At 50.4% G+C, this 71559-nt stretch overlaps 2 protein-coding genes across 2 annotated transcripts; one reads left to right on the top strand and one right to left on the bottom strand.

Moving 5' to 3' along the window:
* The first annotated feature begins 39724 nt into the window (after window positions 1-39724).
* LOC119456510 (uncharacterized) lies at window positions 39725-43530 on the top strand. The gene is made up of 2 exons (XM_037718371.1): window positions 39725-40073; window positions 43469-43530. Exons 1-2 carry the CDS (start codon window positions 39725-39727, stop codon window positions 43528-43530), a joined length of 411 nt encoding a protein of 136 aa, XP_037574299.1.
* Window positions 43531-44104: 574 nt separating this feature from the next.
* Window positions 44105-63896, bottom strand: LOC119456439 (uncharacterized). Its single transcript, XM_037718258.1, has 3 exons — window positions 63672-63896; window positions 48694-48933; window positions 44105-44365 (listed from the first exon to the last, which is right to left on the bottom strand). The coding sequence occupies exons 1-3, from the start codon at window positions 63894-63896 to the stop codon at window positions 44105-44107; spliced, it is 726 nt and encodes a 241-aa protein (XP_037574186.1).
* Between the last annotated feature and the right edge of the window lie 7663 nt (window positions 63897-71559).

The raw sequence follows: 71559 nt of genomic DNA, 5'->3' as shown, positions 1-71559 counted from the left end.
GTGTCGGAAATGACGCCCGAAACTCGCTAAGCCGGTGATTATTTCTTTTCGTTTTTTTTCCCTAGTCACCTGCCCGCAAAGTCGCTCGGCTGCCGTATGCGCGAGTGAAAGTGGCGAAGTGCACGCCGATATCTAGTCACGTCTGGTCGCATCGGAATCAAAACCGCTAGGACAACCCACAACACCGCTCACGAATGTTCTTACTCGGGCATCACAGAATGGGCGTTTCCGAAGGCGCGCACAATGTGCACGAAATGTGAACGCATCCAGCGAGCGCGTACTAAACTTGCTGCGGCTCAAGTTACCGTACAGCATAACCAAGAAGGAGGCGTCTGTCCGTCGCGGAAGCTCATCTTAGGTTTTAGAATACAATGGCCGACATTTTGACGCAACTACATGTGTCAGTAAGCTTGCTGTAAAAAATCTGCTGAAATACTGCGCAAACATCCCCTGTTTGCATAAAATATCGCCCTAATGCAAAAATTTATCCGTTTCTCCGCACGCGGACCTTGTGACTTGACCAGTGAAATTTCACGATGACGTGGCCCACTGAACTTACGGGCTGCCTGGTCTCTCGACTACCGCGTGCTGTCAATGACAGAATGCCGCTTGAAATTAGAATTAGAGTCGTTCTTAATATGATCTGACCGACTAAATTTATCCCAACGTTGATGACTCGGCCCCAATAGCTACCTCACTTGCAGGGCCTAGCACCCAACCGCATCACAGAAACTTCTCAAATGCTTTAGGGCGTAGGCTGAAAAAAAAAAAAAAAAAGAAAACACCGGCTAGTAATTTCTTGCATGGCGCATGTGTCGATGCAAGCACCAAGTGTCGATATAAGAAAAAAAAAACGCACACACATCACTGCCGCACGAATCTCCCTCTAGTTTTGCGGTTTCATACTCAAAACAGACTGAATTTTAACTTGTGTTTCCAAAACACTGCTAGGATTTTATGGTCAATGTAACGACACAAGAATGGCGGCGCTTATTTGGTTGAGTTACCACTTTCCAGTTCAGTCACCTGGCCCAAGAATTTTCTCTCAGCTGCCTGGCTCGCTTTTTATAGTGTAAAAATTGTGTCGCTGATGATGATCGTACGCCTAGTATGTGTGTAATGCCTTGATGATTGCTTTGTTTTACCTTGTGTCGTTGATGTGTTGTCCTGCTCGGGAGCCGCCTTCGGCAGTGTTTTTCCCGATGTGACCCTTGTAGCGAAAAAAAAAAAAAAAAGTGCACGGAGAACAGCCTTCGGAGTGCTCTCGTGGTGTATTTGCCCAAGTACCTCACGGCGAACTGGAAGAGCGTTCTCCGAGTCCGTGAATCACAGTGCCACATTTTCGAGTCTCTGAGTGCCACGCTCCGTGGCCTCTGTAGGACGCACCTGTACATTTCGTTCTGTCTCCCTCGCGCCGTCTACCTCGAGCCTATCTCTTGGTGCTGTACTAATGTGTCGTCTGCTGAAACGTCTGCATTTCTATGTTTCTCCTCCTTGCTTCCTTTTCTTTTTGTTTTCTTCACCAGTTGATCTGTAATTCTGCGCATTCATTCACTTGTTTGACTGACATCATCCACGTGTAAACTTTCCACATACACGATATAAACAAAGAAGTCTGTGCGACATCGAGTCACCTGTCCCCGCCAGGCGTCTCTCCTGTGACGCCGGCCATGCGCTATGAGTGTATGTAAAATACAGCATACGTAAAAATCACCATTGTCGCGGTGGCGCCAAAAGCTTCAGAGACGGTATCTGACGTTGTGTTGAAGCCGTGTACATGTGACAACTCTAATTTAAATGAATAAACGCTTCTATTGTGCCCTGGCCCATGCGTGACTTCTGAGTTGCTTGTTTTCTCGGCCTGCTTCGGCCGAGAACGATGCATGTTGTATCGGCCTGGCCCTCTTTGGTTGAGGCTGGGGTGACAGACGCCGCCTCTTATCCGTCAGATGACCGCCATTGGATGGCTTCATTTCGGTTTCTTTTGCCTCGCCGGTTATATTGAAACAGCGAGAATAAGAGTCGTTAAGAAATGGAAACTCAACACCGAACTGTAATTACGAGGAACCATTTATGTGCTGTCCTCTTATGTAGCTAATGCCCCTCATTTGGCATTTAAGGGTTAAATAAATGATGATGATAATGAATTCTTCAGCTGCTCAGGATACGTTGCAACCGTACCCGACTGTGAGACGTTGGATTACACGCACGGAGCCGTAAAAAGTGCTTCCGATATACTTCGAAAATTTTGCGAAGTTGTTAAACAACTTCGTGGTTTTAAGGATGCATATATGCTTCCCTGGATGAATATGAAGAACCGAGGTGGTATGAAATTTTCGTCTTTGTTGGCAATTTCTTTTTCGTTTTTCTTTCCCCCTATTTCTTTTTCATTTCGTTCTTTAGCACCGTGCATACAAACAAAAAATTGTGAGCCCCTGACTCGTTTCATTTCAAGAAAAATAGAGGGAACGAGAAGGCGGCCCAGCTTTAGCGCATATTTTCCCGACTTCCCGGCTGAGAGACCTGCAGCAGTGGTTCAACAGCTGAAAGGCATTCTGCTGCTGAGGACGAGGTTCACGTTCGATACCAGGTTGGTGCGACCTCCATTTCTCCTGAGGGACACGAAAACCTGCGCTAGCTTCTGCTTCAGCAGTGTGCAAGATAAAGTCAGTGCGACAGTTTTTCAGCATGTTGTCCTCTCTGCCTCTCTATTGGCACGTCAGAATAATTATTTATTTATCTGTTTATCAATTTATTTATTTATTTATTTATTTATTTATTTATTTATTTATTTATTTATTTATTTATTTATTTCGATTGCAGTTCCAGCTCTGTTTTCTGCGTTTGCCCATAACTTCGATTCTACGTCTGTCGAGTCCATCTCCGACTTCGCTTTTGGAGACCCCTGTACAAGAGGGGATTGCGAATTAGAGATTCAGCCGCGTCGCTGTCCCATCAGTCAAGTGCGCGCTCGCCCTCTTTCCAAGCACGAAACAGCCCAACTACAATTGCACCATCATCATTGCAGAGACAGTCCCGTTTGTTCTGACGGGACGGTGTCTCATCAAATTACACTGAATCGAGTCAAAACGTTCTGCCTAACCATTTCAATCGACGTCGGCGCGCAGCAATGAATCACTGGCTACTGCGATCGAAACTTCCGATAACTTGGACAACTGAGGTCACCAAGATAACGTCTAGTAAGGCGGACGATTTCTTATTGCGTGTTCAAACATGGCGGGCGAGTTACATAAAAGCTGACGCTTCTCCGCCCACTGCTTAGACGCGCGGCAATTAGAAAAACTGCACGAGTATCTTTCTCTCTCCCCCCCCCCCCCCCCGCCGTTCTGCATACGTAAAAAGCACGTGCACGGAAGAGTACGTGCTTCAAGTACATCCGTGCCTGGGCGTCCCTACATCGTCACTTCTGCATAATAAGGCTCTCATTCCCACACCCGCTCTGGCACGTAATTTGGAAGCGTATAGAAACACAAACGAACGGCCGACATTTTTTTTTTTTTTTTTTTTTTTGCTTCGGTACACCGTGTCGTCCAAGCTGACCACGTCAGTTGCTGCGCATATATAGTATTCAAGAAGGGGAAAAACCGTAAGCACGTTTCGTAAGAACGCCTGATTTCCCATAGGAACATAATTGGGCTTCGCTTCCTCGGTTTGCTTTTCTGTTTGAATACCCGTGCCGAATCCTCTCTCAAAAAAAAAAAAAAAAAGAAAGAAAAATAAAGAAAAAGAACACGGCGACCGGCCGAACTCGATCCCTATCACGTGGACACAGCGGCAATGAATTGCGGAGGTGCGCCTGCAGTTGACGCAGTGTCAGGCCATTTTTTTCTTTCTTGCATAAGCTTGCACACTGCCGGAATACCCAGCAGCCTGGTCGTCCTCCGCCAGGGCGGTGCACGACAGCTGCCGCGGAGTCGCTCCCCCTTCTCCTCTTTGCGCGGCGTGTGAACCTTTCTGGGGGCTGGCCAACAAGCCGCGCTGCTGTGTTTCCCGGTTGGCCAAGAACCTGTTAATCCACAAACTCGGGTGAGATAATAATCATAAAAAAAAATTATGGCGGTTACAGCGGCGAATGTCTTCTTTCAGCATCGGGCGCCTCTAAACGATTCTTGATGCTTGAACGTTAGATGCAAAAGAGAACGTTTAATTTTTAGCCTTTCGATCGAATCTGTGTATACGTGAAATGCTTTCTTCGCGGAGTGCACCTCGTTGTTTTCGGGTCGTCGGTTCGATTTCTGGTGCAGACGTACATCCACGTCCACGCTTCTCCGAGGCGCTTTTACTTCACGTTCGTTCGTCGAATTAGGCTTGCAACGCGTGGAGATAGCGTCTTTCCTGCGAAAACATGTCGTGCATTCCGTCATAGGCGCTGGGCCAGCGCCGCTCGGAACGATGACAGATGCCGCGGCGCAAGGGTGGCTGCTGCCGCCGGTCGCTGACCGCCGCAAATTGTGTACGAGCCGCTGTCAAAAAGTAACCGTGCCTTAAAGGCTACACTTGTATTTAACAAATCTAAATGCCACAGTATATAGCTGACACGTTCCGAATATTTTTCGACCGTTCACTATACAGATCTTTCCACATTGACCGAACGTCCTCATGAGAAATGTGGCATGATCGCAGCACACACCCTCGAATGTGTGTACCCCTTCGCGGTGAAAGCAGCATGGAGGCGCCTGCGTGGCAGTTTAACAGGTGTATAAATGGTAAAACAAAATATAAATCGGAAAGTCGAGCTCCTCTGATGCACCCCGCTTCGGCTATGGCTGACCTTTCGACGACGCCGAACTCCATATCATAGTTTATCAATCCGGCGTTGTTGAATTGGTTGTGTAATGGAATGTTACACATAGCTTAATACAACAGAGACTCCAAAATTCTCTGCATTACAGTAAGGTCTTAATCGTGTCGTTATACCGAAACGACTTATAGTAGCGAGCAGATGTCTGCAGGTAGCTGTTGAATGGGTATGCATATAGAACGCTGAGGGAGGTGATTTATTCCATTCTAATGAATTGCCATTGGATGAGAGGGCTGCAGCCACTATATCTAGCGGGGAATATTACCGCCAGCCTGAGTGAAGACGGGCGGGCAAGTGAGGAGAGGTGGTGGTAGAAAAATGTATTCATTTGACTGGCACGCGCAGATATGACCACCCATCCCGACTGTTGTCGTCCGGAATGGAATGGGTAAAAAGAGGTGAAACTACACAGCCAGGCCCTTTTCTGGAAGAACCTTGAGGAACAAGTCCAGCACGTGACGAGTGGTTCCACACTACGGCGCAAAGACGAAATAAGTTCCGACCACTATAGCGACACCGGAATAGAATGTGCTCACAGCGTTTTAGGATCATGAAAATGAAACAGTCGGACACAACGGGCTTAGAGAGCTGAATGTCAAACGCATTTCGCATGTTCACCTCCTCGAGGACAATGTGAAGCCCGCGATAAGGTTATATATATATATATATATATATATATGCCCCCATTCTTTTTGCAGTGACATGAGCATGGTGCGGCGGCACACGGCGGCAGCAAAAATATCACAAGTCTGCTTGCTGAGTGCATTCCTCAAGTGATACATTCACTGGACCTGGCCCTTGATGATTCCCATTTGTTCAAACCGCTTGAAGTGCCTTTTGGCGGAATTAAGTTCATAATCGGAATTGGAGGCAGTTTATTGTTATACCAGATGTGTTGTATTCAGAGAATTGTTTGTCTTCCGGGTCGTAACGTAATTGTCTAAGCCCAGCCCATGGTAATCAAGCAAGAATACAGACAGCATGCAGGCAGCTAATAAAATGTTATACACGAATAAACAGGGGGCCGAATTTACAAAGCCTTTCTTCGTAATTGCTCGTTGCCGTTGCTCGGCCGTCTTCACTAATATGCCGCGCATGAGGATTGGCTGGAATTTGGACTTACGTGAATACGGCCCAGAACATTACAACGTACTAAAAAGTTTATGTATAAGTAACAAAGAATTTGAACATAATAGCAGGTACAGGAATTGAAACGCACAAAATACATTGTGTGTAGAAGATGCACTGATACGAGTACACTTCAGCACTAATGATGGGCTGAAGGCTGCTGGCATTCCCGGCTTCGGAATCACCCACAGGATTTTGGCGGTCGTGAAATCTGCGCGTTGCAGAAGCATTCGCGCATTTCAAATTATATATCCGCCGGGGTGGCTCAGTGAGCTAAGGCGTTGCGCTGCTGAGCACGAGGTTAGCGGGATCGAATCCCGGCCGCGGCAGCTGCATTTCGATGGAGGCGAAATGCAAAAACGCCCGTGTGCTTGCGTTGTAGTGCACGTTAAAGAACCCCAGGTGGTCAAAATTAATCCGGAGCCCCCCACTACGGCGTGCCTAATAATCAGACCTGGTTTTGGCACGTAAAAACCCCAGAAAAAAAAATAGCCAACTCAGCCTAATTGGCAACAGCCACGCGCTCACGGCGCCCTCTCGATTCCACAAGACGCCTCAGGCAAACGTTCAGCAGCGCTGCGCAATTCCTGCGTTTCGACATTGTCGCTAGGAATGTCGTTATGTGCTGAACGCATGATGGGTGGAGTTGAAAAATGAGATATTGCTTGTCACTTGTTTTTTATTATTATTGCGCTGTCAGGCAAAACTAATTACCAAGGCTTTCTGACTGGGACTGATATCTTGAAGAAAACAAGGCACGTACCATATCGTAACACATTTCTGAAGCTATATTTTCGCAAATAGTTATCGTTCAAAGGTGTCGCTTGATAGACTGCGGTGCACCTCTCATTGAACCGGTATAGGTACAGCCGAACCAATTAAGCGCGGTGTGAGAAGTTAGGCCTGTATTCACAAAGCAGTTTGCACTCCAGAGAGGTTCGTATCGTAAATGTGGTCCCTTACCTTTATCTCTACGCTCCGGAGAATGCCGAGATAGAATGCATCATTAGAAGGACGTATAAGCAAGCCTTGGGACTTCCAGCGAATACGTCAAACGAGAGGTTCCTGGCGCTTGTCGTGCACAACACACTAGACGAACTTATTGAGGCCCCCAGAGTGGCGCAGTATGAAAGACTATAAGGCAGAGTTTGACGGGCAGACACATCTCAGAGGGCATCGGAATAACCCAAGAAGCACAGCACGGACTGCGGAGAGACATCCCAAGGAAAATAAGGGAACATCTCTCAATACCCCCAATCCACAGAAACATGCACCCGGAGTTTCACGAAGAAAGAAGAATCGCAAGAGCGAGAGCTCTCCACAAAAGATTCAGTAGTGCCAGGGACGTGTTCTATGTGGACGCGGCGGAGCACCCAAATAGACAGAGTATGTCGATAGTTGCTACGAGTTAGTGGCACTGTAAAAACAGGAAAGGCGGAGGTGCCGGAGGGGGCTGCCATAGCACTGGCAATAGCCTCCACGGAGGCCAACATCATAGTCAGCGACTCCAAGACCGCCGTCAAGAACTATGCCAAAGGAAGAATCTCGCCGGAAGCGCTAAGAATTTTAGCCAACTTTCGTGAAGATCGAGATGTTTACATTATATGGGCACCCGCACACTCCTCCTGTCCCGGGAACGAAATAGCGCACAACCTGGCTCGAGAACTGACGGACCGAGCAGGTGACACGCAAATACTGGGAACGTCGCGTCGCGCAAACGCCTTGGCAGAAGATCAGGCCCGCGATGCGGAGCGCAAGCGGCAATGTTGGGCCGATCCTGTGGCTCGTGTGGCCAAGCTAGACAAAGACGTAACCAATAATTGAGGAAGACTTTAATGAATGGTCGGGATTAACCCAGTGCTAAACACCGGGGCCGCACATTTCAGCTTCTGCTGGTTTACCATCTGTACGGGGTGCATGGCGGTGTAATTTTTATATTTAATAGAGGTGGCCGAATATCAGATTTTTTTCAATATGGATTGAATACGAATAGTAAGTATCGAATATCGAATCAAATAGCCAACCGCAGGGGCCCTATATATTTACAGCTGAAATATTTACTTCGGCAAAACTAGGTATCACACTTGTACTGACTACCAAGAAAGGCAGCTAACTACAGGTACAATTATGATCAGCTTTAAGCACAAGATCACTATTTGCCGTTTAAAAACTGCTCGAATAGGCTCTCAACTTAGAACCTGGTTGCAAACAAGTCTTCCAAGAATGAATGGCTGTTGTATGAGTATCTTTCCAAAAACGATAAATAAATAGTTCCCGAAAACGAATCAGAAGTTGTGTAAAAAGAAAACTAAAAGCTACCGAAGGAGTTGTGTACAGATGTAGAAGGGCCCGTTGCAAGGAATAACTCAAATGGTTGTAAATCTGCTACACGACTGGACTGCCAAAAACATTTAACGACAGACTGCAAGCAAAAAATCACTGGGTGTCGTGTAGGCTTCCGCCGCGAATCCGAAAACGTACCTCGCATTACCCATTTTGTACGAAACGTTTTGTCCTTGTTTCACTTCTGATAGTTTGCGATACTTTATTTAACTGATTGAGAACAGTAACAATATTTTAACACTAGGCTGTTGCAAAATAGTTGGCTAGTTTTAAGTATCAGCAAATAACGATTAGTTAGCGCGTAATATTCGATTCGTATTCGAAACTTCAAATATTCGCCCATCCCTATTATTTAACAAACAAACGAAATGAGTAAGAAGCTGCCAGATGATGGTGCCGCATGGTGTCGGAGAACACGGCACCGATTCTGTGGCCTTCGAGATCGGAACACGTGGAACACGTTGAAGGCTCATTTCGGTGCCATGCCGATAGTATAAAGCTCAGTGCAGGGCCACATTGCGATTATTGGAGGGAGCGCGCATCGCAGTAGGCTCGGTGCGATGATTAAGGGGGTATAAAAAAAGTGGTCGCAGTTTCACCTGAAAGGCGAAGCATCAATTGCGATAGCAAATTTGTAGAGAGCTATACGGAGTAATGATAGTAGCTTTATCAGCTGTATAAACTTGGACATGCAGCAGCACCGGCCGCACGCAGAACTTGTCGACGCCGTCGGCGTTTTGCCCGCGTTCACACAAAGTGCGTGCGGCGTTGGTGACTGCCGAAGCCTCTGATATAAATAGGCACTTGGTGCCGCAGCTAAACGTCGCCTCCCTTCCCCCCCCCCCACCCCTCCCCCCTTAAGAAGGCGCGTTCCCTCTACATATATGGTTATTGTACAGGAGGAAAGAGACGCCTACTTATGCAGCCCTTAAGGGAGCACGGCGCAGAACGCGCGTTTGTTCTCCGCCGTGGGTTCACTCTCCGTGAAAGCGCGCGTCCCTCGCGCCCTTTCACTCGCACATACAGCGTTCGGCGACGCTCGGCGACGATTTCATCTCCATTGACGTCATACGGAACCTCGCGGCGACGGCGACGACGACGGCGACGCCGGCGGCAGAAATATGCTTTGTAGTGTCCATATAATTGCTATCGCAATAAAATGTCACAGTTTCGCCCTAAGGGCGAAGCAATTAATGCGATAGCAACGCAGCAATGTCATACGAAGTAAGGTGAGCGGCTTTGGTAGCAATATGAATTGTAGTAAACATGAGCTGATTAAGTAAGCAGGTGTGCTGCGGCGTAAGTAGGCCGATATGAAGAGAGACTCGATGACCACGAGAAGGCGCGTGTGAAACGGTGGTGTTGATGAGAGGCGCTTCCCGTGGGCAGCGCGTGCGAAGGGACACACCTGTAGCGCTGCACTGCCGATCCGGGCAGCATTGCATGTGTAGCGTGCGTTGGAAAATGTGGCCCAGACTATTACTAACTGAATGAACAAGCGTGGTGTGAGCGCGCACAAACAAACATGAATAGATCACACTGAATGACTGCAGACAACGACTGTCAAAACGCTGGCAGCAAGCGCATACGCCGCAGCGGCGAATGTACGTGCGGTCTATCGCTTCAACGGAAACTGAGCGGCGAATGCACGGCGCATAAAGGTCAGAGCCGTGTGGAGATAAGAGACGGTGCGGTCGAGCGACGAGCGCGGTTCCCCCCCCGCTCCCTCAGGCGCTGGCGTCTCGCTTCCTTGCTTGCGCGTGGGAGATTGAGTGCGTTCGCTCTCCGTGATAGCGCGCGTCCCCGCACGCTTCCGCTCGGGCATACGGCGTGCGGCGAAGATTTTATCTATAGGGAACCTCACGGCGACGGCGACGCCGACGGAAGAAATCCGGTTGAAGTGTCCATATAATTGCTATCGCAATAAATCTCCCCAATAGTATAGACCGCTGGCGCGTAGCGATGTTATTGATACGGTCGAGAATGTTCTATTAAAGCATGATTGTCGTATTTTTTTTCTTTTAACGTGAACAACTCGTACTGGCCGTCCAATTGTTTAGCCCTTTTGCAAATAAAGAAGCTCTAAATAGTATGGCCAGAAGCTTATCAAAACATGGAGGACGCTTAACCTTCGCCTTTAAGAGTGGAACGCGATAGCATTCAAAGATACCTGAATGCTTGTCGGGCTTCCCGGTAACTGCAGTTTTCTTTTTTCTCCACCTTCGCCTCTGCGCGCCGCTGCCGTCTTACGCTGCCGAGGAGGTGAGCCCCATCTGAATGGTGTTTTTGCAAGTAACCTACCCGGCGCGCCACTGTTATTATGGTGGAAAAGGGGTTTGTGTTTGAGTTTCCTCTTAAGAACTATGTTTTCTCGTACATTCAAATTACAATCGGATGATATCACCGTCTTTAGTTGTGGTTAAGTCGTACTTTACGATTTTGCTGACGGATCTTGCTTTGAGAAATTCAATTTTTGTTCAGTAACGCTTTGCGCCACGTGGAAGGCTTGCGCGGTCGGGGTGGTTCGGGATGAGCCACCGACGCCGGCGAGCCCACGTCGACACCGACAACGACGCCGGATTTCTTGCGACACGGGGCCCTTAACGCTATTGGTTGGTAGGTAACAACTTTATTGATAGTCCTGCAGAGCTTTGTCCGACCGGGCCTTAGGTTTCCCACGTGTGGACGTCGAGGTGTTGCCTCGCCGCCGCCCCGCGGGCCTGATGGACGGCACAGAGTTGATCGCCGAGGCTGGGGCTGAGCGGCCCACCACGGAGGAAGGGTTCCGGAGTTAGCACCGTGCGAGTTTTCGTTACAGTCCCAGAGCATGTGAGTTAAAGTGGCTATCTCAGTGTGGCAGACCTTGCATATATTTGTAGGGTATGTACCGGGGTAGAGTCTGTGGTATTGTGCCGGGTTAGGTTACGTTAGCGTCTGCAGTTGTATGAAGGCCACCGCCTGCGCCCTGTCCAGCTTGTCGCTGGGCGGAGGCAAGGTTCGGCGGGCCAGGCAGAGGGCCTTGGTAATTTCGTTGTAGCTCGCCAAGCAGTCTTTAGTGCTGTCCCATGGACGACGGTCGCCGGCACGGTTCGCGAGCTCGCGCGCCTTGGCGTGTGTCGTCTCGTTTCGGTTGCGATGCGTGTCCGATACTTCTCCCATGTGCGCTGGGAACCATTGGATTCTGGTTTGAAATTCTACCTCCCGCTGGACGTGGCGATTGCTCAGTACTCGGGGCGCTCTCCGTGAGATCCATCCTTTGGCGAAGTTTCTGACCGATTGTCGTGAGTCGCAGAGAACCGTCGTGCACGTCGGATCCGTGAGGGCGAGTGCAACCGCCGCTTCCTCCGGTTCTTCTGCGCGCGCGCACGCGTGCCTTCGAATCAACCACCGCATCCGCGAATCGCGAGCGTTCTGCGTATTCCGCGGCGTCAACGAATCGTGTCCCCGGTTCGTCTCCGTGGGTGTGGAGCAGAGCTCTGGCCCTGGCCACCCTTCTGCCCGGTTGTGTTCCGGGTGGACGTTCCGTGGAATCGGGTCGACTCTTAGCGTTTGTCTTATCGCGTCCGGAACGGCGACTTTCTGTCCCTGTTGTGTGTGGTGACGGATGCCGAGACTTTCCATGATCTGGCGTCCCGCTCTCGTGCCCGCTAACTTTTCTTGTTGTGAAGTGCGCTGCGCCTCGGCGATTTCGCTCAGCGTGTTGTGAAGCCCGAGCTGGAGCAAGCGGTGCGTGCTGGTGGACTGGGGTAGACCCAGTGCTATCTTGTACACCCTGCGGTTGAGGACGTTGATCTTGGCTTCTTCTCCCTTGTACCAGTTGTGGAATGCCGCGACGAACGCAATATGGCACATGGGGAAAGAGTGTATGAGTCGTGTGAGACTCGCCTCACTCATTCCGTTTTTTCTGCTAGTGACCCTCTTGAGGAGTCTCATGGCACTGGCTGTCTTGTGCTTGAGTTTAGTAATCGTTGCGCCGTTGACGCCGTTGGCCTATATTATCACGCCCAGGACCCTTATTTTCTGCACTGTTGGGATGATTGCTCCGTTGCTCGTGCGTAGTCTGATCTCTTCGTATTCTCACCTGGTCGTCGCCGCATTCCCACCACCTCCGGGTGATTTGCCCCTTTGCGTGGGCCGGTAGTGTAGGAGTTACGACTTTGTCGGCGAACATCGTAACCCCGTACCCATGAGGTGTTCCTCTATTGTGTCAATTGCTAGTTGCAGCGCCGTTTCGATGTCGCTGTGTTCGTGCACCCAGATGGTGATGTTATCGGCGTATAGGGTGTGCCGGATGAATTCGAGTTCCTGCAGTTTTTCGGCTAGCCCAATCATGACCAGGTTGAATAGCGTGGGCGAAATGACCGAGCCCTGCGGGGTGCCGGTGCTTCCCAGCGTTTGCTCTTCTAGGTGGAGGCCGCCGGCCACTAAAACAGCTCATCTGTCCGTCAAGAAATCTTTCACGTAGTTGTACGTGCGTAAGCCGAGGTTGCGGCGCGATATCTGGCATAAGATCGCCGAGTGCGCGATTCTGTGGAACGCGCTCTCTAGGTCGAGGCCTAGAATTGCTCTGGTGCCTCTCGTCTTGCCGTCGAGCACCTGGTGTTTCAGTTGTATTATTGCGTCTTGCGTGGACAGGTGTGGGCGGAATCCTTTGATGGATGGTGGGTATGCCCTTTTCTGCTCTAAGTGGGCTTGCCAGTGGTTAAGTAGTTAAGGTTGTCGAGGCGTTAATAATTTCGTCATAGTGCCTAAGAAACACGTTCTGGAGATTATCTAGCCAAGAAACGGCGCTTTTAAATTTATAAAGATAGACCCAACACCACGGTAAGAGATAAAGATCGCCTGCCGCATTTAACTTCGACAATGTAGTGAAACAGCCCCCTGAACTTGCACGAGGGAATGTATATATATATATATATATATATATATAATCATATCACAAGAAGTCAACAAAAATTGACACCAAGAACAACATAGGGGAAATTACTTGCACACTCTAATTGAATTTAATAAATGATAAATTAATTGAAATGAAAACGGATGAAAAAACAACTGTCCGCAGGTGGGGAACGAACCCACGTCTTCCAAATTGGAACGCAGCTCTATATGTGTTTTCATTTCGCCTGTCAATATTTTATATTTTGAATATAGATGTACATGGTTTATATTAGGAAGAGAACCCTGTGAGTAGCGTAGCTGGCACGGACAATCTGTCTAGGGCGGCACATTGTAAATGGAGCGAACTGTGGCGCGACTGCCTCGCTAATCGGGAGATCGCGAGAGGCTGCGCGTGGGTGACGCGTGGGCGCGATTCACAGCAGCCGCCGCAGGCAGGCCCCCGCTCATGCAGCGCTTTGTTTCCATTAGAGATGGGTCGCTCAGGAGCGAGCCGGATCTTGTGAGCGGCTCTTTTTAAAGAGCGAGTGAGCGGTCGTTCAGTGAAAATGAGCGGCGGTTCTTTTGGAGAAAGGGAGCCGGTTCTCTCGCGTTCAGAGAGCCGTGCCGATGCGTTCAGTCAGAGACGGGTCTCCTGCTGGGTGCGACTTCCGCGCCATCTATTAGGAGTACGAGAAAGCAATTGCCCTCCCGCCCTTCCTCGCAAGAGTCGCCTTCACCCCCTCGCCTTCGGCTGACTAACGAAAGAACCGCCGCTCACTTACTAATGGCGAATTCCATTGGGAGAACAGGAGCACTCAAAAGCACGCTGAAAGTGCTCGTTCCAGAGGCGACGTGTTTCAGTGGTCGAACAGGAGTGGGAGCGCCGTCATCCAGTGGTAGAACAAGAGCAGTTTCGCGGCGCCGAGAGCAGCTGGGAGCAGTCCGGACTGCTCTCGCTTGAAAAGCGGAGTACGGAGGAAATCACGTGGCTTAAGCCGTCATATCCTCCTCATTTCTTTTTATTTTGCTTCAGCCGGCGCGCGCGGCGGCAATGGCGGTAGCCTAGCGTGGTTTGTGTTTTGACACCGCTGATTTTGACGTCGGCGATACGAGCGAGCTTCGCAGCGATTTAGCGACAGATCCTGGCATTTCTAGTCCGCCTTGCTTCTCGTCGGATGCGCGGGGGACAGCGGCAGCAAAGCGTCTTCGCCTTGCTGAAGTGCTTGAGACGCTCGACGGTGACAGCAGCGAAAGCTGCTAGAGTTCAACTTGAGATGATCTTCGCAGGCGGAAACGTTGAGGAGTGCGTCGGCGCTGCACAAAAGTATGTAGTACGTGGCCGTAAACGGTGACAGCGTTAAGCCCGACAGATTACAAGATGATCAGGCGTGTTTTGCCGCTCTCCTGCAGAGAATGGTGGGACGTCGATTGCTTTAGTCACATGGTACATTTCTCCTCACAAGTCCCCCTCCCACCTGCTCTCCGAATGCACGCCGTATTCCAGTGGCGGGTCGAGTGTGCCTGCTCTCACTGCGCTGTCACCCGACTCCGCACTGCGCGGCGCCCTGCTCCTCTTCTCCCAATGGAATTCGCCATAAACCACCGCTCCCTCGCTCTTCAAAAGAGCGGCTCAAAATATCCGGCTCGCTCCTGAGCGCTCAGGAGCCAGCCGCTCTTTTCGCCACGGCTCTCTCGCTCTTCAAAAGATCCGGCTCGCTCCTGAGCGCTCAGGAGCCAGCCGCTCTTTTCGCCACGGCTCTCTCGCTCTTCACAAGATCCGGCTCGCTCCTGAGCGCTCAGGATTGGGCCGCTCTGTTGAAGATCGAGGGAGCCGTGGTTCAGTAAGTGAGTGGCGGTTCTTTCGGAGTGAGGAAGCCGGTTCTCTCTCCTTGAATGAGCCGTGCTGAACCGTTCCGTCAGAGCTGGGTCTTCTGCTGGGTTTCGATGTTTTTCGATTTCTGACCGACGAATGGTGGCCAGTGTGGGCCGACTCGCGCTACTGGTACTCGCTCGCAGTGTGTGGTGTGCGCAGCAGTGCCCTTGGTTTTTTGTGCGTCTTATGGTGTGGAACCCGATGCCACCGAGGGGAGAAGTAAAGAAGTCTTAATTGGCAAAGGATGGTACCATTCGTTGCCTGCTGCTGTTCGAATGATGTCGCATGACTCTCACCGATCGCACATCGTGCGCTGGTCCAATAACACTTCGAAGATGGTCTTCCGTGTCTTTAAAGGGCCCCTAAACCACCTCAGATATTTTTTGAACATTTCAAGTAAACGCGCATCGAGTTCAGAATGCCGTCACGATCAACGATGCCAAACGCTGCAGCGCTACGCGCTGCGGGAGCGCCACAAAAAAAAAATCAATAAAAAACAATGCCGTCTCCTCCCCTCGCCTTTCCGGTATCCCCAGCGGTCGTCACGATGTAAACAAGGGGAATCTGGTGATGTCAACTGCGGAAACGATGTCCATTGGTTGAACAAGAACCTACGACTTCCGGTTAGTCTGCTAGCAGGTACGCGCGCTTTCTGCTCTTCCTCGTAGTGTTGCTCGTTTGTGCGCCCTTGCGAATCGGTAATTACAGCCCGCAACGCAAGTGCCAAATCGCTCGCGTTCCAACACAGTCATGCTTAGCGGTCTGATTAGTTGCGCGAACAGAGTGCGACAGTGTTGGCCTTTCTAGATGAGCGCGCAACACAGGGTCTATAGCGGCACGCTTTGCATGAACACTGGCCGGCACCGCAGCAACAGCGGGTAGCCGAGAAGCGCCGAGTCCACGTAGCCGGCACGGTTACTCATCGCACGCCGTTTGCCATTCGCGGGCCGCCGTTCGACAGTGGTTCTTGCTCGCGAACGGCGAGATTTCCTTGCCGTACGTAGAGAGGATGAGACCGGGACTAACTTAATTGTGCGGCAGATTCACCGCCGCTGATCGCTCAACGGCGCCGATATCGTCGCTAGGCCTTTTATGGTTCCCTTCAAGGCTAAAACGGACGACGCTTTGAAATGAAATACCGACGCTCACAAGCCGCAATATTTTCTTATCGTTGCTATCGCTCTTCGCAATACTTGTACACAAAGAAAAAAAATACGCTATTAGCGGCGCCGTCGGCTGCGATGCGAGCACAGCCGAGCCCGTCGTCTCCCGGCTGCAGCTGATGTTTTCGTTGCCGGTGGCGAAGGCGCGCAGGGTCGCGGTCGTCGATTGGGCCATTGATGGTGCAGCGGGCGGGGCGCCGGCCGAACTGCCGTTTACTTTGGACACCTCTCGCGCGGCAGACGTTCTACGGCCCTGGCGGACGGTTCGCCGTCGGTATATGTGCCGCTAGCGTGGACGTAACCGGAAGTATGCAGTGTTTTGAGAAGCGCGTTGGCGATGACGTATGTCACGTGACCTTTCGAGAAGCACTCGGCGAGGAGGGGACACCAGCCGATGAGGAGAGTAGCGAAGGAAAGAGCGAAACGAGCGAGGGCCGTTTCTCGATCATCAAACGCGTGTAACTCCACTATTACAGCACCATTTCGAAAAATTCTCGCGGCTACGTGTTCGTTGTAGACTCGTGCACAACTGCAACACGACAACTAAATTTCGACCTCTGGGTGGTTTAGAGGCCCTTTAACGCCAAGAGGTGAACGTACAGTTTACGTCCTGGTCTTCATTTGTGCTAATTAGTGCAGTCATGAAAATGACGCCCATGCCATCCATTTCAGTGCATTTTCTGAGCGTGTATCATTAGCACGTCAATAAAACGAGGCCAATGATCTGTTGTGTTGTAATAGACCTTCATTTCTTTTTTTTTTCTTTTTTTTTTGTCCTCGTGTATGATGGCTTGATCGCCAGTATCGCGCGTGCACTCAAGAGAAAAAAAAACTAAAGATACGTGCGGCAGTTTTGTGGATCTTTCGTATGATTTTTGTATTGTACTTGAAGAAATGATTTCGACATTCATTTTGCATGGCGTTACAGCTTGCGCATATTATAGTATGTGAATAAATGAATAAAGTTGAAACATAATGTACAATCATTTTGTGTTCTTAGTTTGACAAAAGTTGATTTTAAAGTACCCCAAAAACGGACAAGCTTCTGAATGACGATGAAGTTACTTTTTTTTTCTGAAAAAAGTACGTCGCATTCTGCCTGTCACAGTATCATACGCATTTTATCCCCAATATCCGAAAAGAAAGCTTCAATTCACGCTTTTAATAAATGTAAAAATATTCTCTAAACATAGCGAAAATACCAATAACACGGTTATTAAATTATGCATATATCGTTTTTTTTTTCAAAGCCACATAACTATAGAATATGCATAACACAGGTTACACGTTTAAGTGAACCGGTGAGCCGTTCAAATGAACCGGTTCATTTCAGTGAGCTGAGCCGTTCCGAGCCGCTCACTGAAGTGAGCCGTTCTGCCCATCTCTAGTTTCCATACAGACGGCGTGCGCTACTCTGGCGCCATATCGTAGCCGTTCTTGCGTGGCACGCTTTTCTTCTCACGCTTTCGTTCCACCAACGACGATAGCGGCCCTTCGACGAGGAGAAATCGTGCAACCAGTGTCAGCGGCGACAACACCCAAGGAAGCGAAACATTGAACCTTACTCGTAGTCACTCGCCATCGCCCCTTTGCCCCTTATAGGAGCAGTGCGCTCTAAAATGGAGCTGGGCAGGCCATGTAATGCGTAGGGTAGATAACCGGTGGACCACTAGAGTTACAGAATGGGTGCCAAGGGAAGGGAAGCGCAGTCGACGACGGCAGAAAACTAGGTGGGGTGATGAAATTGGGAAATTTTCAGGCGCAAGTTGGAATCAGCTAGCGCAAGACAGGCGAAATTGGAGATCACTGGGAAAGGCCTTCGTCCTACAGTGAACGTTTCATTCTTGATAAGTCCTGGGAATTAAACACTGCATGACAGGCTTTAGTGCGGCACAGCGAAATTTCAGCCTTGTGGAAGTATAATTCTGGCAGTATAATTTGTGACAAGGCACTTACGACGGGCACAAAGCGGAGGGAGCTGCAAAAATTTTTTTCGTAGAAGATACGCTTGCTGTACGGCTATAGTTGCCAAAAAAATGAAACGCGCGGCATTATTTTGAACTCGCTACAATGATTGAATCAGGGTTTCAAAATGCGGATCCCAGATGGATGAAGCGTATTTCATTTTACTCCTAATTAACGTCTTGAATAAAATTAGATTTAATGATGAAGGAGCAGAACAGACGTTTAGCCGAATATAACCTAGCATGCGGTTAGTATTTTTGGCTGCGTTATCGATGTGTAAAGACCAGAAAAGCATCGAGGTTATATGGACGCCGAAGTGTCTATAAGACGTTACGACTTCCAGGGTAGTATCACTTACGCAATAGGTCGGAGGAGGAAGTTCGCTGCGAGTTCCACGCATAGTTTTGCACTTAGATGGATTAAGTTGCATATGTCACACCAGTTAGAGATAGCGTTAATATCGTCTTGCAGGGTGCTAGTATCGCATTACCAGAAATTTTGCGATGGGTAACGCAGTCATCGGCAAAAAGGTAAGTGTTTGAACTAATTCTGCGAGGTAAAAAATAAATGATATATAAAAAAAGAAGGCCTAAAACGGATTCTCGGGGAACACCAGATTCAAAGGGGCTAAATGGAGAGAAGTGGTTATTTGACGCAACGAACTGTGACCGATTAAGAAAAAAGTGTTCAAGCCTTGTAAACAAGTCAGAATCAATATTCAGTTTACTAAGCTTAAAAAGAAGCAATTTATGACATATTTTGTCCAATACATTGGAAAAGTCGAAGAAAACATAGTCAGGGCATAAACCTTTGTCAAGAATGAGATGAAGGCTGCGGGTGAAAGGAAGAAGCTAGGTATTGCAGGACTGTAGTGCTTAGGACTGTTCGGCACTTTCGCTAGTGCGCAGTGATCCGGAAGAAAGACAGAGTCGTTTTGGAGCATTTATAAAATCAAAAAGAATCTTTAAAATATGTATATACAGAAAGTTGATAATCTGCGTAATGGCAGTCAGTGTCTCCACACACACACACATGAGTATAAACGGGCTGAGACAGTCCCGTGTTTCGAGGCTCACGCTTCTGTCGTCACGCCACTGCGGGTTCACCCGTGCTCGAGCCGACTACGACGACGACACGTTCAGGCCCCGTCCAGCACGGTTATCGGGCTCGGCACGCTCAGGAGCAGCAACGGCAGCAGCCAGGGAACGCCTTGTCCAGCAGCACGGCCTTGGTGTCCGGCTCGTGCGCGCCTCTCGCGACCGACGTGCTACAGTCGCACGTCCAGCACGGCCTCGGTGCCCAGCTCGTACGCCGCTCGCAATCCACGTGCGGCGGTCGCACGTGAGGACCGCGTCTAGCACAGCAACATCTGTGCCAGACGAACGCGGCTCGGCATAGCTCAGGTGCGGCAGCTCAGGGACCGACGGCCCTCGGGTCAGCCAGCGTCTCGAGCACTAGCAGCAGCAGCCCTGGTTCTTCGGACACCCTCGTCCACGCTCGGCTCCGCGATCCTCCGCACCTTGCCACGGACGTCTCGCCTGGCAGGACCTCTCGCCTGGCAGGACCTCTCGCTTCGTTCACCCCAGGCGCTCGGAACTGCTGCCCGCCTGGTTCGAACACTGCGAGTTCGCGCCTCGTGCCGCCGTGCTCGTGCACCCGTTCACTTCTTCCCGGAGCTTGGGTGGCCGCTCCGATCTTCTAGCGGCACCTCGCGGCACTCACATATGACAAGGACAAACATTTCCGGAAACCGTGCTGTCCTCGTGCGAAGAATAGATTATCGTCTAAATGCTTTACTAAATGTGAAAAACAAAATATGCTCGAGTACCTTACAAGAAATGCCAGTGAGAGAAATGGGTTGTTAATTGAGAGGCTAACTTTTGCTGCGGGACTTCTGAAGCTGACGGGTGTCCAAAGATTGCTGGAATATTTTTGAAAGTATTAGAGATGAATCAGCAACACTGCTTTAAAAAAAATTACGTTAACCAAGTCAGCGCCAGGGCTTGATGACATCCTTAGACCTTTAATCACATTTTCTAACCCAAGTGCTCAATTATAATACATTACATAACTGGATAATTACAACACTTAAAAGCTGGAAGCACAGGGTCTGCGCATACAACGAAGTTACTGCAGAATGCAGAGTTCAGGATGCGGGGACATACATCGTCGGGTATCGCTGATCCACGGGAATCAGTTAACGCGACTGAAGTATCTTTGGTTGAATTAGTAAGGCGCCAAAACGTTTTTAGATCATTCATAAGTATTTCGGGTAATGTGCGCTCTTGAAATGTAGTTTTGGCAAGCTTTTTAGCTTCTATGTAGTGTTGCATGGTCGCGTCCTTATAAGCTTCCCACTTCAAAACCGAGCACAGCTGTTCTTCGCAATTCGGTACAGGTGCTTTTTTTGGGTGGAAAGCCTTCTCAGGTGGGAATTTAACCAGGGCGCCTTAGTATTGCATTATAATATGCGCGACGGAATAAACTTATCTGTAAGCTCATGTATTTTATTTTTGAACATGATCTAGTTGCTATCTACCGTGCGATCATCAAATTGACTTAAGAAGAGATCAAAGAAGTTTGATAGCTCAACGTTTATAGCATTGAAGTTTCCTTGGCATAAGTCATAAATTATCTTTTTTTCTAAGGCCGGCTGTAACGCCAGGTGTAGAAAGTTTGTAGAACGCCAGCTGTATAGCACGCTATTTTGTCCCCCCTTCGTTCTTGCGATCGTGCTGTTTGGTTTCGCAGAGAGGAGAGACGCTCCTTAGACCGTTCGATGACATTCTGTGTTGTTATATCGGCGAATATTGCATACTTCAGTGCCGTTCGTCAGCGGGTAAAATATTTCTGGGCCGCGAATCGCCGGTTCTCCAAGAAAGTGTGGTATCGGGATCAACTATGGCGCACGTATACAGACGAGCCCAAAATTGTGCGTACTGGCGAAAAAGATATATTTACATTTTTGAGTACCCGAACTCGCGTGGCGTTGTGATTCAGAAAAGACAGTTGTATCGCGCTCTCGGCGATAAGTTCAACAGCGATACCTTGCTTTTCAACGAACCGCTTCACACGAGGGGCCGACAACCGCGTGTTCAAGTGAGAAGACAGAAATTGGCAGTCGATTATTTTGTGCTCGTGTGCCTCGATGCCATTTTTGTGGTCTCAGGAGGAAGAGAGCCTTCGCGACCGAGCCACTCCGCGTTCCAATATAGCAACCGACGTTTTAAACAGCACTTCGAAGTTTGCGCGGTTTGCTTGGTGGCTCGCTCTTTCCGCATGCAGCATTTATTTTCTGGAATTGAAAAAAAAAAATTGCGTGAATTCATGATGTGTAGTAAAAATGCAAAGAATACGTTAACACTAAAGAACTATTTGTGCGAGATTATTTGCGTGGTTTGTTGATCAGTCCAATAACCGGCACCACGAAAACAGTAACTAATACCGTCTTGCACTTCAACAATATGTCGAAAGCAGCGATGGCATACATATTACATGCACATATCTAGTCCCCGAATGCAAGTAAGGTCGTGGTATAAAATCCCGGCCGCAGCGGTCGCATTTCGTCGCATTTCGAACAAAAATGTATGTGTGTGCAAGAATACCAAGGCAAGCTCGCTTGTTAAGTTTGGTAACTGAAACATGTTTTATGTTCTATTCACTCTACATGTCGGCAAACAGTGGGGTTATGCGGCTGCTAGAGCGGAGCTTCAGAACGGAATGATCAGAGACCAGGGCGACGAAGAGGAGGTTCTCTGCGATAGTGATATGTAGAGAATGAACAACATGGAATTGAAATACAGTGCCCAGGTTAGGCTCAAAATTCTAATGTCTCAAGGATGCCGATAGCCTTTCCATGCGTGCATTCGGATGCTCACTCTTCACTTGCTGTCCACTGCTTCGGATTGCAAGTGCATATATTTTTGATCGAGGACGCGCAAGTCCACTGTAAACGATTTCCTGTCTCCTGATGCTGTCACCAGAGATAGATGTAATGTGATAACATTTGGGGGATTCTGTCATTGGAATCTGCGGGGCGACTGGCTCGACTCAGCTTGCTCAGATAATGCGCAACGCTCCCCCGAGATGAGGTAAACGCTTACGTGCTGCTCCTTTTTCGACAACTGCCCCCGCCTCCTCTCTGGCCTTTCACTCACCCCCACCCCGTGGCCTATATTCTTCGCCTCCCCACTCCTCCCCTTCCCAGTTTCTATTACAACCCAAAACCCCTGGCATCCTTGAGAGAGAGAGAAACAAGCTTTAATGATATGCCCGAGATGTTAGCCTGGCTATTCGTCTGGCATGCTACTCCAGGAGCTGGGTGATGCTTATGATATTGTCAAGGTGCCACGAATAGGACAAAGAAGACGATCACCTACAAGACGAAAGAGATGGTGTAGGGGCGCTAACCCTAACGTCCCGCCATACTGGTTGTACCGGCCATATCTTCTGCAAAGTAAACACGGCCCCATTTAACCTTACATCTTTGCCCGTTTCATTTTTGGTGGAGGTGCGGGTTATTGCATAAGACGGAACTCCTCAGCGGGCTTGTCCTCGGCCGTTCTACTATGCTGACAGACGACCAGGCCGCTGGGTCAAGCATGGCGTCAGCACCCGGCGCACCCGGGCCGTCAGCATCCGCGACGCCACAACCGTCAGTCGTCTTGACGCATCCGCGCGACCCCGGCGCCTTCTCTGGTAACGGCGCCGACAAAGTCGACATCGAAGAATGGCTTGGTATATACGAACGCGTCGCTGCACACAACCGATGGGACCCGACAGTGATGCTCGCAAATCTTCCGTTCTACCTCCAGGGACCAGCACGCACCTGGTATGACACACATGAGGAAGAGCTGACCAGCTGGGACATATGCAAGCAAAAACTTAGCGACCTCTTCGGCAAGTTCGCTGGTCGCAAGTGCGCCGCTGCGAAAGACCTATCATGTCTATCTTGTCGGGCTCAGACAGCTACCGAGTCGTACGTTGCGTATATCCTTGATGTCCTAGCTCTTTGCCGCCGCGTCGATTCCAGTATGCCCGAGGCTGACAAAGTGCGGCACATTCTGAAAGGCATCGCCGATGATGCGTTTAACTCATTTTAAAGGATGTGTTTAACTCGTTTAACTCGTTTTTAGAGACTGCTCGACGGTAGGCGAAATTATCCGTGAGTGCAGACGTTTCGAACACGCATTGCCGGACAGTTTGTGCGGCTTCCCAACACCACCGCTACGTCGTCGTGCGAAGACGCTCATTCGGCCCTTCAATCGTCCACTACAGATAGCGTTGTCCGAATTGTGCGGCGCGAAATCGAGGCTGCGTCGTCATCTTCTTTTGCGCGCCCTTCTGAGGATACGCAATCGACGATCTCCCTCATCCACGCAGTTGTCCGCGAAGAACTGACCAACGCAGTCATTCAACCCGTGTGCGCCATAACACGCCCTCCGGTTAGCCCTGCCCCTCTTCATCGACCTCCACCGACGTTTCGACGCTATCGAGATCCGGCCCAATGGCAAACACCAAACGACAAGCTTCCATTATAGCGGCGTGGGGCACATTGCTCGCTATTGCAGTTATCGTCAGCCCTTGTTTTCATGCTCCCCGTTTTACTACCGCCACAGTGACAACCAGCGCCAGCCATCTGATGCTCCAAATGGCCATACATACCGTGACCACGCCCATTCTGCGTCAACCAGATGCTCGAGCCGTTCAACGTCGCCGCACAATCGTCGGTTCCGCTCTCCCCTGCCACGTCGTTTTTCATCGCCGCAGCAGCCCTGGATGCTGCGGCGATGAACAACCTGCATCCGTCAGGTTTCCGGAAAACTGACGGATGCAGCTCCCGGAGGTGATGCTGAATTGGACTCTCGACCTGCAAATCCACTCCTTACATTGCCGACAGATCAGAACCTAATCGCCGTGGAAGTTGATGCCCTACCTGTCATTGCCCTAATCGACATCGGCGCACACATCTCGGTCATGAGTGCTGATCCTGCCGAGTCCTGCGTCGTACGAGTCGCTGATGGGGGAACTCCTGCTGTGCTGGGAATGTGTGCCGCTCGTGTCAGCCTCGCCGGTCGTCACACATCTGTATTGTTCCATCTACTTCACCATTGCCATCACCACGTGATTCTTGGCCTTGATTTTTTATCTGCCACCTCAGCTATAATTTACTGCTCGGCTGGTGTAGTCAAACTTGATTTCCCTGATGTTACAGACCTTACCGACACCGTGCCGATCCAGCTCTGTTGCGCCGACTTTGTTCGTCTATCTCCGCAGGCACTGACCTGTATCACTGCTGTGCCAAACTCCTGTGTACCGGATGGTGACTATGTCGTCACTCCCTGTGTTAGTGCCTTGCTTTCGCACGGCGTGTCGTTTCCTCACACCGTAGTGACCATATCGGCTAACGAAACTTAACTTCCGCTCCTGAATTTCATATTCTGCCCTCAGGTACTACCCAAAGGGATCTCTCTCGCCACACTGTCGCCATCGCACGAGTACGACCTTTCTTCCCTCTCGGCTCATCCGTCTTCCTCCAACTCTTCCGCCGCCTGCAATGCTCATTCCGCAACGTCGCCTCCAGCGCACGACGACATTACCAAGGTGATAGCCCTGGACCTTACCCCCACACAGACCGACAATATTCGTCATCTGCTGACATTTTATTCCGACATTTTTGACCTTGCCGGTCGGCCTTTGGGACAAACCTCCCTTGTGCAACATCGCATACATACCGGCGATGCACCGCCTATTCACAGACGGCCCTATCGCGTGTTAGACGCCTAGCGCCGAGTAATCCAACAGGAGGCTGATAAGATGCTTACCAAGGGCATTATTGAACCATCCTCGAGCCCGTGGGCTTCTCCTGTTGTCTTGGTAAAAAAGAAGGAAAACACCTGGCGATTCTGTATAAATTACCGCCATCTAAACAAGATAACAAAGAAGGATGTCTATCCACTGTCACGCATAGACGACGCATTGAATTGCCTACACGGTGCGACGTATTTTTCATCGATAGACCTGTGCTCCGGTTACTGGCAGATTGCCGTCGACGACATGGACCGTGAGAAGACCGCATTTAGCATATAGATCACTTAAACCTGTGCAAGAGCGTGTCCATCATGCGCTCAAAGGTGGCTAGAGCGTTGCACAAGCCGAACGGCATGACTCGAAACTGATAAAGGTCATCTGGCATCCGCCCCGATCCCGCAAAAGTTCGTGCTGTTCTCGATTTTCCTGTGCCGACCTGTGCCAAAGACGTCCGCAGCTTTGTAGGCTTATGCTCTTATTTCCGTCGATTTGTCAGAAATTTTGCGTACATTGCTTGTCGTCTGACTGATCTTCTGAAAAAAGGCGACCCCTTTTCTTGGGGTCCTGACCAAGCTGCTGCCTTACCACACCTTATCACCCTGCTCACTACTTCGCCAATTCTTGCTCACTTCGACCCATCTGCCCCAACAGAGGTCCGTACCGATGTTAGTGGCTATGGAATTGGCGCTATTTTAGCTCAGTGTCAACGTGGGTGTGAGAAAGTTATTGCGTACTCAAGTCGCCTGCTTTCACACGCTGAACGCAATTACTCCATTACAGAGCGCGAGTGCCTCGCACTCGTATGGGCAGTGAGCAAATTTTGGCCGTACTTATACGGTCGACCTTTCACTGTTACCACGGACCATCACGCTCTCTGTTGGCTCTCGACACTAAAGGATCCCACGGGCCGTCTAGGTCGCTGGGCACTGCGTCTTCAAGAATTCACCTACACCATGGTGTACAAGTCCGGTAGGCTACACCAGGATGCCGATTGTTTGTCTCGGCACACCGTCGACGCTCCAGACTCCAGTGATGCAACTGCTGGCATATTCATGCTCTCCGCATTCAACCACATCGGCGAGGAGCAAGCACGTGATATACACTTGCGTGACCTCATCAGCCGCCCCCGTTCTGACCCGTCAGACCCCTCATTTAGCTTGTTCCTCGTTTTGCACGGCATCTTATACCGCCGAAATATGCGCGCAGAAGGACACGAACTGTTGATAGTCGTTCCTTCTCATCTCCGGGCAACTGTACTCGCGTAACTCTATGATGTCCCTGGGGAACTGCTGGCCACCTGGGTGTATCCAGGACCTACGACCGCGTCCATCGACAATTTTTCTTGCCGGGGCTTTATCATACCGTGCGACGTTATGTCGCTGCTTGCGAACCATGCCAACGTCATAATTAAGAAGCCTGCTTTGCTTCCGGCTGGAACCCTCCAGCCAATTCATATACCCACCGAACCGTTTTATCGTGTTGGCCTCGACCTGTTCGGCCCCTTCCCTACCTCTAAAGCTAGAAATAAGTATATCACTGTTCCAACGGATTATTCAACCCGCTACGCCGTCACACGAGCCATCCAGACCAGTTGTGCTACCGACGTCAGAGACTTCCTGCTACAAGACGTCATCTTACACCACGGAGCTCCTCGCCAGTTTCTCACAGACAGGGGCCGTTACTTTTTATCTCGGGTTATCGAAGATCTACTTCGCTCTTGTGCCATGAAACACAAGTTCACGACTGCATACCACCCTCAAACGAACGGCCTCACTGAACGCCTGAACCGAACACTTACAGATATGCTCTCGATGTATGACTCCTCAGATCATCGTGACTGGGACGCCGCGCTCCCATTTGTGACGTTCGCGTACAACTCGTCGCGTCATGACGCCGCTCTCTACTCCCCCTTCTATCTCCTCTTTGGTCGTGACCCGACATTGCCTTTCGACACGCTCCTGCCAACTGCTCTCAAGTCTCCGTCTGAGTACGCTCGCGACGCCATAGCTACAGCCGCCCAGGCACGCCAGATTGCCCACCGTCACCTCTCTGAGCCGTAGGCAAGACAGAAGTCTCTTTATGACAACCGTCATCGTGATGTCCAGTTCTCTGCCGGCGACCTCGTCCTCCTCTGGACTCCTTCACGGCGTGTGGGCTTGTCGGAAAAACTGCTCTCCCGGTACTCCGGTCCTTACCGCGTCGTCCGACAGCTCAGTGATGTCACTTATGAAGTAGCTCCAGCCGATGCTTCCCCGTCGCCCACGTCATCTGATATTGTCCACGTGGGTCGTCTCAAGCCATACCATGCGGCCGCCATCTAGAAGGCGCCGGGTCGGCGCTTTCGCCGCCGGAGGTTATGTCACAGTGCCACGAGTAGGACAAAGAAGACGATCACCTACAAGACGAAAGAGATGGTGTAGGAGGGCTAACCCTAACGTCCCGCCATACTGGTTGTACCGGCCATATCTTCTGCAAAGTAAACTCGGTCCCATTTAACCTTATATCTTTGCCCGTTTCATTTTATACAGCGATAAACACTTAACAGCCACATACAGTTAAACACACACATCTATATACACTATAGAGATATTTAGAAAGTTTCGTTAAGGCTCGAGGACCGCAAGAACGTCAGCAGCGCTATCGCGGCGCGTAACGTGCAGGTGGTGCTTTACCATGGGCCGAGAATGTGCCGCAGTTCCAAGCTCGAGTCCTGTTAAATGTGTAGTGCCGCCTTCAAAGACTCTCTCTCTGACGCGTAGCGGCAGCAGTCGCACAGAACGTGTTGCAGGTAATCAGGGGCGTTGCATACAGAGCACATTGGCGAGTCCGTCAGGTTAATCTTACACCTGAAGTAGTTTGTGTAGGTCACGTTGAGTATTATGCGGTGAAGGCATGCTTGATCTTGTCTATTGAGGCCTCGCGGTTCAACAAAGCTGCACGCAACATTACAATTGACTTATTCCTCGACATCAAGGGAGCGTTCGATAGCGTGACTCACGAGGCTATTTTATAAGGTCTGAAGTCCGTTGGAGTTGGTGGTCGTATGTACCGCTAGATCTCAGACTACGGGAATCCTTGAATGATCTGTATAACGCTATCGCATAAACATAGTGCTGTTGATGCACTCTCCAGTGTAGAGAAGCGCCAAGCGTCCGAGCATCTCGCGCTGCAGCTGAAGGACGTGCACCATTTCGTTAAGTAGCATTTGTAGCACGCCCGCCGAATGCATTTGAATAAACTTCTCGTAAAGTGGTTATGAAGTACTGTTCTGTGCACGAAACGCGCCGCACACTGCTAGCACTATTTTTTTATTGTTTTTATTATTTTGCTTTGTTGCCAGCGTTGCGCAGGTGGGCTGGCTGATTGGGCTAGTAGGTGATCTGCAATAGTGAGGGAACCGCGCAAAAGGCAGAAAATGATGTAGAGAAGACGACGTCTACGTACTCCTTGCCCACCTTCTGCTCTATTCACTCACTACGTTATAGCGCTGATCTTTCGAAATGCAAAGAAATGTTCTCTTTAAGACCTTGTTGCACCTTAGCACCGTGGGGAAATCTTCCGACTTCAGTTAAGTGTACCCACCGTTCGCGTCTGGAATTTATGCCTATCTTTTGTTCCACTGAGTGCATGACGTCAGCACACGTCTCGCCCAAGGAGCTGCACGAGCCGTATATCTTTGCGCCAAACAGCTAATACGACTTCGCTTAGTTCTGGCAGTGGTTTTGACTTCGCTGAAGAAATCACGAACTTACCAACGTGAGATTTGAATTATTGTAGCAATAGAAAGCGTCAGCTCAAATATAAGCGACATTTTGTCCCCGCGTGGCCATTCGATATTTAGGAGAGAGATCTTCCGGCTCCTCCTAAAGTTCCTCCGTGCTAGAGCGGGGGTTGGAAAGTGAATGGTGAGCCGGGTGGATCGTCGTGGTTTGGAAGACGCGCAATGTATTGGGCTATGTGTCAACTTGTTTTTGTCTTGTTAGCTGGACTGCGAAGTGTTTCAAGCCGTATCGCCTACGATAGGTGGCGTTCAGGCGGAGCGATTGCCGACAACTTGTGCGAGGCTAGGTCCGCCTGTTGTTGACATTGTTGCTTTGTTGTTGTTGTTGTTGTTGATGATGTTGTCGTCGTCGTCGTATTCAACTTATGGCTGCAGCAAGCAACACCCCTCCTCCTAAGCAGGAAGAAATGCTGAATGGTTCTTTTTCTTTTTTTTAAAATGCGAAGCATTTCTTGCCGGCGGCTCTGTCTGTTGTCCCGCGTCCCACACCCCCACAGCGCATGCGCGTCCCCTCCCCCTCTCTTTCCTCTCCTACGCTCCGCCCTTTCTCTCCTCTAGGAATACTCTATGGAGTGGCACCCGCATGCCACACCCCCACAGCGCAGGCGCGTCCCCTCCCCCTCTCTCTTCTCTCCTACGCTCCCCCCCCCCCTTTTCTCCTCTAGGAATCCGGAGCGGTGCGCTCGACAGGTGGGGCGACAGCTGTATACTCCGCTGGGGGCGACACGGTAGTTCCGCGGTATGAAAATGACGGAGCGCGCGCGCCTCATTCTCTCTCCTGGGCAGCGCCGCGATGAGCGCTCGGACCGCTACCGCGAAGCCATCTCCCGCTCAAGCTAACCATCTCCCCGCTGCTTCGCATCCACACATGGTTCCCTTTAGCGGGAGATGCAGTAATTTTTTTTTCATTTTTGGTTATTTCGGTATGTTCTTGTGACCGCTTATTTATGCGCGCTGGCACGCCAGCCATGAATTCTTCACGCGCCAGCTTTGAAATCCACAGTATGGATTCTTCGGCCCTCCAAAACCTGACCTCGACGATGACGATGACAAAGTCAGTTCACTAGACTCCGAACGTGTCGCTGAAGATCATTCTTCGAAGATCGGTGATTCAAATGGCGGCTCCCCCCTTTTTTTGGGCCCAAGTTGATCGGTACGCAGCGGGAACATATGGATTTTCGGTGGGCGGTTCACGTAACTTGAGCCAGACATTAAAAATGGAGTTGTATGCGACGTAATAGTTCAGCGGAAAACCCGCTAGGTGGAGAGAAGAAATTAAAATTGAAAAGGAGACACCACCCAAGCGTAGCAATTGCTACTATTACGTCAAACAATTGCCTTTGCTTCGAGTTGTTGATAAATTCAACTTCGCCCTGCCCTCTGCTAGCCGCCTGGCTAGCTCGGATGGTAGAGTGACTGCCCCGAAAAGGTGGTGGTCCCGGGTTCGAGTCCCGGACCACGACGAATTTTTCTTCAACTCCGAGGCTTTTCTTTCGAGAAACCCGCATGGGTTTCCTTTGTAGCAATTGCTACGATTGGGTGGATGTCTCATTTTCCATTTTAATGAAGTTGTATACTTTAGATGAATGAGATCAGTGGCATATTCTTTAAAGCGAAGCTTTATATGTCCAGGGGAAATCGTATATGGCTAGGCGAAATCGCCCGTGTACAGTAAACTATCATCATCAGCATTGGCTCGAGCGTCGTCGTATTCTTCCGCAGCTGGCTCGTTGGCGCCCCTGGGGTTGTGCTCGGGCTCGTGCTCAGCATGCGCTCGTGCCACTGCTCCCTCGTTCGTCGTCGTCGTCTTCTTCCACAGCGGGCTGCGTCGCCGCTCACCATTCCAGCGTAGAATTTCACTTCTCTCTTCGTAATGGGGAGGCCGCGTTTGCTGGGGGTGTGAGCCATTGTTTAAGGGGGTATGAGCCATTCATTGTCTTACGTAACAAACAGATTTAACTTTGAAGCACTCAGAAGGATCATCGCCAAGACGGAGAGTGCTCTCGGCCTCATCCGGAGGATCGCCAACAGGCACCGGGGAATCAAGGAAGACAATCTCATCCGCGTTATACAAGCTTTTGTGCTCTGCCACCTTTCATACTCGGCAGCCATGCATAATTGGCATGTTGCAGAGAGGAACAAGTTAAATTCCCTCATCAGAAAGGTCTTCAAGCTCGCCCTCGGCTTACCTGTAAGCACTCACACCGAAAACCTGTTAAAGCTCGGAGTGCACAACACGCTCGAAGAAATAATAGAGGCGCAGGAGCGTTCACAGCTGCTCAGGCTATCCGGCACCCCGGCGGGCCGCAAGATACTCGACGAGATGGACCTCTACCCTGTCGACCAGTGCCCCGACGCCGTGCGGATTCCCAGCGGCATCAGATCTCAACTGCACATCGCGCCCATTTCCCGCAATATGCACCCCGCACACAACGTCGGCAGACGTCGGCCCAGGGGTAGAGCTCTACTCGAACATGTCCGTAACAACCACATTGAGGCAAGCTTCGTGCATGCCGCGGCATATGTCCAACAAGAGGCGTTCGCCGTCTACATCGTAGACTCTAATTTCAGGATCACTTGCTGCGCTACAGTACGCACTTCGAAGCCATTAGTAGCCGAACAGGTTGCAATCGCGCTGGCTGTGCTCGATGGTCGCAGAGAGGCAATATACAGCGATTCTAAGGCGGCCATTAAGGCCTACCAAACCGGAATGGTCTCCCCTCAGGCCCTTCGTATTCTCCAAAGCTTTAAAAGTATCTCTCCGTATTCTCTCATTTGGTTTCCCGCTCACTTGGGGTCGACTGAGGGCTCTCCCTCTAACCCTAACGAGAGCGCGCACAAGGCCGCGCGAGGACTCACTGGCCGCGCCGCCTCCGCAGTCCCCCTACCCCGCGGGGAACCATTGGTGACGTATAATGAGATCACCAAGCATTATTATCTGTCAAGATGGGCATTCCCCCTCCCGCACCCTGCCTTATGCCGGGCGCGGGTGGTGACCCTTCGACTTTAACAAGCTCGTGCGTATCCTAACCTTGCGGTTCCTCACGCTATATACCCTGAAAGGTATCCCAGTGCGGACTGCTCTGCCTGTGGACTAACGGCAACATTGAACCATGTGTTGTGGGAGTGTGAAGCCATCGGCTCCGCCTTCAGCGAGGATAGATGGGCTGCGCTTTTGGGCAGCCCCGAACTGAACGACCAAACCCTGGCCGTCCAGAGTGCCCGCGATCGGACCTTCAAGCTCAGCTTGGCGGTCCCTACGTGGTACTAGCCGGGTGGCGCGGGGTCTCCCCTGCGTCTTCTCTGGACCTCAATAAAGTTATTTCACTCACCGACTCACTTTGAAGCAATTTATTTTCGAAGAATCGCAAGCGGCAATGGCGGGCGAATGCTGCTAACCAGGTCACCGAGCAAACTCGAGACTGCGAACGCAAGCGACAACGGTGGACTGCGGGTATAATGTCAGTGACTTCGTTCTCTCCATCGCAGCCGAACGTGTGTGTAACCTCATAATTGAGAAATACTTCCATGAACCCTCGGGATTAACCCAGTGATAAACACCGGGGCGGCAGGTTTCAGCTTCGCTGGTTAACCATCTTAACGGAGTGCAAGGGCCGACAAATTTTTGTTCTAGAGTTACTGAAATTATTTTCGAAACGCGATGAATTACCTAACTTTTACGTTTATTTATGCAAATTCTCAAAAAGCTTTAGGGCAAAATTTGTTATATTTTCAAAGTTAAAGAGCGGGCTCAGGAAAACCAAACTAAGGTTGTTTCCATGACTTTAATATTTACGTTGTTCTTTTTTTTCCGGGTCTCTGAAAAAATCCCACGACATATGAAAAAAAAATGTTGGCCCTGCACTCTTCTATATCTAAAGTTACAGTATATTCTCCCCTTGGGGAGCTCCCGTAGGTAGCATATACAATAAATCTATGCTCGTCTGGATTGCAGCGCTCTCAATCGTGTTTCGCACGAACGATGCCCACATGCCCATCGCAAGAGAAGAAAAGCGGTCAGTCGCGTCATGAAAGAAGGACAGAACTGTAGAAGGGAGCATCACGCAATAAAACAAAAATAAGTAGAAAAAAAAAGTCGGCTTAACACGTGACTAGGTCGCAGTAAGTTGCAGTGCCTTCCACCGCCGCGCTAACCGCGCTCAGCTCACTCACTTCCAAAAAGACAGCGGGAGCGACGACAATGGGCAACTGCCGCATTCGTACGATTCAACAAAGACGATAAATGCAACAACCTACCAAGGTTTCACAAGCATGTCGGGTGAAAATGTTCACCAGCGCGGTTGATTAAAATCTACCAGGAACCAAGCAAATTGGACCCAGTCTGTGAGTGTAGGGTCCCGTGTTGGGCCAACTTTTGGAGAGAGAAAAGCCCAAGGGGATGGCTTCATGGTGAGTTGTCTTGCGAATGCTGACTGCATGATGTTATGTTCCCTCCCAGAATATCTCCTTTCTTCACGGCCCACGGCGTCCAGCACATACATCGGCACCTTCCTTGCGAAGATCGAAATCCGCCATGGACCTGAATTCAAACACAGTACTCGGCTTTTGAGGGGATGCGAGCTTGTTCCCTGGAAATACGGTTGACAGCACTCCAATCCAGCCGCGTAAAAGCGCTGTGACGTAATCTCTTTTCATTTTCGCAGGCTTCTTAATAAACCGGAAAACCACATAAAAGAAATCATCATGAAAAGTAATCTTTATTATTCTGCATTTAAAGTTTGTCTCAAGTTACGTGAAACACGCGGTATACGTGGGCAGTTGCGCGATCGCGAAAATGCAAGGTGCTCCGGCAGATAGCTATGACTACGATTGAGAAGCCCCACAAGGCTCCCTACGACCAAGGCATAGAAACGCGAATCACTTTACCACACCGCCGAGCACGCGCTGCTCGCGAGCGCCTCGTACGAACAGAGGCGTGCACGTGCAATGCGACGTTGGAAATGAAAATATAAACGAAGATGAGTCTTAATTTTTTTTAAATCAATCGAGCTATATTTGACTTGTAGCAACGGTGCTGGCTTAATTGATAAATTATGACCTTACAAAACGGCAAGAGATATTTTTTTACATATTTAAACGTCGTAAAAGTGTTTAGCAAAGAATACACTGAACGCTTCATTTTCTCTTTTTTTGGCATTTCGGTTTGGCCGTTTTTCTCGGCGCCTAAAGCTAGTGACGACGACGACGACGAAGCGCGTGCACGCGGCTCTGCACGTACCAATGAGACGATCGTTTGTCGAACGTCGACGTTTTGAAGTCGTTGCGGCCTCCTGTTCGCCCGAGTCCCCTCACGATCTCGCCCTGCCGTATACGAAAGGAGTGTTCAGAAACGTCGTCCTGGTCACCTGTGTGAGCAATTGAAGTTGGACCAAGTCTTGAACATCAAGCTTCAATCGTTCGGTGAGACCGATCTCCAAGCAGCGCCAATTTAGCGAACACCCTGCACGAGACCTCTGCACGTTCGCCACTGCCAAGAAAGGAGCGATGGGTGCCCTTTGTTCTTGTATCTGCCCTCAGAGCGTTGATGGCGTCGTCGAGGGTCCCCGATATCTGCCCATCTCTCAATACGTTCCGACGTACCACTCCGTTGCGTCAAACATCAGAGAGTTCAACATGCCGCCACCCGTGGAGCCACCGACGCCTCCGCTTTCTCCGCAAGCACCGCCACCTTCGCACCCTCCGCAGCTTTTGCAGCCAACGCAACCTCCGCAGCCTCCACAGCCTCCGCAGCACCGGAAGCCATCCAGGTCGAAGAGGGTGACCTTCAGCCTTGATTGACCACTGAGTGTGAATACAAAGACTTTATTTCGGCGAGAAATCACAGTAACATTCGGGCATGGTGTTGTAGTCATAATGGACCCACGATGCCAAATCAGCACCTTCGTGTTCTTGATAATTCGCGAAACTATCTATTGGCCATGGTCTGTACCAAAGCCGCACCAGCAGGATCACGGTGGAAAATTGGCAAACAAGAAGACTTGAAAGAAATGAGTTGTCGAATGTGTGTCGCAGTTGAGGAAATGATAATGCGAGGTGACTTCACGACGCAGCTGTCGTCTCGTAACATATGCTCCACCAGAAATGAAATTGCACTGTTCTTCATGCTTTGATTTCTTGCCCTGGTCCGGCCAGTGATGTCAAACGCTTTCAGTCTATCACTTTATGGACAGAGCTTGCTATTCTTATTGTGACTGTAACGAATGTTCTAAGCCTGCGGTCGTTTTCGTTTGACGTGAATAAAAGTGTGCAGTTGACCATTCATTTACGTTTTGCTTTCTTTGTCACGCGTATACGAGTAAATTACGAAAGCTCAAGCTGTCAGACTTAAACGTGATGCGCGCTGAGGCTTAGGCGAACACTACGTCTTGGAATGCTGGTCTACTGGGTGGCCTTAGAAAGCACAGTTTCTCTGTAATAAAACGTAAAGCGATTCACGCTGCAATCGAGTGGCTCTTTTCCTGTAGGTTTATAAGATCCTGTCTAGCGAGGTTTATCGACATTCATATAATTTCTCGTACGTTATGGCCATCTGCGAGTTCACATTATGATCTGCTGCTGCTATCTACAACAGCACGACTTGCTTTTAATGCGACTAGCATTCTTCGTCTCTTTTATGCTCTGTGATGTCTATCTATCTATCTATCTGTCCATCTGTCTGTCTGTCTTTCGGTGGGTCGGTCGGTCGGTCGGTCGGTCGGTCGGTCGGTCTGGCTGGCTGGCTGGCTGGCTGGCTGGCTGGCTGTCGGTCGGTCGGTCGGTCGGTCGGTCGGTCGGTCGGTCGGTCTGGCTGGCTGGCTGGCTGCTGGCTGGCTGGCTGGCTGGCTGGCTGTGGCTGGCTGGCTGTGGCTGGCTGGCTGTGGCTGGCTGTGGCTGGCTGGCTGTGGCTGGCTGTGGCTGGCTGTGGCTGGCTGGCTGGCTGGCTGGCTGGCTGGCTGGCTGGCTGTCTGTCTGTCTGTCTGTCTGTCTGTCTGTCTGTCTGTCTGTCTGTCTGTCTGTCTGTCTGTCTGTCTGTCTGTCTGTCTGTCTGTCTGTCTGTTCTCCTACGCCCGGCTCAGTGACCCAGTTGTCTAGTAACTTGGGCCACCAAATCGTGATGCCTTCGGGGTTCATCCCTCGTCGTCATTCGAGCTTCGTCTTCCGAATCTCGTCATAGAGTCGACGTCATACACTCGTCGTCATTCCAGTGTCCTCATACCATCGTCGTCATATTGCCTTCATCTATCCATCGACATCACTCTTTCTTCGCCATTCAACTATGATCATACTGCCGTTGTCATGCAATCGTTGGCATTGCGTCGTCGTCATCCCATTCTCGTCTTGTCGTCCATGCCGGCTTCTTCGTTCCAGCGCAATCATTCTGCTGCATTCAATCGTGATTAAATGCCACCGTTGTCACGCCGTCCTCTTCACATCGTCGTCGCGATGCCATGGTTGTCGGCCCATCGTCAGCACTTCAGCTCCGTCAAACAGTCGTCGTCGTCCCAATGTCCCTCATCGTCACGCCATCTTCCTGATATCATCTTACTTATTTCAACATCGTCATCCCACTGTCCTCGTGCCGTCGTCGTTCATCGTACCACAATCGTCGTTTCATCGACGTTGTCGCTAATTCGTTATTCCATCGTCGTAACTACTTGGTCGTTCGTCATCATGCCTTCATGGTCATGGGTCGCCCTGGCCGCGAGCCTGTGTCATGGTAAAGTGGGCCGATGCCGGACACAGCGAATGCCGCTTACAGCCAAACCAACGGAAATCTCAGGATGACTACTGCGGATTGTAAATAAAGGCATGTTCTGTAATGCAGTATGTAGCTATATACCCGGTATAAAAATCACGTTGCCTTCGATATTAATGGGTTCTGCCGTAATTTTAGCGCCATAGTGTTAAGGGGCCCGTGTCCCAGAAAATCCGGCGCCGGTGTCAGGGTGGGCGCCGGCGTCGGCGTCGTTGGCGGAAATAAGCATCTCGAACCACCCCCACCGCGAGGGACCTCCGCGGGGCGCAAAGCGTTAGTGAACAAAATTTAATTTCTCCAAGTAAAATCAGTCAGCAAAATAGTAAAGTACGACTTCACCACAACCTACAAATGTGATAGCGTCGGATGGTAATTTGAATATACGAGAAAAAAAGCCTGATAAGCAGCCAGGGATCTTTGAATGTTATCGTATTTTATTTTAAGCGCCCTTCAAATTTTTTTCTTTGTTGCTCTTAAACACGTCGCAAATACACCACAGCTATCGCTATAACAGGTCTTCAAAGTTAAACTTAGGTGATTGAAATTGTGTAGCTTATGCTTTGTGCACTTTGGCGGAGACAATTTTTGCGAACAAGGATCGGGAAATAATGAAAAACAATTTTAATAAATACCTAAGTTTCGCGATAATGGCGTGTGTTTATACTACTAAGAATACAAGAATAGTAGAATAGTAGACGACGCAGTATGCGCACCGGCATCTCGAGTGCACGGGGAGGAGTGGGGGAGGGGGGGGGAGGCAGTTAGCGCGCGTCTCTTGTTTTACTCCAAGTGCAAACTTAGGTGATGCGAGAGGACTGCCTTGTGTTGTCAAGCGCCTAGTTCGCGTTGAAGGGAGAGGCACCACGAATTTGTTCGCCGCTGCTGCCGCTCTTCATGACGCCAGCGAGATATCTGACAGCGAGTGTCCGCGGTCATCGACAGAATTTTGTTCATGCTTTCCTGTGTGCGCGTGACACTACTGATGTTAAATTAGTTAGTAAGCGAATGTTTACTGCAGCTTGTACTGCGAATAAAACTACTAACCTTACTTCGTATTGCTGACTAAGAATATGATATCGCAATGAATGCTTCGTCTTTCGGACGAAACTGCGTCTGTTTAGCATTGCTGGCCAAGCACTGCCTTTATACGTGAAACGGACTCTAAGCGGAACCATTCTAATTTTGCACGGAAAACGCCTTTTCTCCACGTCTGCACTTGCATGGCCACGAATAAAACAGCTCCAGCAAACAGATATAATTCATTTACTGTGAGTTGCGCGCTAAACATACGAACAAGTAAGGCAGACACGTATGACACGAAATGACAGCTATGACTGGAACTGAAACGCCGGACGCTCAACGCCGTGAGATGCATCTGCAACGCTCCCTTCCATTAAACCACAAGAACGCGAATCACTTTACCACACCGCCGAGCACGCGCTGCTCGCGAGCGCCTCGTACGAACAGAGGCGTGCACGTGCAATGCGACGTTGGAAATGAAAATAAAACGAAGATCCAGTCTTACTTTTCTTTTTAAATCAATCGAGCTATATTTGACTTGTAGCAACGGTGCTGGCTTAACTGATAAATTTTGACCTTACAAAACAGCAAGAGATATATTTTACATATTTAAACGTTGTAAAAGTGTTTAGCAAAGAATGCACTGAACGCTTCATTTTCTCTTATTTTGGCATTTCGGTTTGGCCGTTTTTCTCGGCGCCCAAAACCTTGCGACGACGACGACGACGACGAAGCGCGTGCACGCGGCTCTGCACGTGACACTGATACGATCGTTTGTCGAACGTCGACATTTTGAAGTCGTTGCGGCCTCCTGTTCGCCCGAGTCCCCTCACGATCTCGCCCTGCCGTATACGAAAGGAGTGTTCAGAAACGTCGCCCTGGTCACCTGTGTGAGCAATTGAAGTTGGACCAAGTCTTGAACATCAAGCTTCACTCGTTCGGTGAGACCGATCTCCAAGCAGCGCCAATTTAGCGAACCCCCTGCACGAGACCTCTGCACGTTCGCCACTGCCAAGAAAGGAGCGATGGGTGCCCTTTGTTCTTGTATCTGCCCTCAGAGCGTTGATGGCGTCGTCGAGGGTCCCCGATATCTGCCTATCTCTCAATACGTTCCGACGTACCACTCCGTTGCGTCAAACATCAGAGAGTTCAACATGCCGCCACCCGTGGAGCCACCGACGCCTCCGCTTTCTCCGCAAGCACCGCCACCTTCGCACCCTCCGCAGCTTTTGCAGCCAACGCAACCTCCGCAGCCTCTACAGCCTCCGCAGCACCGGAAGCCATCCAGGTCGAAGAGGGTGACCTTCAGCCTTGATTGACCACTGAGTGTGAATACAAAGACTTTATTTCGGCGAGAAATCACAGTAACATTCGGGCATGGTGTTGTAGTCATAATTAATGGACCCACGATGCCAAATCAGCGCCTTCGTGTTCTTGATAATTCGCGAAACTATCTATTGGCCATGGTCTGTACCAAAGCCGCAGCAGCTGGATCACGGTGGAAAATTGGCAAACAAGAAGACTTGAAAGAAATGAGTTGTCGAATGTGTGCCGCAGTTGAGCAAATGATAATGCGAGGTGACTTCACGACGCAGCTGTCGTCTCGTAACATATGCTCCACCAGAAATGAAATTGCACTGTTCTTCATGCTTTGATTTCTTGCCCTGGTCCGGCCAGTGATGTCAAACGCTTTCAGTCTATCACTTTATGGACAGAGTTTGCTATTCTTATTGTGACTGTAACGAATGTTCTAAGCCTGTGGTAGTTTTCGTTTGACCTGAATAAAAGTGTGCAGTTAACCATTCATTTACGTTTTGCTTTCTTTGTCACGCGTATACGAGTAAATTACGAAAGCTCAAGCTGTCAGACTTAAACGTGATGCGCGCTGAGGCTTAGGCGAACACTACGTCTTGCATGCTGGTCTACTGGGTGGCCTTAGAAAGCACAGTTTCTCTGTAATAAAACGTAAAGCGATTCACACTGCACTCGAGTGGCTCTTTTCCTGTAGGTTTATAAGATCCTGTCTAGCGAGGTTTATCGACTTTCATCTGTCTGTCTGTCTGTCGTCTGTTGTCGGTGGGTCGGTCGGTCACCGGTCTGGCTGTCTGGCGGGCGGACGGCAGGCCGGCCGGCAAGACATTGATGTTTTCCAGTCTTTCTAGCCGAGCTTGTTTTTGTTCTGAGCATGGCAGCCAGCGGCCAGCCAGCCGCCGGCAGCCAGCCTCTGGCCCAGCCAGCGGCCAGCCAGCCGGCCAGCCAGCCGGACAGCCAACGCCTATGGCCAGCCGCCGGCCAGCCAGCCGGGCCAGCCAGCCAGCCAGCCCGCAGCCAGCCAGACCAGCAGCCTCCAACTGGCCAGCTCCCAAGCCAGGCCAGCCCCGCCGACGCCCCAGCCAGCCATCCGCCAGCCTTATGTAGCCAGCCAGCCCAGGCCACGCCAGTCAAGCCGCCAGCCAGCCAGCCAGCCAGCCAGCCAGCCAGCCAGTTCCCCAGCCAGAACCAGACAGCCAGCCCCAGCCAGACAGCAGCCAGCCGCCAGCCAGCCAGCCAGCCAGCCAGCCAGCCAGCCAGCCAGCCAGCCAGCCAGCCAGCCAGCCAGCAGCCAGCCAGCCAGCCAGCCAGCCAGCCAGCCAGCCAGCCAGCCAGCCAGCCAGCCTGCCAGCCACCCAGCCAGCCAGCCAGCCAGCCAGCCAGCCAGCCAGCCAGCCAGCCAGCCAGCCAGCCAGCCAGCCAGCCAGCCAGCCAGCCAGCCAGCCAGCCAGCCAGCCAGCCAGCCAGCCAGCCAGCCAGCCAGCCAGCCAGCCAGCCAGCCAGCCAGCCAGCCAGCCAGCCAGCCAGCCAGCCAGCCAGCCAGCCAGCCAGCCAGCCAGCCAGCCAGCCAGCCAGCCAGCCAGCCAGCCAGCCAGCCAGCCAGCCAGCCAGCCAGCCAGCAGCCAGCCAGCCAGCCAGCCAGCCAGCCAGCCAGCAGCCAGCCAGCCAGCCAGCCAGCCAGCCAGCCAGCCAGCCAGCCAGCCAGCCAGCCAGCAGCCAGCCAGCCAGCCAGCCAGCCAGCCAGCCAGCCAGCCAGCCAGCCAGCCAGCCAGCCAGCCAGCCAGCCAGCCAGCCAGCCAGCCAGCCAGCCAGCCAGCCAGCCAGCCAGCCAGCCAGCCAGCAGCCAGCCAGCCAGCCAGCCAGCCAGCCAGCCAGCCAGCCAGCCAGCCAGCCAGCCAGCAGCCAGCCAGCAGCCAGCCAGCCAGCCAGCCAGCCAGCCAGCCAGCCAGCCAGCCAGCCAGCCAGCCAGCCAGCCAGCCAGCCAGCCAGCCAGCCAGCCAGCCAGCAGCCAGCCAGCCAGCCAGCCAGCCAGCCAGCCAGCCAGCCAGCCAGCCAGCCAGCCAGCCAGCCAGCCAGCCAGCCAGCCAGCCAGCCAGCCAGCAGCCAGCCAGCCAGCCAGCCAGCCAGCCAGCCAGCCAGCCAGCCAGCCAGCCAGCCAGCCAGCCAGCCAGCCAGCCAGCCAGCCAGCCAGCCAGCCAGCCAGCCAGCCAGCCAGCCAGCCAGCCAGCCAGCCAGCCAGCCAGCCAGCCAGCCAGCCAGCCAGCCAGCCAGCCAGCCAGCCAGCCAGCCAGCCAGCCAGCCAGCCAGCCAGCCAGCCAGCCAGCCAGCCAGCCAGCCAGCCAGCCAGCCAGCCAGCCAGCCAGCCAGCCAGCCAGCCAGCCAGCAGCCAGCCAGCCAGCCAGCCAGCCAGCCAGCCAGCCAGCCAGCCAGCCAGCCAGCCAGCCAGCCAGCCAGCCAGCCAGCCAGCCAGCCAGCCAGCCAGCCAGCCAGCCAGCCAGCCAGCCAGCCAGCCAGCCAGCCAGCCAGCCAGCCAGCCAGCCAGCCAGCCAGCCAGCCAGCCAGCCAGCCAGCCAGCCAGCCAGCCAGCCAGCCAGCCAGCCAGCCAGCCAGCCAGCCAGCCAGCCAGCCAGCCAGCCAGCCAGCCAGCCAGCCAGCCAGCCAGCCAGCCAGCCAGCCAGCCAGCCAGCCAGCCAGCCAGCCAGCCAGCCAGCCAGCCAGCCAGCCAGCCAGCCAGCCAGCCAGCCAGCCAGCCAGCCAGCCAGCCAGCCAGCCAGCCAGCCCAGCCAGCCAGCCAGCCAGCCAGCCAGCCAGCCAGCCAGCCAGCCAGCCAGCCAGCCAGCCAGCCAGCCAGCCAGCCAGCCAGCCAGCCAGCCAGCCAGCCAGCCAGCCAGCCAGCCAGCCAGCCAGCCAGCCAGCCAGCCAGCCAGCCAGCCAGCCAGCCAGCCAGCCAGCCAGCCAGCCAGCCAGCCAGCCAGCCAGCCAGCCAGCCAGCCAGCCAGCCAGCCAGCCAGCCAGCCAGCCAGCCAGCCAGCCAGCCAGCCAGCCAGCCAGCCAGCCAGCCAGCCAGCCAGCCAGCCAGCCAGCCAGCCAGCCAGCCAGCCAGCCAGCCAGCCAGCCAGCCAGCCAGCCAGCCAGCCAGCCAGCCAGCCAGCCAGCCAGCCAGCCAGCCAGCCAGCCAGCCAGCCAGCCAGCAGCAGCCAGCCAGCCAGCCAGCCAGCCAGCCAGCCAGCCAGCCAGCCAGCCAGCCAGCCAGCCAGCCAGCCAGCCAGCCAGCCAGCCAGCCAGCCAGCCAGCCAGCCAGCCAGCCAGCCAGCCAGCCAGCCAGCCAGCCAGCCAGCCAGCCAGCCAGCCAGCCAGCCAGCCAGCCAGCCAGCCAGCCAGCCAGCCAGCCAGCCAGCCAGCCAGCCAGCCAGCCAGCCAGCCAGCCAGCCAGCCAGCCAGCCAGCCAGCCAGCCAGCCAGCCAGCCAGCCAGCCAGCCAGCCAGCCAGCCAGCCAGCCAGCCAGCCAGCCAGCCAGCCAGCCAGCCAGCCAGCCAGCCAGCCAGCCAGCCAGCCAGCCAGCCAGCCAGCCAGCCAGCCAGCCAGCCAGCCAGCCAGCCAGCCAGCCAGCCAGCCAGCCAGCCAGCCAGCCAGCCAGCCAGCCAGCCAGCCAGCCAGCCAGCCAGCCAGCCAGCCAGCCAGCCAGCCAGCCAGCCAGCCAGCCAGCCAGCCGCCAGCCAGCCAGCCAGCCAGCCAGCCAGCCAGCCAGCCAGCCAGCCAGCCAGCCAGCCAGCCAGCCAGCCAGCCAGCCAGCCAGCCAGCCAGCCAGCCAGCCAGCCAGCCAGCCAGCCAGCCAGCCAGCCAGCCAGCCAGCCAGCCAGCCAGCCAGCCAGCCAGCCAGCCAGCCAGCCAGCCAGCCAGCCAGCCAGCCAGCCAGCCAGCCAGCCAGCCAGCCAGCCAGCCAGCCAGCCAGCCAGCCAGCCAGCCAGCCAGCCAGCCAGCCAGCCAGCCAGCCAGCCAGCCAGCCAGCCAGCCAGCCAGCCAGCCAGCCAGCCAGCCAGCCAGCCAGCCAGCCAGCCAGCCAGCCAGCCAGCCAGCCAGCCAGCCAGCCAGCCAGCCAGCAAGCCAGCCAGCCAGCCAGCCAGCCAGCCAGCCAGCCAGCCAGCCAGCCAGCGTGCTTGCCAGCCAGCGAGCCAGCCAGCCAGCCAGCCAGCCAGCCAGCCAGCCAGCCAGCCAGCCAGCCAGCCAGCCAGCCAGCCAGCCAGCCAGCCAGCCAGCCAGCCGGATAGACAGACAGACAGACCGACCGACAGACCGACAGCCAGCCAGCCAACCAGACCGACCGACCGACCGACCGACCCACCGACAGACAGAGAGACAGACAGACAGACAGATGGACACATAGATAGATAGATAGATAGACATCACAGAGCATAAAAGAGACGAAGAATGCTAGTCGCATTAAAAGCAAGTCGTGCTGTTGTAGATAGCAGCAGCAGATCATAATGTGAACTCACAGATGGCCATAACGTACGAGAAATTATATGAATGTCGATAAACCTCGCTAGACAGGATCTTATAAACCTACAGGAAAAGAGCCACTCGAGTGCAGTGTGAATCGCTTTACGTTTTATTACAGAGAAACTGTGCTTTCTAAGGCCACCCAGTAGACCAGCATTGCAAGACGTAGTGTTCGCCTAAGCCTCAGCGCGCATCACGTTTAAGTCTGACAGCTTGAGCTTTCGTAATTTACTCGTATACGCGTGACAAAGAAAGCAAAACGTAAATGAATGGTCAACTGCACACTTTTATTCAGGTCAAACGAAAACTACCGCAGGCTTAGAACATTCGTTACAGTCACAATAAGAATAGCAAACTCTGTCCATAAAGTGATAGACTGAAAGCGTTTGACATCACTGGCCGGACCAGGGCAAGAAATCAAAGCATGAAGAACAGTGCAATTTCATTCTGGTGGAGCATATGTTACGAGACGACAGCTGCGTCGTGAAGTCACCTCGCATTATCATTTGCCTCAACTGCGGCACACATTCGACAACTCATTTCTTTCAAGTCTTCTTGTTTGCCAATTTTCCACCGTGATCCAGCTGCTGCGGCTTTGGTACAGACCATGGCCAATAGATAGTTTCGCGAATTATCAAGAACACGAAGGCTGCTGATTTGGCATCGTGGGTCCATTAATTATGACTACAACACCATGCCCGAATGTTACTGTGATTTCTCGCCGAAATAAAGTCTTTGTATTCACACTCAGTGGTCAATCAAGGCTGAAGGTCACCCTCTTCGACCTGGATGGCTTCCGGTGCTGCGGAGGCTGTGGAGGCTGCGGAGGTTGCGTTGGCTGCAAAAGCTGCGGAGGGTGCGAAGGTGGCGGTGCTTGCGGAGAAAGCGGAGGCGTCGGTGGCTCCACGGGTGGCGGCATGTTGAACTCTCTGATGTTTGACGCAACGGAGTGGTACGTCGGAACGTATTGAGAGATGGGCAGATATCGGGGACCCTCGACGACGCCATCAACGCTCTGAGGGCAGATACAAGAACAAAGGGCACCCATCGCTCCTTTCTTGGCAGTGGCGAACGTGCAGAGGTCTCGTGCAGGGGGTTCGCTAAATTGGCGCTGCTTGGAGATCGGTCTCACCGAACGAGTGAAGCTTGATGTTCAAGACTTGGTCCAACTTCAATTGCTCACACAGGTGACCAGGGCGACGTTTCTGAACACTCCTTTCGTATACGGCAGGGCGAGATCGTGAGGGGACTCGGGCGAACAGGAGGCCGCAACGACTTCAAAACGTCGACGTTCGACAAACGATCGTCTCATTGGCACGTGCAGAGCCGCGTGCACGCGCTTCGTCGTCGTCGTCGTCGTCGTCGCAAGGTTTTGGGCGCCGAGAAAAACGGCCAAACCGAAATGCCAAAATAAGAGAAAATGAAGCGTTCAGTGTATTCTTTGCTAAACACTTTTACAACGTTTAAATATGTAAAATATATCTCTTGCTGTTTGGTAAGGTCAAAATTTGTCAGTTAAGCCAGCACCGTTGCTACAAGTCAAATATAGCTCGATTGATTTAAAAAGAAAAGTAAGACTGGATCTTCGTTTTATTTTCATTTCCAACGTCGCATTGCACGTGCACGCCTCTGTTCGTACGAGGCGCTCGCGAGCAGCGCGTGCTCGGCGGTGTGGTAAAGTGATTCGCGTTCTTGTGGTTTAATGGAAGGGAGCGTTGCAGATGCATCTCACGGCGTTGAGCGTCCGGCGTTTCAGTTCTAGTCATAGCTGTCATTTCGTGTCATACGTGTCTGCCTTACTTGTTCGTATGTTTAGCGCGCAACTCACAGTAAATGAATTATATCTGTTTGCTGGAGCTGTTTAATTCGTGGCCATGCAAGTGCAGACGTGGAGAAAAGGCGTTTTCCGTGCAAAATTAGAATGGTTCCGCTTAGAGTCCGTTTCACGTATAAAGGCAATGCTTGGCCAGCAATGCTAAACAGACGCAGTTTCGTCCGAAAGACGAAGCATTCGTTGCGAAATCATATTCTTAGTCAGAAATACGAAGTAAGGTTAGAAGTTTTATTCGAAGTACAAGCTGCAGTAAACATTCGCTTACTAACTAATTTACCATCAGTAGTGTCACGCGCACACAGGAAAGCATGAACAAAATTCTGTCGATGACCGCGGACACTCGCTGTCAGATATCTCGCTGGCGTCATGAAGAGCGGCAGCAGCGGCGAACAAATTCGTGGTGCCTCTCCCTTCAACGCGAACTAGGCGCTTGACAACAGAAGGCAGTCCTCTCGCATCACCTAAGTTTGCACTTGGAGTAAAACAAGAGACGCGCGCTAACTGCCCCCCCCCCCTCCCCCACTCCTCCCCGTGCACTCGAGATGCCGGTGCGCATACTGCGTCGTCTACTATTCTACTATTCTTGTATTCTTAGTAGTATAAACACATGCCATTATCGCGAAACTTAGGTATTTATTAACATTTTTTGTTCATTATTTCCCGATCCTTGTTCGCAAAAATCGTCTCCGCCAAAGCGCATAAAGCATAAGCTACACAATTTCAATCACCTAAGTTTAACTTTGAAGACCCGTTACAGCGATAGCTGTGGTGTATTTGCGACGTGTTTAAGAGCAACAAAGAAAAAAATTTGGAGGACGCTTAAAATAAAATACGATAGCATTCAAAGATCCCTGGCTGCTTATCAGGCTTTTTTTCTCGTATATTCAAATTACCATCCGACGCTATCACATTTGTAGGTTGTGGTGAAGTCGTACTTTACTATTTTGCCGGCTGATTTTACTTGGAGAAATTAAATTTTGTTCACTAACGCTTTGCGCCACGCGGAGGTCCCTCGCGGTGGGGGTGGTTCGAGATGCTTATTTCCGCCAACGACGCCGGCGCGCCGGCGCCCACCCCGACACCGGCGCCGGATTTTCTGGGACACGGGGCCCTTAACGCTATCGCACTGAAATTACGGCAGAACCCATTAATATCGACGGCAACGTGATTTTTATACCGGGTATATAGCTACATACTGCATTACAGAACATGCCTTTATTTACAATCCGCAGTAGTCATCCTGAGATTTCCGTTGGTTTGGCTGTAAGCGGCATTCGCTGTGTCCGGCATCGGCCCACTTTAGCATGACACAGGCTCGCGGCCAGGGCGACCCATGACCATGAAGGCATGATGACGAACGACCAAGTAGTTACGACGATGGAATAACGAATTAGCGACAACGTCGATGAAACGACGATTGTGGTACGATGAACGACGACGGCACGAGGACAGTGGGATGACGATGTTGAAATAAGTAAGATGATATCAGGAAGATGGCGTGACGATGAGGGACATTGGGACGACGACGACTGTTTGACGGAGCTGAAGTGCTGACGATGGGCCGACAACCATGGCATCGCGACGACGATGTGAAGAGGACGGCATGACAACGGTGGCATTTAATCACGATTGAATGCAGCAGAATGATTGCGCTGGAACGAAGAAGCCGGCATGGACGACAAGACGAGAATGGGATGACGAAGACGCAATGCCAACGATTGCATGACAACGGCAGTATGATCATAGTTGAATGGCGAAGAAAGAGTGATGTCGATGGATAGATGAAGGCAATATGACGACGATGGTATGAGGACACTGGAATGACGACGAGTGTATGACGTCGACTGTATGAGGAGATTCGGAAGAAGAAGCTCGAATGACGACGAGGGATCAACCCCGACGGCATCACGACTTGGTGGCCCAAGTTACTAGACTACTGGGTCACGGAGCCGGGCGTAGGAGAACAAACAGACAGACAGACAGACAGACAGACAGACAGACAGACAGACAGACAGACAGACAGACAGACAGACAGACAGACAGACAGACAGACAGACAGACAGACAGACAGACAGACAGACAGACAGACAGACAGACAGACAGACAGACAGACAGACGGACAGACAGACAGACGGACGGACGGACGGACGGACAGCCAGACAGACAGACAGACTGACAGACCGACCGACCGACCGACCCACCGACAGACAGACAGACAGACAGACAGACAGACAGACAGACAGACAGACAGACAGACAGACAGACAGACAGACAGACAGACAGACAGACAGACAGACAGACAGACAGACAGACAGACAGACAGACAGACAGACAGACAGACAGACAGACAGACAGACAGACAGACAGACAGACAGACAGACAGACAGACAGACAGACAGACAGACAGACAGACAGACAGACAGACAGACAGACAGACAGACAGACAGACAGACAGACAGACAGACAGACAGACAGACAGACAGACAGACAGACAGACAGACAGACAGACAGACAGACAGACAGACAGACAGACAGACAGACAGACAGACAGACAGACAGACAGACAGACAGACAGACAGACAGACAGACAGACAGATGGACAGATAGATAGATAGATAGATAGATAGATAGATAGACATAACAGAGCATAAAAGAGACGAAGAATGCTAGTCGCATTAAAAGCAAGTCGTGCTGTTGTAGATAGCAGCAGCAGATCATAATGTGAACTCGCAGATGGCCATAACGTACGAGAAATTATATGAATGTCGATAAACCTCGCTAGACAGGATCTTATAAACCTACAGGAAAAGAGCCACTCGAGTGCAGTGTGAATCGCTTTACGTTTTATTACAGAGAAACTGTGCTTTCTAAGGCCACCCAGTAGACCAGCATTGCAAGACGTAGTGTTCGCCTAAGCCTCAGCGCGCATCACGTTTAAGTCTGACAGCTTGAGCTTTCGTAATTTACTCGTATACGCGTGACAAAGAAAGCAAAACGTAAATGAATGGTCAACTGCACACTTTTATTCACGTCAAACGAAAACGACCGCAGGCTTAGAACATTCGTTACAGTCACAATAAGAATAGGAAACTCTGTCCATAAAGTGATAGACTGAAAGCGTTTGACATCACTGGCCGGCACAGGGCAAGAAATCAAAGCATGAAGAACAGTGCAATTTCATTTCTGGTGGAGCATATGTTACGAGACGACAGCTGCGTCGTGAAGTCACCTCGCATTATCATTTGCTCAACTGCGACACACATTCGACAACTCATTTCTTTCAAGTCTTCTTGTTTGCCAATTTTCCACCGTGATCCAGCTGGTGCGGCTTTGGAACAGTTCATGGCCAATAGATAGTTTCGCGAATTATCAAGAACACGAAGGCGCTGATTTGGCATCGTGGGTCCATTAATTATGACTACAACACCATGCCCGAATGGTACTGTGAATTCTCGCCGAAATAAAGTCTTTGTATTCACACTCAGTGGTCAATCAAGGCTGAAGGTCACCCTCTTCGACCTGGATGGCTTCCGGTGCTGCGGAGGCTGTGGAGGCTGCGGAGGTTGCGTTGGCTGCAAAAGCTGCGGAGGGTGCGAAGGTGGCGGTGCTTGCGGAGAAAGCGGAGGCGTCGGTGGCTCCACGGGTGGCGGCATGTTGAACTCTCTGATGTTTGACGCAACGGAGTGGTACGTCGGAACGTATTGAGAGATGGGCAGATATCGGGGACCCTCGACGACGCAATCAACGCTCTGAGGGCAGATACAAGAACAAAGGGCACCCATCGCTCCTTTCTTGGCAGTGGCGAACGTGCAGAGGTCTCGTGCAGGGTGTTCGCTAAATTGGCGCTGCTTGGAGATCGGTCTCACCGAACGAGTGAAGCTTGATGTTCAAGACTTGGTCCAACTTCAATTGCTCACACAGGTGACCAGGGCGACGTTTCTGAACACTCCTTTCGTATACGGCAGGGCGAGATCGTGAGGCGACTCGGGCGAAAAGGAGGCCGCAACGACTTCAAAACGTCGACGTTCTACAAACGATCGTCTCAGTGTCACGTGCAGAGCCGGGTGCACGCGCTTCGTCGTCGTCGTCGTCGTCGTCGTCGCAAGGTTTTGGGCGCCGAGAAAAACGGCCAAACCGAAATGCCAAAATAAGAGAAAATGAAGCGTTCTGTGTATTCTTTGCTAAACACTTTTACAACGTTTAAATATGTAAAAAAATATCTCTTGCCGTTTTGTAAGGTCATAATTTATCAATTAAGCCAGCACCGTTGCTACAAGTCAAATATAGCTCGATTGATTTAAAAAGAAAATTAAGACTCATCTTCGTTTATATTTTCATTTCCAACGTCGCATTGCACGTGCACGCCTCTGTTCGTACGAGGCGCTCGCGAGCAGCGCGTGCTCGACGGTGTGGTAAAGTGATTCGCGTTCTTGTGGTTTAATGGAAGGGAGCATTGCAGATGCATCTCACGGCGTTGAGCGTCCGACGTTTCAGTTCTAGTCATAGCTGTCATTTCGTGTCATACGTGTCTGCCTTACTTGCTCGCATGTTTAGCGCGCAACTCACAGTAAATGAATTATATCTGTTTGCTGGAGCTGTTTTATTCGTGGCCATGCAAGTGCAGACGTGGAGAAAAGGCGTTTTCCGTGCAAAATTAGAATGGTTCCGCTTAGAGTCCGTTTCACGTATAAAGGCAATGCTTGGCCAGCAATGCTAAACAGACGCAGTTTCGTCCGAAAGACGAAGCATTCATTGCGATATCATATTCTTAGTCAGCAATACGAAGTAAGGTTAGTAGTTTTATTCGAAGTACAAGCTGCAGTAAACATTCGCTTACTAAGTAATTTAACATCAATAGTGTCACGCGCACACAGGAAAGCATGAACAAAATTCTGTCGATGACCGCGGACACTCGCTGTCAGATATCTCGCTGGCGTCATGAAGAGCGGCAGCAGCGGCGAACAAATTCGTGGTGCCTCTCCCTTCAACGCGAACTAGGCGCTTGACAACAGAAGGCAGTCCTCTCGCATCACCTAAGTTTGCACTTGGAGTAGAACAAGAGACGCGCGCTAACTGCCCTCCTCCCCGTGCACTCGAGATGGCGGTGCGCATACTGCGTCTTCTACTATTCTAGTATTCTTAGTAGTATAAACACATGCCATTATCGTGAAACTTAGGTATTTATTAACATTTTTTGTTGATTATTTCCCGATCCTTGTTCGCAAAAATCGTCTCCGCCAAAGTGCATAAACCCTAAGCTACACAATTTCAATCACCTAAGTTTAACTTTGAAGACCCGTTACAGCGATAGCTGTGGTGTATTTGCGACGTGTTTAAGAGCAACGAAGAAAAAATTTTGGAGGACGCTTAAAATAAAATACGATAGCTTTCAAAGATCCCTGGCTGCTTATCAGGCTTTTTTTCTCGTATATTCAAATTACCATTCGACGCTATCACATTTGTAGGTTGTGGTGAAGTCGTACTTTACTATTTTGCCGACTGATTTTACTTGGAGAAATTAAATTTTGTTCACTAACGCTTTGCGCCACGCGGAGGTCCCTCGCGGTGGGGGTGGTTCGAGATGCTTATTTCCGCCAACGACGCCGACGCCGGCGCTCACCGACACCGGCGCCGGATTTTCTGGGACACGGGCCCCTTAACACTATCGCGCTAAAATTACGGCAGAACCCAATAATATCGACGGCAACGTGATTTTTATACCGGGTATATAGCTGCATACTGCATTACAGAACATGCCTTTATTTACAATCCGCAGTAGTCATCCTGAGGTTTCCGTTGGTTTGGCTGTAAGCGACATTCGCTGTGTCCGGCATCGGCCCACTTTGCCATGACACAGGCTCGCGGCCAGGGTGACCCATGACCAGGAAGGCATGATGACGAACGACCAAGTAGTTACGACGATGGAATAACGAAGTAGCGACCACGTCGATGAAACGACGATTGTGGTACGATGAACGACGACGCCACGAGGAAAGTGGGATGACGATGTTGAAATAATGATGATGATATCAGGAAGATGGCGTAACGATGAGGGACATTGGGACGACGACGACTGTTTGACGGAGCTGAAGTGCTGACGATGGGCCGACAACCACGGCATCGCGACGACGATGTGAAGAGGACGGCATGACAACGGTGGCATTTAATCACGATTGAATGCAGCAGAATGCTTGCGCTGGAACGAAGAAGCCGGCATGACGACAAGACGAGAATGGGATGACGACGACGCAATGCCAACGATTGCATGACAACGGCAGTATGATCATAGTTGAATGGCGAAGAATGAGTGATGTCGGATGGATAGATGAAGGCAATATGACGACGATGGTATGAGGACACTGGAATGACGACGAGTGTATGACGTCGACTGTATGAGGAGATTCGGAAGAAGAAGCTCGAATGACGACGAGGGATCAACCCCGACGGCATCACGACTTGGTGGCCCAAGTTACTAGACAACTGGGTCACTGAGCCGGGCTATAGTGAACTAGATAGGGGTAGTGGGTCGAGGGAGAGCGGATAGGGGCAGCGCCGGCGAGGCCAAACACACGGAAATATTCGCACGTCGTGTGGTGGCGCCACTGCGCCTTTCACCTGAAGCCGCATCCCCGCCGCACGCGTTGGGAGAGGCCCCGATGTGTTTACCGATTGCAGTTGCACGTGCGCGGTTTTGTTGGTGGCATGTGCGCGTTGAGTTGGCCGATTGACTGAATTACTGAATTTACTGAACTATTGATTTGCGCCTGTTTGTAAGACTGGGTATAGCAGAGTGAAAGATGCCCTGAAGTTGTCTCTGTTCAGTGTCCCCGAGGATGAAGAAATGCGCGTGACATGGGAGCGGAATCTACACCGCAAGGACAAGCCGCTGGATGCCACTTACGCCGTATGCGAGCTTCATTTTGAAGGAAAGTATGTACTGAGAGATCATGTACGATCGAAGGCAAAGAGGTACGTACACCACGCGGAAAGCCCTCTCTCTCGACAGACGCCGTGCCCACGATTCTGCCTAATCTCTTCATGTACCTTTCGAAAAATCCATCGCGCGAACGGCCCACAAGGAAAAGGGCTGCCTTACATCCCCATGCCGACCAGACAAAAAGGCGGTGCCTGAGAGAGGACGACCTGCAGACCAGTGAAACTATAAATAGGTGACGGCGCTGAGAATAGCGTATTTGTGCTGAGTGAAATTCCCAAACCCACTGAGCACTGCTCACGTTTCCGAACTATGATGGTGTTGGGTATGTTTTGCCACGGCCGGACTGGAGAGGCGCGCGAGCGCGCGCGCCTCTCCAGTCCGGCCGTGGTTTTGCCTTCGTTGGACAGTGAGGAAAAGACTGCCGGCGTTGAGAAGACTGCGCTGATGAACTACGGCGAGAGCCCTAGTGCAGTAATTTGCCGCACGTACATACCAAAGACGCTCGTATGTGAGAGTGTGTCACGGACGATGGGCAAGGCAAAGCAGGTGCTGGAGGTAGCACATAATTCATTGCAAGTTTGCAAGGGAGCAGGCAGGTTGGAACTCCACAGCGACAGGGCTGAGAGTCACTATTGCCAGTACATTGTCTCTCCTAGAGTACATGGCAGAGAATGTAGGGTTCAATCACTTGATAACTGCTCGTCTCAGCACCGACTCCGTAGAGCACGTGTTTGGCATTATCCGCCAGTCCAGCGGCTGTAATGCCCACCCCTCGCCAGATCAGTTTCTTATCACAGTGAACTGTTTGTCATTTTACAACATGGAAAGAAGTGTGGACGGTGTCACCCCTGAAATCATAAATGCACTTCTCAGCGTGGACGACAAAACTCCCTATATTTCTCCAAACAGTGTTGATGAGCTGCTCGCCTAAGGGAGGTTAGAAGAAGCTGAAGAGTCTCTAGCCATAGTAGAAGCTCCCCGTGCTAGCCACTCATCATTAGTAATGGAGAGGAGTGACTCGCGGCTTATATATTACGTAGCAGGCTACGTAGCAAGAAAATGCGTCCTAAAACTTAACTGTTGTTTATGCGAGTACATTCTCCTCGTCAGCCGAACAGAAGCCACACCTGTTACCCTCAAGGTACACTCAGCAGTGTGACTGGGGTGGACTTTTGTATCCGTCGCAAGATTTGTACTCATTTATTGAAGCTCTTGAGAACATATTCACAGAATGTTTCAACATTTTAGAGCTGCACACGAACAGCATCTGCGATGTTGTGGCTCTTGTAAAAGTAATTTCCTCTGCTCCAATGATGTTGGATGCGACGCTCACAAGGATTAAGTAAGCATGAGAATTGTTTCTTTCTAAGTCCTCACGCGACTCCACTTCTTATAAGGTACTAACAGCTCGAGAAGCGCAAAGCCACAGAGATAGGATGACCTAGGGGCCTGGTTTTGTTTTGACGCCGCTTTTGTGATCTGAGGGTTTGTCCTGAATAAAATGGTTTCGTACCTTCCTTCAGAGCCCCTCTATCTCTTCTTTTTTCTTCTTATTTTTTTGCAATCACGGCCCCGGCGGTACCCTTTCGATGTACTGGTACACCCGTTCATTCCGAGTAGCCACGCGTAGTTCCGCGAACTTTCTCAGAGGCGGATTTGTACCTAAAATTCCATGGCTGGGAGCTTTTGAGACAAAAATATTTATTTACACAAAGTGGTTGCTTGGGCTAGTTGGTAATCCATGGTAAAAAACGATATCCAGCGCGAAGGATAGGAACCGAGAGAGACGAAACGCACTGCGCTGTGTGTGTGTTGTCTCTCAGCCCTTGTCCTTCGCGCTGTACATCGTTTTTTACTGCTTATTCACTATAGACAACACTGTAGAAATATATTTATTCTCCTTTTGCTGACACTGTGAGCACTGTAAGCATTCAGGAGTCAAGCATGAGCTTCAGATCTATCGTACTCTTCCGATGAGTGCGCGGCGAATAAGCGCGCACTGCGGGGCGGTTCAGGTGAAAGGCGCAGCAGCGCCGCCTGCCGGTTTCCGTACAAACGACCTCGGCTCCCGGATCGCCCTCGTCCCACTACCCCTATCTAGTTCACTATAGCCGGGCGTAGGAGAGCAGCCAGCCAGCCAGCCAGCCAGCCAAGCCAGCCAGCCAGCCAAGCCAAGCCAGCCAGCCAGCCAAGCCAAGCCAGCCAGCCAAGCCAAGCCAGCCAGCCAGCCAAGCCAGCCAGCCAGCCAGCCAGCCAAGCCAAGCCAAGCCAGCCAAGCCAAGCCAGCCAGCCAAGCCAGCCAAGCCAGCCAAGCCAAGCCAAGCCACGCCAAGCCAAGCCAGCCAGCCAGCCAGCCTGTAGGATGTGTGTGCTAGGGTCGCGGCTAGACCGTCTCGAGCAAGAGAAAGATAAGCTAGCTAAGCGGGTTGGAAAGCTTGAAAATGAACTTAAAAGTGAGCAGAAACAGAGGGAGGAGGTAGAAGAAAAGCTAGTTAACGTAGAGATGCAGCTGAGGGCCACCATTCAGCAAAGCAATGGTGAACCCATCGAGGCGAGCACCGTGGATGGAGCTGGCTCCGATGCGAGTGCAGAGACAGCCGAACCCGCCACGCCGGGAGGCAGTGGCGGAACCGTCAGTGATAGTCACGAGGGGCATACCACTGACGCCGCCGCGGAAGAGAACAAAGCCAAAGGCAAGGATAAGACAGGAGGGGAGGGCATTGTGACCTCGGGAGCAGCTTTCGGCGGTGAGGGGGAAGAAAAGCGTCGAGTAGTCTTTGTTGGGGATTCCAACATGCGTAGAGTAGAACCGGCGATAACAGTGAGGGTAGGTGCAGGGGAACGAGTCCAGGTTAGCGCACTTCCGGGAAAGCCGATTAAAGAGGTGATAGCGAAGGCCAAGGAACGCATGTGGGACACAATGGAGGAGAGACACTTAGTGGTGATAATGGGTGGAGTGATTGATGTACTGCACGGACGAGGAGCAGGGATCACAAAGCAAATAGCCAAAGGGGTCACAGACATGCGGAATGTTTCAAAGGAAGTGCAAATCGCGGTGTGCACGGTGCCAGAGGTTGAAAGGCAGGGCTATGAAATTGAAAGGGCAATTCTTGCAGTAAACAGGGAAATTTAAACTCTAGCTAAAGCAATGAATTTTACGGTCATTCACATCAACCGAGAAGTGCACCGAGCAGGCCGCGAAGGCGCTTTTGTGCGTGACGGGATACCTTTTAGCGAAAGGGTAGCAACACCGGTCGGACGTCGATTCGCAGCGCGAGCTGTAGCTTTTTTAGGCGGGCCCCAGGCAATCAGGAAGCAGGATTAAGTATTGAACGTAGCGAAAGACCAGTAAAGGGCAGAATTAGACGACGAGGAGTCAGGAAAAGACGCAGAAAGGATAAGAATAGAGAAGGTAAAATTTGCTGCATTACCATGCAGGGTGGTCGCAAGCAGGAAGAATGGCTGGAAATTCAAGCGCAGCTGAATGATGAAGCGATTAGCGTGTACGCCTTGACCGAAACGCATCTAGGAGATTTGGAGCAGCCACCTGTTATTCACTTTTTTTTATGGGAAGGGTGCAACAGAATGACCGGGTCAAGGAAAGGCGGAGGCGTAGGCGTACTAATTAGGTGAGGTCTGAAGTGGCAAAGGGTAAACGAGACATGTAAAGAGCATTTATGGATTAGTGGCACATGGCAAGGTAAAAAGACGTGGCTGGGAGTAGCTTACCTATGGACAGGTAGTGATAGCAAAGAAAAAAATAAGGAATTGGTTGATTGCATTAGACGCGATATTAATGAGTTCAGTAAATCGGGCCAGGTGATATTAGTGGGACATATGAACGCACACATGGACGATTTAGACGGCTATACTGATTACAACGGCTCTCTAGTGCTGGATCTGTGTGATGAACAAAACCTTATAGTAGTTAACAGGGAGAATAAGTGTCATGGACAGGTAACGTGGCAATGCGGAAATAGGCAGTCATGTATCGACTACGCCTTAGTCTCGGAAATGGTCTATGAACAACTAGACCAAATGATAATAGACGGAAATGGAAAAAATAGCCTGGGAAGCGATCACAGACGTTTAGCATTAAAGTTTGGGTGAGATACTAGCGCAGAACATGAACTCATAGCCTCAGAGTTTTTAAAAATGAATGACGAGCAAATAACAGAGATCGCAAACAACATAGAGAAGAAATTGAGGATTTTCCTACAGCAGTCTGGGAATATAAGGAACTGGTGGACGTTATGCAGCAAGAAATAAGGCGGACACGGTAAAACAATTGTTGGATTGGCAAGAGGAAACCATGTAAGTGGTGGAACAAGGAAATAAAACAAGCTATAGAAGAGCGTAAAGAGGCATCTAGGGCTCATCGAGAAGCCAAAAAGTTGGGATTACAAGAAGAGGTGCTCCTTAGATGGAATACATACCGAGAAAAGAAAAGGGTTGCGAGTGAGCTCGTGCAAGAGAAAATGAAATGCGCAATTGAACGTTGGGTGCATAACATTCACAAAAGAGACAAAGGCGCTCCAAAAAGATTCTGGAACCATATAAAAGCACTCGGAGCTCCAACTAAAAACTCGCAAACGGCTATAAGGGATGAAGACGGTAACATCTACGAAGGAGATGATGCGATGCGGTACATCACAGACGTTATTAGGGATAACTTCGGCACGAGAAGAAGCGTAGTTCAGACAACAGATCCAGCAACAGCAGAAAGGCCAGAGAGATCAAAATTTAGCATAGAAAGCTTTTATTGGAAAAAGGCAGCAGAAAATGTCCCTAACAACATGGCAGCTGGACCCGATGAAATCCCAATACAGGTAATCAAAAACCTCGGTCCAAAAAGCAAGGCACTGCTGACTAATGCCATAGAGCAAGTGATTAGAACAAAGAAAATTCCCGTTGCATGGCGTGAAAGCAAGATGAATCTCATCTACAAAGGCAAAGGAGATAAGGATAAGACGAGCTCGTACAGGCCAGTTACAGTAACGTCGGTGATATATAGAATGGCAATGCAAGCCATAAAATTAGAACTGTCGAAGTGGGTGGAGAAAAACGATGTATTGTGGGAACTACAGAATAGGTTCAGGCCAGGCAGACGCTTAGAAGACAATATGTTCGTACTAACTCAGTGCATAGAGATTTCAGTAGCTCAGTAAAGACCTTTATGGATAGCATTTCTAGATATTAAAGGAGCTTATGACAACGTAGACAGGGAATTGTTGCGGGATATTCTTCAATACGAAGGCATAGATGACGATTTCGTGGAGCTGCTGAGGGAGATATATAGAGACAACTAAGTACAAGTGGTATGGGAAGGTAGAAAAGGAAATGAAATGGTGGGAATTCACCAAGGATTGAAGCAAGGATGCCCTCTGTCACCATTTTTGTTCACGCTTTACGTCAAGGGTATAGAAAGATGACTGGAAAACAGCGAATTAGGTTTTGATTTATCCTACATGCGTAATGGACAAATGGTGCAACAGAAGGTCCCCGGACTGATGTACGCAGACGACATTGTGCTACTAGCGGACAATAAAAAAGATTTACAGATACTTGCGAATATCTGTGGGAATGCAGCGACAAATCTAGGCCTTAAGTTTAGCACAGAGAAATCAGGAATTATGATCTTTAATGAAGAGACGAGTAACTTCGTGGTGTCAATTCAACAGCAAGTAATACCCATAGTGAAGCAATATAAGTACCTCGGCGTACACATAAACGAAGGAAAGAATTACTCAAGCAACCACCAAGATAATCTGAAAATAAAGGGGAAGCGGAATGCGGCAATAAGAAACACAGAGCACTGTGGGGCCACAATAAGTATGAGGTGGTGCGTGGAATCTGGAAGGAGTAATGGTGCCAGCGCTAACATTCGCAAATGCCATTATATGCTTAAAATCGAATATATTGGCGGGTTTGGAAGTTAACCGAAGATCAGTAGGCCGGTTGGCTTTGGGAGCCCACGGTAATACCACAAATGAGGCAATGCAGGGTGACAAGGGTTGGGCCTCTTTTGAAGTCAGAGAAGCACAGAGTAAAATTAGTTTTGAAGAAAGGCTCAGGAACATGGATGAAAATAAATGGGCGGCTAAAGTGCACAAGTATCTCTACATGAAAATCGTGGACACAGAATGGAGGAAGAGGTCAAGGAAGTTGGCAACCAAGTACAGTATAATCGAAACTGCAAATAGACAACCAGGAGTCATCAGAAAGAAAGTGAGAGAAATAGAGACCGTGAATTGGATGCAAAGAATGGAAACAAAAAGGACAATGGAGATTTACAAGAATGAGAAGAAAGAAATTAGAAGGGAAAATCTGTACGCTAACACAAAGGGCAGTGCGTTGCTATTTGAGGCTCGAGCCGGTTGCCTAAGGACGAAAACATATCGGAACAAATATTCGGAACTAGATGAGCCATGTGCATGCTGCAGTAAAGATCCAGAAACCACTCAGCACATCCTGATGTAATGCGACGGGATCCACCCAGCGAGAACCGTAGGTAACGTGCAACTCCCAGAAGCGCTTGGTTTCAAAGTGGAAGGAAACATAAACAGATCAGCCGTAGAGATCAGCAAGAGACGATTAGAGTACTGGTGGAAAAAAAGCAGGGAAAAGATGGATACGACCTGATCTCTTAAAATCATAGGCAGCGGCACAGGGTAAATTTTTGAAAAAGAAAAATAATAATGAGAGGTATACAAAAATGCTAGATAAAGAACATGTATAGTATACCTGATTAAATCAAGCAGGCTAGGTGACTTTTTGTCGCCGCCCCGTTTCAAAGGGGATGCCAATAAATCATCATCATCATCATCATCATCATCATCATCATCATCATCATCATCATATCAGCACCGCGAGTCAACCAGGGGCGCTATAACGTAAAATGATTCCAAACTGTTTCGATTCCAATTTCTGCAATCAGCCTCCACGATTTGTCAAAACATTTTCGGGCCACTCCCAACTTCCCCTGACTGTCACGCGACGTCACGAAAACCGCGATAGCTCCCCGTCTTATATAACGCGTACACATTGATTATGCATGATTAAACTGCACAAAAGAAAAATAATCATTCCTGATTCGACGCCTTTTCACCGTTAGCCATCTGCTATTGGTCCTATGTTTTCTGGGTATGCCCACTTCGCCTGTCTGTCATGCGACATCACAAGACCGCGAAAACTCACCACGACGTGTCAAAGTGACGTGTATACGCGAAAAAAATGCATTAACATGCCGAACAAAACTGAATTTTTTTTCTGAATAGCCACAGACTGCCCCGTTCCGAAAGGAATAGAAGATGGCTGCCCGACGATCGCTCAGGCCCTCGCTACTCGCACCTGCCGGTGAGCATGTATTTATTGGCGCATGATAAACCTTTTTGCGGGGCAGTAAAACTGGTAAAACGTTATCAAGCCCTTTCGACATGCATACGACATCACTCTGCCAACTCTTCCTTGCTTAAGATCTGTTTTAGCAGCATTCTTATCCTTCCGTTGCACGCCGCCACGATTTTCAACCAGCCACCGCAAGCTAAGCAAGGCGAAGCGGACCAATCGTAGAAGCCGGCACCACCCTCTTCATGCGGTTATCTATTTTCACTGTGCTGGCTCGGCCCCATCGAAACGCTCTCCACTAGAGCGTGCTCCTCGCCTCTTGTCAGCCAATTAGATAAGAAAAACCGCTGAGTGTAGACAATGTTATCGGTTTTGAATGCGAACAAAGGTGACCTCCTATAAACGAGGAGAGTGTTTGATTGGGTTGTTCAGACAACGCTGCAGGTCACCACCCGATGCTTGCGTCTGTGGTTGCGTAAATTTGACGTCAGGAGTTTGGAATTATTTTACGTCGTAACGCCCCAGGTCTAGGAGAGTGATCTTCAGCGTTGATTGACCGCCTCGGTGTTGATACCCACAAGGTGGACTTCGTTCAGCGAGAAATCAAAGGCTGTGAATCTGCTTGTTAAGCGCAGCAAGCAGGCTGACGAAGCAGAAAATGTTCTTATGCTGACCTTTCGACATGGACATCGCTAGTCTATCCAAAATTATTTTGTGTCGGTTGGCAGCCCCCAAACGAGTGCTTACAAATTTGCACCTGCGGATATTTTTTTTACGTTAATAGAAGTGTGTGGTTGAGAAGTCATTTGCATTTCGCTAAATGGCGGAGACAAAGCTGGCGGCTTTGGGCTTTTTTGAAAGTTACGTCTTGAAGAACTGGTTCCAAGTTGGCGTCCTCCAAACCATCTGCTCCTATTACGCGCGGCTCTTACCGCACTCTTCACGTAGCCGCTCGCCCTCCTACGTATTTTAAAGGGAATAGCTTTCTTTGGTTCTTGCGGCCCTTTGTGTTGTGGTTGGACTTTCACCGCTGATAAAAAGGCTTCGACGTCAATGGCGCCTGCTCTCACGCAATCGAGTTGCGAGGAGCATTCGTCGCCCAACACCAACAGTTATAGCGCTTAAAGACGCACGTGCTGTCGCGTTGAAGAGAAAGAGAGAGAATAAACTTCATTCAAGAACCCCGGTCCGGGTTCGCCCGCTTTGTTCTAGTTGTCTGCCAAGCCGAGTGTCGTGATCAACTCGATCATGGCTTGTGCGTAGCCACTCAAGTGTTGCAGGCCTATGGGTGGGCGAGAGTTTGGCAAGGCTCGCCTGAATAGCGGGTCGGCTCCACGGACAATGCCACAGAATGTGAGCGTTATCCGGGAAGCCGCCACATGCCATGCAAGAAGGTTCGCCAGGAAAACCCTGTATGCAATCTTGGAAGTGTGGGGACAAGAGAGAGTGCGTCTGAGCACGCCTCCAGTACCACCCCTCTTCGCTTCATATGTCTGCTTGCGGATACTTCATGCAGTTGTTTCGTAATTCGTCAAGTTTTTCGCGCCTTTCCACCCGCGCGAAGGTGTATTGCTCATTCAGACTCAATGGGTCCGGCCACCACAGGGGATGGCCCGGGAGACTTGCGCCGGATGTGGCATATGCCACTTCGTTCCCTCTGATCCCAGTGTGACTCGGAATCCACTGAATCCGTGCTCTAATCTTAGGGTATGCGTTGAGGTGCGCTGTTAATGATGAGTGTAGTGCCGCGAGAATGTTTCTGGCTTCGAGCGCCCTGCATGTAGCCTGGCTATCTGTTCGAATGAGCAGATTTCGTTCTTGTGGATTTGGCATGGCGGCAGCCTCCACGACAGCTGTAAGTTCCGCTTGATGTTGGGGTGCAGCGTTGCAGTGTTGGCCGCTTGATATAGGTGTGTAGGATCCAGTACGCGGTGCGGTCCCTGAGGTGTCGCGCTCAATTTTGTCGTCTTTCCGGTTGTGTGTCTGCCTCCATATTTCTAGGTATTGGGTCGACGGTAACACGATCTAGCGTGTCCCACAGGGGGATATTGTTGTTCTATGCCAGGTCGTAGTGGGATATCGTAGTCCAGATGACGCAAAAATGCACGCCCCTGTCTAGATAGCTTCAGGCGACTAAATTGTGCCTCTTAGTGTAGTTGTTTCAGCTCGTCCACTCTAGACTGAACTGCCGTGTCATCGACTCGGTATATCTACCTAGTATAACTCTCGTTATCTGCCGGAGCATGATTTCAAGTTTGCCCTTTTGTGTTTTGGTGACTTGTACGTATGGATATTGGTAGATTATTCATGGTATAGCCAGGGTCATGGTGAGCCTTCTCGCGTTGGAGGCTTTGGGGCGTCTAAAGTTTTTAGACGCTGTAGTGGAGCGCTCGGGAAGCACAGCCCTCGTATTCTCCCGCCGCCCTCTATCCTTGTGGCGGATGCGGCAGAGTGCTCCGGTGGCGGGCAAGGAGGATGGCAGTCGCCTTCCACGTTGGTGCTCGCGCTGCTATACAGGCAGCACACATATGACGAATCGGCTTATATGTACAGATGTGGTCGTTAACGGCCGTGTTCTCTACGGAAATACTCAAATAAACAAAAAAGGCTGTCTAAATATCCTCACTGCATCAAATATATGTGTTCAAGCGCATCATGCCTTTAATAAAGCGAATAGCTTTCCAGAAGAGTTCGGCTATTCGCTTACGTTGACAATCGTCGATTATTTCTGCACAATTTTTCTTTTGCGGCCAACAGCTGTCCTGGGCTAGGAGTCGAGGCAGAGCCTCGGTGGCGGCCTGCCGAAAAGTCATGGCAGGCAGGCTGCCATCGCAGGGTAAATTATTGGCGCGCGCTCATGCTGTAGCGGTCACGTGGAGCTGACGTCATGGTACAATAATGAAAAAAAAATGTGCAGAAAGCATTGACAATGATTGTAAATGCAAGCGAATAGCCCGAACGAACGAACGAGCGAGCGAGCAAGTGAAAGCACAAATGGTTTTTTTTTTTTTTTTCTTTGCCGAGTCTGGCCATACGCCAACCACGAAAACGGCCGAAACCACGAGGTTAAAAATACTTGAATGGCGGTAATCACAAAACTCACGAGCGAATTTTCGCATAAGATCAAGTAGAACCGTGTAGATGTATTCACAAAGCAGAAAAACTTCGTGAGAGTTCCATCATTATCGTATCTGTTCCGCAAACAGGCGCGCTGAAGTTGCCGGATCATGCGAGAGCGGTAGTGACGAAGCTAATATAATTTTTGCGTAGCGGAAAAGGTCGTGTAAGTTTTTTTTTTTTCACAACGCCAAATTGTCACACGAACGGTGGGCCTACGAAGAAGTTCCAAGAAAGAGGGGGAAGGAAGGAAAGGCAGGGAGATTAACTAGACTTTGTCCAGTTTGCTACCCTACACGTGGGGATGGAGATGGGGAAGTGAAAGAGAGACAAGACATGAGACTTGATCACACTTTCACATGCACAAAGACAGGTGCAGCGTGTTTAAAGTCAGGCACTCAAGTATGTCGCCTTCAGGTACTGTAGAAGAGCTCGTGTAGTTTTCCAGGCTGGTGAGCTGTGAGGCCAGACTCCCAAGAATCCGGACGTTTGCTTCTGTAAAAGGCTGATCGTCCAGTCTTCACAAGGCACACTGGAGAGTCTGGCGTTATTTGTTCAAGCATAAACAGTGGCACAGGGGATGATCAATGGTATTTTCACATCTGAATTTAGTGCACATGGGTGAATCAGCCATTCCAAAGTGATAGTTGTACGAGTCAATACAGGCTACTCCGATCCACAGCCGAAACTGCAGTGTTGCGTCACGTCGTGAAAAGTTTGATGGTAACTACAGTGGTAATGATGGATCCAGGCTGCATAAGCAAATTCTGGAGTTCTTCGGAGATTTGCCATAGTTTTTTTTAAATACTTCCGGTGCGGGAGCGATTCTGAAGGAAAGTCTCAAGAAGCGATAACGCCCGAACGGCGTTCCAATTGTGCATATTCTTGAAGTAGCATCATCAAGAGAGATTAGACGAAAACCCGAGTACGTGTCGAGGCGCGTAAAAAGTTTGGCTTCGGCCAGCTCTGCCTCAATATTTTCTCTTTTTGGTAATTGACAGTGCTCTCGCTTTCAGCCCGCGTTAGTGCGCCAGGCGCAAGGGATGAATGCATATGCGAAGTTTGCCATCCTTTTTCCTTAGCTACGTCAAAGGGGCCCGTCGGCTCGCTGATTTTGACGATGATGCCTGCACGTTCCATGCAGTCCAACTCTTCTCGGAGGGGCTCGAGCAATGCAAGCGGCACCCATCGCTCCGGCTGGACCACTGGTGTTGCTTCCTCCCGCAGGACCACGTTGTAAGGGCGTGCCAGGCAGGCGATACCCTGCAACAACTCCAGGAATTCCTTCACAATTTGGTCAGTGCTGTTCATGTGAACAGAACCCACAGTACGCGACACCAGTCCTAAAGCTTCGCTTGCTGACAATCCCAGGATGGCCTAGTTGCATTTCCTAACGATAAGAAAGTCAGAGTACTCACTCCGATTGTTCACAGTCACTGGTAGCGTAGCCACGCCGATACGCTTGATGATGTTGCCACTGTATGAGCGCAGAACAGAGGGGCTTGCCTTCTAACATATATTCACTTTGAGCCTTTGAAATATGATGTAAGGCAGCAAGTTGGCTTGGGAGCCCGTGTCTACCATCAGAGACACCAGCGTCGACAACCCAATCAGCTTTGTTGCCCATGCCAACATCCATGAATTGAAAATCGTTGTGCTCGTCCTTCACAGCGCTTATCTGAGGGCCTTTCCTACAACAAGTCGAAAAGTGGTTAGCGCCACGGCACGAGAAACATGTTTTTCTAAATGCTGGGCACCTGCCACGTTCGTGGATGCGGTTGCACTTTGAACATTTGAATTGCCCTCCTGGTTTTGATCTGCGCTACTTCCGTTTCAGGTTGAGCGTAACTTTGATCGGAGCATAAGACAAGTTCCTCGCGCCCGGAACATTTGAACTGCGCACGCTGAACATTTGACCTGCGCATTTCGATTGTCGCCACTTGTTTTTCCGCTTGAACCCATGCATTTTTTTGCGCGGTACATACTTCCTCCGCCTTTCAGATTTCTTTGGCTTTGCGTAATGTAAGGTCCTTAACCTTCAGCATTTTCTTGCGCAATTCCGGATTAACGGTATCGAAAACAATCTGATCTCTGACCATAGAATCACCTAGGTCCCCAGAAATTGCAACTTTGGGCTGGCTTCCTCAGGTCCCTAGCGAAATGCTCAAAAGGCTCCCCCTCGGCTTGAGTCCTTGCACGGAAGACATACCGTTCATGCACCTCGTTTTGTTGTTGGCGGCAGTATTCTTCAAACTTCCCCGTCACTGCTCCGTTCTCCTCTTTGCTTTGGTTGTCCGAAAACGAGAAATTGTTGAATACCACTAGGGCGTGCTCTCAGGCAATGGTGAGCAGTTGCGCAGTCTTGGCTGCCTCCGACCTCGGTGCTTTCGCCTATTCCGTTGCTTTCAGGAACAGCTCGAATATCTGCTTTAACAGGCGGCACTTCCTTACGGTGTTCCCTGACAGCACCAACGGCAGTGGCGGATTCACTAAATCCATCTTGTCGGTTCACTGCGATGCCCGTCTTTCGATGCGTTAGTGCTTGCGCAAATCTATCCTACTTCTGACACCATGTTCCGGTGCGCTGTGACGACCACACAGCATGGAAGCAACAAGAACAAGGAGTGTTTTTTTAATGGCTGATTACAGGTACAAATAGCTTTGGTTAACTGCCAGGTTGCCAGGTAACAGACACTTGCTTCGTTGATCATGCAGTCTAATAAGAAGGGGTCATTCCAGGAGCTCATGCGCGACCTGACGATACACACTTTGAAGCAGCGACTTGCCATGCTTCTGACTCGGTAAAGTTTCTTGGTGTGGTCATTATACAGGGGATTGGGACGTATATGTTCGGTACTTTGTCATATCTTGTAGCAAATACGATTTTATCGCTAGTCGCTCGCTTACTCTGTGGACCGTCACGAAACGTTCAGCTTCGACAATTCGTGTGTTGTCGGTGTAATCAGCGTCACCCATGCTTCCGCACATTGATTCAAGTGTGCGCCCATAGACTTCCTCTTGATACGTTGGTGATAGAGTACGTGGGCCTACGTTTGCGTATGAGTTGGGGTAGGTGTGTGTAGATAACGTGCGAGAAAACTTACTATGCCAGGAAGCGGCGCTACTCCCTTTGTCAGTGTGTAAGGAGCGGTAACGGTGTCAGTATGTAACGAGATTATGATGATGAACGAGCGGTACTCACTTTTGCCGACGTTCCGGGGTTTAAGTCCTTTCTTTGGAGATACAACGCTGACAGATCAGTCAATTTTTTTTATAATTCTCGAGGAAAGCCGTGCATCGCGAAGGGCCCGCAACAAAGGCAATCCTTATGTAGCAGCAGTTGACGAATCGGGTCACAGATTCATTCCATTTCTTAATACACCAGTCAATATTTTATTATATGGACACTTCAACCGGATTTCTGCCGTCGGCGCCGCCGTGAGGTTCCGTACAAGGGCGAGCGCCGTATGCGCGAGCGAAAGCGCGCGGGGGACGCGTGCTATCACGGAGAGCGAACGCACGGCGGAAAGCAAACGCGACCGTCGCGCGAAAGGCCGTGGGAGTATGGGAGGGAGGGAGGCGGGGCGACGCTGCGGCACCAAAGGCGTATCTTGCAAACGGGCACAAGAGAAACTGGCCACTCAATCTCCCATGCGAAAGCAAGAAAGCGGGAAGGCAGCGCGGGAGGGAGGGGATGGGCGCAGCTTCTACTGTGCCAACAACTGCGTTCGTACTTTGCCCGGCTGTGGCGGTTGCCCACACCGTCTCTTATCACCACACGGCTCTGACCTTTGTATGCGCTGTGCATTCGCCGGTCAGTTTCTGTTGAAGCGATAGACCGCACGAACCTTTGCCCGCTGCGGCGACTGCGCTTGCTGCCAGCGTTTTGACAGTCATTGTCTGCGCTCATTCAGTGTGATCTATTCATGTTTGCTTGTGCGCGCTGACACCACGCTTGTTAATTCAGTTAGTAAGCGAATGTGTCCAAGTTTATGCAGCCGATAAAACTACTATCCCTACTTCGAATAGCTCTCTACTAATTTGCTATCGCAATTGATTCTTCGCCTTTCGGGCGAAACTGCGACATTTTTTTGCAAAGAACTACAGCACACTACTTCCCTATACCGCTCCACATTTGCAACACGAAGGGAGCAAAGTTCATTAGCGAACACCCATTTGCATTTCCGACAGCTGATCACACAGAAGCAGGGCAGAAGTGGCAATGGTTCTCTAATTGCGCGCTTTCGCTTAGGCAACGTGCCATGTCGTTCCTTAGAGCAAACAGCTCCGCGAAAAGGGTCTATAAATTCAGGTCAGTAGAAATTGTCCATTTATCTCAAATTCCTCATATCTAAATACTCAGGACAGTCACCGCCTGAAACACTTTGTATATGAAATATTCTTGTGAGGGAGGCAGGCACTAAGGCAAACGAAGCCAAAACTTTCATTTTAATTTCAGTGTTGGCTGTAATGATTTCAATTTCAAGTATCCTCCAATTTCGATTATTTCGCTTTCAATTTCTATTAACCTTCCTTTCCATTAACATTTGTCATCCATTGCTCGCAAATACCAGCGAAGGTTTCTTAATATCGTGCTGGTTCATAATTAGAGTCAAAGCTTCTGTTCGCAAATACGTCTGCAAATGCATGAACTTCAGGGGCAGAATTCACAGAGCTTTTTATTTAGTTAAGTGCTGTTAGCCATGGCCGACAGCCGTCACTTATAATATGTTTAGCATCACGATTAGCTTACATCTGCTCTTCATCATCATTGTCATCATCATCACCGTATACCTATTTATGTCCACTGCAGGACGAATACCTCTCCCAGTGATCTCCAATTACTACTGTCTTGCGCCAGCTAATTCCATTTTATGCCGGCAAACTTCCTCCTGATGACAGCGGCTCTTACGACAAGTTTTAATGTAAGATATGTCTTTTGTGTGTGTGTGTTTGTGGCAATACAGGTCGCGTCTTTTCCAAACGTCTGCCTCTCTGCCTGGCGGCTAACGCAGCAAAGTTCTATGGGCACCTGCAGCATTTTTATTGCACGTGTTAACAGCCAAGGCTGGAGCCGCACACGTCCCGCATGTCATGATGACACGCAGTGCCGTCGCAGGACGCCGCCTCCGCTGGAGTCGTAGCACAAGACGCATGTGGCACCCCGCCGGCGTTTCTTTATTCCGATGGTCGCGCTATTCGCGGGTGTAGGTGTCTTGTGCTTAACACGTGGCACATGCACACAATGTGGATTGGCAACCTCTTAATTCTAAGCTTCTTATTACAAGCTTCCCCTTACTATAAGCTTCCCTGTGCATTTTTTATGGAGCCCGCTGTATCCCTATGAGTATTCTCGCTGATCTTACTTCAATTTTTTTCTGTTTCTTCTATCACCTTTTATTCTCTTGACCACTTTCCCCAGTACAGGGTAGCAAGCCGGTATTTACACTAGCTAACCTCCTTGTCTTTCTTTCCCTTTCTTTCTTTCCCTTTCTTTCTCTCTCTCTGATCAATTTTTATTGGTTTAAATTAATCGTAATCGCTTACAAGGCTACCAATCATCTGCATTTGCACTATTGTAACGACTAAATGTCTTAACTTGGCAAATTACGCATTTTTATACAGATACAAGGCACTTTTTGCGTGACGAAGCTGGGTTACTCGCCAAAGAATGCTTATACATTAAAGAAGCAAATCATTAAAACACTTTCATGTACACAAAGAATAAATGTAGTATCATATATTGCTGTTATGAAATTGCCTCATCGCAAGTAAATTATTTATGTAAGATAGACAAACATTTTTTGTGCAATTTTTGATTGGGGAATCTAAAACGCACTCGAGTGCCGCGCGTTTTGCCCCCGGCAATTTGGCTGCCGGTGGCCACATTCGCTCTCGTATGCGGCCGCAGTGGCTGCCACTCCATAAGTTTTAGTATATAACCTCCTGGCTCTAGCAGATAATTTTGTGGCGGTGTTGAGCCAGTTTTAACGTTTAATACTTAAGTGTTTCAAACAGTTGTCCAGACCTCCCCTTCAAAGCAAAGGCTCATAGCAAAGCCGATGACATGTAGCACTGGAAGGAGGAAGCAAGAAAGACGAGATTGTTGTAGATCGTTGCCACAGCTTAGCTGGCTCTCGGCAGCGAAACAGGTCCAAAAATATGCGAGCGTTCCGCTTTTTTAAGCGCTGTACAATCTCAAAGCACTATGGCGAAGTTCTCCGTGTGCAGCATCCGTGCATGACATCCGAGGTCGGCGCATCTAGCTGCTGCTGCAGTGTGGTGCGCCACAGAAAGATCACGGTTCTGGCTTACAGCGGTCGTCACTGCTTGTCGTCCGAAAAGTGGAACGAGGCATGCATGAGATGAAATACATGCAAGAAGGTGGAGCACTAGCTGCGCGCGTTTAATTCTAAGCACCAAAGGCGTCCAGGGTCAATAACGAACTCCAAAACACCCGTTAGTGTACCAACTTAAACCAATCGTGTGCGACGGCTGTTCCTGGAAATTATAGTGGTTTGGTGCGTCTTCGGCCTCCCTTATTTATAATTTCAACTTTGCTACGACATCCTGGGCCAAATTTACACACATTTGGTCAAGCATAATATTGGTTTCAACGAAATAAGTCGATACGTTGAACTGGTGCCTAGGAATTTGCACCAATCAACCGCTCGCGCATCTGGCATGTCGGCTTCCACAAGTACCACCATGCCTGCGAACTGCCAACGGGACCTGTCTCAGTTCAGAAATGTCCACTGATTCGCGACAGTACCGGATATGGAAGCCTCGAGTGAAAGCTTGCCCATGCTACTGCGCGGATTGACCCATCCGGCCACCTCTTACTCTTACGTATACACAGCCACGCCTTCTATATTTTCAGCTTTATTTCGTTTGGTTTAATAGACCAAGATGTTGGATTTCCTATTTTGGCATCATTCTCTGAGGCAAATAAGCAATACTATTTTTTGTACTACTGAGTGAATATATTTATAGAGTAGATCTACTTTTCACCCCGTTTTGAATATTTCTCAAGGTTTACAACTTCTGAAAAAAAATTTTTTTTCGGGCTACACAGAATTTTCGAATATTTTGCATCTCTAGCTGCGGTCGCGTACGCCCGACACACTGCACGAAGGGCCCATACTCGGCTGGCAAGTCTACGGCGACAAAGCTTGGATCCGAGCATAGGAATAGCTTGCCTCCTAGCGGCAGGTAGCTACCTTATACAAACTTGGCGGTGTCTCTCGCAACTGTGATCGTCATGCTTCCCGGCCAGAAAAATTCGCCAAAGCTCAGACCTGCCTCAGAATCCGCTTCCGCGTCCGCGAGACATACGAGCCGTCGGGTTGTCATTGTTGGGACAGCAAATCTTTCTTCCCCCCCCCCCCCCCCCTTGCGGTAACAACAATACTGAAGGTTGTATACGCAGCGAATCCGCATGGCCTCAGAACGAGGCCGCGCGTCCTGGCGAGGAGAGCAAGCACAGGTGTTGCGGAGAGAGGGCTTACGACGTCCAACTATCTGCACTTCAGAAGGGAAAAATATTGGTTCCGATTTGTGCTTCGCAGTGGCTAAAATAAAACTGCGCCAAACCAGCTGCGTCCTAAAAATCAAAGGAGCGGTGAGGGGCGTCGGCATTAGTATATCGTTCGATGGCACCGCGTAAGCAGCGCACACCAGAGGGGATCGTGCATTCGAAAATCGTGCATCCTAAGAACGGAGAACTTACATGAATGTAATGGTGCACTTAAAAAAGGCTGGTAGAGTTTTACTCTAGGTCTCCTTTTTTCGCTTCACTGATTGTTTGCATCTTAATAGCTGTATATTATATATTGTAAAAATGAAAGGCACAGGGCAGCGTAAGGTATGGGAAATGAGGAAGTGAAGAAATGTGCCAAGATGTGCGCCCCTTTTTGGATGTTTTCTTGAGTGAAGGAAATAAGACATACAAGAAAAGACACATAAGAAGAAAAAAAAAACATGACACAGGGGGGCGCTAAATTTCCAACTGGTTTATTTTGTGACACCTGTGACAGCCTTACATGCGAAGTGAAAATCATCAAACAATGACACAGATCACTCTACACGTACCGCTTGGCCAAGGAACATCAATTCTTCACGTGATAATACCATACAGTCTAGACGGTGCGCTTACACACATATCTCCAAATCATGGGATGGCTTCAGCTTCTCTTGTTTCACTTGTCAGCTGATTATGATGACGTCCGATAATGGCACATCTGTCGGGGTCAGGAGCATAGCCGCAAGTCTTGCAATGAGAAGCAGCCATTTTGGAGTTTGGCGGCGCATTATTTTGTGGGGGTCCTGCTAAAAAATATGCCCTTTTCTTCTTTTAGAACGTGAGACATTGCGTTTAGGTAATATCTCACGTTCCAAAATTGGTTACTGGCCTTCCAAAATTTGTAGCGAATAACATTCTATACCATGAAACACACTTGCCTTCTCTTCTAACTCGGTTTCGTATACGCACAGTCCAAACATTTCTAAAGATCTATGCGTCTCCCGTAAAACCCTCCCTACTATGTGTTCATTCGTGAGCCAGCCTCATTTTTTGACAATCAATGGTCCCAACTACATTACCCTCAGATAATTTTTGTGCGGAAGCTCTCGGAACCAGTACAAGCACCAATCCGTGATGTGGTTTTCCCAAATGTACCGGCTAATATAGTAAGCTGTAAATTTGATAATATATTTCCTATATGAATGCTGAACTCCTGTCTATTAGATACCTAAAGAGCTTGTTGGAAGACAACCTTGAGAGCCTCATAATAAATGCAGCTATTGCTACAGATGCTTCTGTCAGTGAAGAGAAAGCAGGATGCGGCATTTTTTGCACCATCATTAAACTGGTCGTTTTCACTTCGACTGCCCGACTTCACACCGATATTCCAGACAGAGTTATAGACGATCATTCTAGCGCTACGAAAAATCCCGACATCTATTTCTTCATATG

The sequence above is a fragment of the Dermacentor silvarum genome, chromosome 1 (assembly GCF_013339745.2).
Source record: "Dermacentor silvarum isolate Dsil-2018 chromosome 1, BIME_Dsil_1.4, whole genome shotgun sequence".
NCBI lineage: Eukaryota > Metazoa > Arthropoda > Arachnida > Ixodida > Ixodidae > Dermacentor > Dermacentor silvarum.
Note: the sequence above shows the minus strand (reverse complement) of the source record. Positions and strands in the feature narration are given on the sequence as shown.

Coding starts and splice junctions, on each gene's coding strand:
- LOC119456439 (XM_037718258.1), bottom strand. CDS start 63,896: ATGAACAGCACTGACCAAATTGTGAAGGAATTCCTGGAGTTGTTGCAG. Junction 48,934..63,671: donor AGCCGACGGGCCCCTTTGAC/GTAGCTAAGGAA, acceptor ATCTGCCCTCAG/AGCGTTGATTGCGTCGTCGA. Junction 44,366..48,693: donor AGCCATCCAGGTCGAAGAGG/GTGACCTTCAGC, acceptor ATCTGCCCTCAG/AGCGTTGATGGCGTCGTCGA.
- LOC119456510 (XM_037718371.1), top strand. CDS start 39,725: ATGGCAGCCAGCGGCCAGCCAGCCGCCGGCAGCCAGCCTCTGGCCCAG. Junction 40,074..43,468: donor CAGCCAGACAGCAGCCAGCC/GCCAGCCAGCCA, acceptor GTTTTATTACAG/AGAAACTGTGCTTTCTAAGG.